The sequence below is a fragment of the Anomaloglossus baeobatrachus genome, chromosome 9 (genome assembly GCF_048569485.1).
Source record: "Anomaloglossus baeobatrachus isolate aAnoBae1 chromosome 9, aAnoBae1.hap1, whole genome shotgun sequence".
Taxonomy (NCBI): Eukaryota; Metazoa; Chordata; class Amphibia; order Anura; family Aromobatidae; genus Anomaloglossus; species Anomaloglossus baeobatrachus.
In genome coordinates this window covers 222,089,103-222,161,016 of record NC_134361.1, presented here as the reverse complement: position 1 = coordinate 222,161,016, position 71,914 = coordinate 222,089,103, and the positions used below count along the sequence as shown (strand labels likewise).

The 71,914-nt window shown below is 53.8% G+C and overlaps 1 protein-coding gene across 1 annotated transcript; it reads right to left on the bottom strand.

Annotated features, from left to right (window-relative positions):
* Nucleotides 1–31,391: 31,391 nt before the first annotated feature.
* On the bottom strand, nt 31,392–71,306 carry FAM50A (family with sequence similarity 50 member A). Its single transcript, XM_075324608.1, has 13 exons — nt 71,104–71,306; nt 70,339–70,423; nt 69,500–69,599; nt 67,844–67,989; nt 67,612–67,688; nt 65,945–66,011; nt 65,805–65,866; nt 35,242–35,318; nt 35,031–35,085; nt 34,869–34,917; nt 32,590–32,660; nt 31,722–31,832; nt 31,392–31,550 (listed from the first exon to the last, which is right to left on the bottom strand). The coding sequence occupies exons 1-13, from the start codon at nt 71,212–71,214 to the stop codon at nt 31,542–31,544; spliced, it is 1,020 nt and encodes a 339-aa protein (XP_075180723.1). The 5' UTR covers nt 71,215–71,306; the 3' UTR covers nt 31,392–31,541.
* Nucleotides 71,307–71,914: the final 608 nt, after the last annotated feature.

Sequence of the window (71,914 nt, the reverse complement as noted above, 5' to 3'; positions counted from 1 at the left end):
CTTTGTCACTTCCCCCGGCATTGTTACTGGGGACTGAGCGAGTATATAAATTACACAAGTGTTTACGGCTGTCGGGCCGGACACGTACCACACACTGCGGGACTATCGGGGGGCAGGTCCTGCTCCTAAAGGGTCCCCGATAATGAAAAAGGGAAGAGCAGCTCTACAGGTGGGGGAAGGAAAAGCCACGGGGGCGTCATAACCCTAACCCTATAGGGCAGGTGCTGAACCCTAACCCCAGGGGGCATCCTGTATAACCCTAACCCTATAGGGCAGGTGCTGAACCCTAACCCCAGGGGGCATCCTGTATAACCCTAACCCTATAGGGCAGGTGCTGAACCCTAACCCCAGGGGGCATCCTGTATAACCCTAACCCTATAGGGCAGGTGCTGAACCCTAACCCCAGGGGGCATCCTGTATAACCCTAACCCTATAGGGCAGGTGCTGAACCCTAACCCCAGGGGGCATCCTCTATAACCCTAACCCTATAGGGCAGGTGCTGAACCCTAACCCCAGGGGGCATCCTGTATAACCCTAACCCTATAGGGCAGGTGCTGAACCCTAACCCCAGGGGGCATCCTGTATAACCCTAACCCTATAGGGCAGGTGCTGAACCCTAACCCCAGGGGGCATCCTGTATAACCCTAACCCTATAGGGCAGGTGCTGAACCCTAACCCCAGGGGGCATCCTGTATAACCCTAACCCTATAGGGCAGGTGCTGAACCCTAACCCCAGGGGGCATCCTCTATAACCCTAACCCTATAGGGCAGGTGCTGAACTCTAACCCCAGGGGGGCATTATAACCCTAACCCTATAGGGCAGGTGCTGAACCCTAACCCCAGGGGGCATCCTCTATAACCCTAACCCTATAGGGCAGGTGCTGAACTCTAACCCCAGGGGGGCATTATAACCCTAACCCTATAGGGCAGGTGCTGAACCCTAACCCCAGGGGGAATCCTGTATCACTATAACCCTATAGGGCAAGTGCTAAACCCTAACCCCAGGGGGCATCCTGTATAACCCTAACCCTGTAGGGCAGGTGCTGAACCCTAACCCCAGGGGGAATCCTGTATCACTATAACCCTATAGGGCAAGTGCTGAACTCGAACCCCAGGGGGGCATTATAACCCTAACCCTATAGGGCAAGTGCTGAACTCTAATCCCAGGGGGCATCCTGTATCACTATAACCCTATAGGGCAAGTGCTGAACCCTAACCCCAGGGGGCATCCTGTATCACCCTACCCCATAGGAGATCCTACATAAACCTGACCCCATAGGGGCACCCTGTATCACCCTAACCCATACAGGCATCCTGAATAACCCTAACTCAATCGGGGCATCTTGTATCACCCTAACCCCATGGGGGCATTTTATGTCATGCTAACCCCTACAGGATAACATACTCAACCCTAGCACCAGGAGGGAATACTATATAGCCCTAACCCCATAGGGGCATCCTGCATAACCCTTTAGGTCAAAGTGCTGAACCCTAATTCCATGGGGGTATCCTATATCACCCTAACTCCTAAATCCTAAAATCACCTGACCCCATATGGGCATCCAGCATAGCCCTAACCCTATAGGACATCCATCATAGCCCTAACCCTATAGGACATCCAGCATAGCCCTAACCCTATAGGACATCCAGCATAGCCCTAACCCTATAGGACATCCAGCATAGCCCTAACCCCATGGGGAAACCCTGCTTGTCCAGAGGCAATGGGACCTACTATATGTAGAAACACAACACCCTTATAGTCACAGCCCAAATACAGGATCTATATATTAGGAGCCCCCTATGTGGCCAGGTGAAGCCTTTGCACCGGGGCCCAATATACCTCTGACCATAGCATTCTGTTGCATATCCCCATAGATAAGCGCCACCAAGGGTGTAACAGCCGCTTATTTCCGGCAGGTTTGTATGGTATACTTGTATATTTCTGTATAATGGCTTCTCGGGCATGCTGGGAGTTGTAGTCTGCCGCCAGCTGGCCGCGGCAGGTTGCAGAGCAGTGTCCCTTGTATTAGGGTCCCCCGCTGTGGCACATGCGGTGCGTCAGCAGAGACGTGTGTAGGTAGCGGCGACCCCTGATTAAATGGGGGAATTTTTGCGTTCAGAGCTGCAGGAGAATGGAGCCTCTGTGTGCGGAGCGGCCCCCCTATAGCTCCGGAGAGGGTCACATATTCTGCCCCGGGCATACAGAGACGCTCTGGACAATGGAGGGCTCAAACATATAGCCCGGACCCCTCCCTGCTGCATTGTGCAGGGTCATGTGCTCGGCCGCCCAGGCTGACGAAGCCGCGCGGAGCTGGAGGGTCCGGCACAATGACTGCGATGTGCTCATCCCCCCTATACACAGGCCTGTTATACACATCTGCCGCCATCATACAGGACGACCCAGCATCTGTGTGGCGCCACTATGGAGGTCTGAGGCCGCACCGGTGGAGGACACAGAAGCCGGACCAATAACCACATTCCATAGCTGGAACATCCCTTTAAGAAAGTAACTCCTTGTCCATCCCCCACCAGATAGCTGATTGGCCTCCGGACTGTCCAGGTATTTAATGATGCCAAAAATCAATAAGCAGCAAATTGTTTATTGCTGTAGCTCTGTTCCAAATAAATCTCGGTGGAGTGCCCAAAAATTACCGTAATGTGCCCAAAAATTACATTAATGTGCCCAAAAATTACATTAAAGTTGCCCAAAAATTACCTTAAGGTGCTCAAAAATTACATTAAAGTTGGCCAAAAAAATTACATTAAGGTGCCCAAAAATTACGTTAATGTGCAAAAAAAATTACATAAAGTTGCCCAAAAAATACATTAAGGTGCCCAAAAATTACCTAAAAAGGTGCCCAAAAATTACCGCAAAGTTGCCTAAGAATTACCTTAAGGTACCCAAAAAATTACCTTAAGGTGCCCAAAAAAATGACTATAAGGTGCCTAAAAAAATTACCTTAAGGGGCCCAAAAATTACCCTAAAGTTTCCAAAAAATTACCTTAAGGCTGCACCTTAAAGCTGCTCAAAAATTACCTTAATTTTTCCAAAAATTATTTTAAAGGTGTCCAAAAATTACCTTAAAATGGTGAAAAATTACCTTAAAGTTGCCCAAAAATTACCTTAAAGTTGCCCGAAGATTACTTTACAGCTGCCTAAAAAGTACCTTAATGTGCCGAAAAATTACCTTAAGTTGTCCAAAAAATTACCTTAAAGGTGTCAATAAATTACCTTAAAAATGTTAAAAAAGTACCTTAAAAAGGTGTCCAAAAATGACCTTAATGTGCCCAAAAATGACCTTAAAAAAAGTGCCCAAAAATTTCCTTAAAGGTGCCCAAAAGTTACCTTAAAAATGGTCAAAAACTACCTTACCTTAATGTGCCTAAAAATTACCTTAAAAATTGTCAAAAACTACCTTAAAGGTGCTTAAAAATGACCTTAATGTGCCCAAAAATTATCTTAAGGTGCCCAAAAAGGGGAACAAGGGGTTGACTTTGAACAAAGCACCCTCTGATAATAAGTCGATCCCTAGTGATCGGCGCCGATCTGCACGGGAAGTGATGAATTCCACCACAGTGCCCCCGCAGGAGAAGTGAAGCATTACACTCATCTCCCATGGAAATCCTCCTGCATGAATGTGCCGGGTCCTCCGGAGTCCGTCTTTGTGGGTCTTTGGGCTCATATGGAGGTTTTGTAAAGCCGACATCACCTATAGATAAATATATGAATCATATGTAGTTGATAGATCCACATGTAGGTGTTCTTTCTTCTTTGTACAACGTCACAGAACATGTTGGTGCCATAATAAATACAATAATGAATGTAGGAGGCCCCTGTGTGGTCTCTGGAGGGCCGGGTAATATATAATGGGGGCCCCATGATTGAATGGAGAGGTCGGCCCACCCTGGTCCCTGGTGAGTTATGGCATGAGATGGGGAGGGGGGTCCTTCTGAAAGCCGAGGATGAGATGTAGGTCACTGGTGAAGGGTGCTGACCTGAAAGATGGGGGGGAAGGGGCTCTCAGGGGACGCAGGTTCAGCTCCAGGCAGTGACCTCAATAATTGACTCCTCGTCCCGGAAATAAAGGATTTTAAGGGTCTTTGTCATCCGTCCCGAAACACCCACTCCAAGGCGTGAGGACCCTCCTCAGTCCTCACAGTGCGAAGATGCATTAATCCTAAGCATACACTGTAACAAACCCTCAGCAGTGTTCAGTCCATAACAATCTGCTTTGAGCTCTACAGAGGCGTAACTATAGTAGAGGGTCCCACCAGGGGCACGGAGCCTACGGGGGCCCAAAATGTCCCTTTAAAAACGTCTGTGCCCAATTTACCCTTCATAGAGAACATGGATGAATTTGCTAGGATGGTGGCACTCTTAGACATCTAGGAAGGAGGGTAGGGCTATGAGTATGGAATAAGGTAGGGATGAGGGTAGGGATCTGGATGGTGATAAAGGTAGGGATGAGGGTAAAGATAAAGGTAGGGATAAAGGTAGGGCTAAGGGTGGGGATAAAGGTAGGGATGAGGGTAAAGATAAAGGTAGGGATAAAGGTAGGGCTAAGGGTGGGGATAAAGGTAGGGATGAGGGTGGGGCTAAGGGTGGGGCTCAGGGAAGTGTTCAAGGTAAAGATAAGGGTAGGAATGAGGGTAGGGCTTAGAGAAGGGATCTGGGTGGGGATAAAGGTAGAGATGAGGGTACAGATAAAGGTAGGGACCAGGGTAGGGCTCATTGTGGGGCTCAGGGAAGGGATCAGGATAAAAATCAGGGTAGGGATCTGGGTACGGATTTGGGTAGGGATAAGGGTAGAGATGAGAGTAGAAATGAGCGTAGGGCTCAGGGTAAGGATCAGAGAAGGGCTCAAAGTAGAGATAGGGATCAGGGTAGGGCTTAGGGTACAGCTCAGGATAGCGATCAGGGTATTGATCTGAGTAGGGATCAGGGTAGAAATTAGGGTAGAAATTAGGGTAGAGATCAGAGTAGGGATCAGAGTAGGGATCAGGGTAGAGATCAGGTTAGGGATCAGAGTAGGGATCAGGGTAGAGATCAGGGTAGAGATCAGGGTAGGGATCAGAGTAGAGATCAGGGTAGGGATCAGAGTAGAGATCAGGGTAGGGATCAGAGTAGAGATCAGGGTAGGGATCAGAGTAGAGCTCAGGGTAGGGATCAGAGTAGAGATCAGGGTAGGGATCAGAGTAGGGATCAGAGTAGAGATCAAAGTAGAGATCAGAGTAGGGATCAGGGTAGAGATCAGGGTAGGGATCAGAGTAGAGATCAGGGTAGAGATCAGAGTAGAGATCAGGGTAGGGATCAGGGTAGGGATCAGGGTAGGGATCAGGGTAGGGATCAGAGTAGAGATCAGGGTAGGGATCAGAGTAGAGATCAGGGTAGGGATCAGAGTAGAGATCAGGGTAGAGATCAGAGTAGGGATCATGGAAGGGCTCAGGGTCGGGCTCAGGGTAGGGATCAGAGTAGAGATCAGGGTGGGGATCAGAGTAGGGATCAGTGTAGGGATCATGGAAGGGCTCATGGCAGGGATCAGAGTAGAGATCAGGGTAGGGATCAGAGTAGAGATCAGGGTAGAGATCAGAGTAGGGATCATGGAAGGGCTCAGGGTCGGGCTCAGGGTAGGGATCAGAGTAGAGATCAGGGTGGGGATCAGAGTAGGGATCAGTGTAGGGATCATGGAAGGGCTCAGGGCAGGGATCAGAGTAGAGATCAGGGTAGAGATCAGGGTAGAGATAAGAGTAGGGATTCAGAGTAGCGATCATGGAAGGGCTCAGGGTAGAGATCCACGGTTCTGCAGATGAGACTGATGTCGCCGGGCATTTAGGGACATAATAATCCATACCTTGCCATGTTACTGGCGCTTGCTTTCTGTTATCAGCCACCCCAGATCACTCGGCAGCACATTCGGTGGTCTCCGCTCAGCGGGGGGCTTCCCTGTAATGACAGCCACACAGGAGAGGTCTTTAGCGCTGATAATCTGGGAGCGATTCACAAATCCATCTCTGAATGTTATTATTAGCAGAGCAGAAGGGACTGAGTGCGACGCCGGAGCTGCCGGGAGCGAGGAGCGGCATCTGGAGACCGGGAAAATACAGACATATTGAGCCAAAACAATCGCTTTATTACTCATCAAAAAAAAGATAATCCCGGAGAATTCTGCTGCACAGACACAATGGCACGGAGCAGCGCTCCCAGCAGCGAGCGGAGCGAGGAGCGCGCACGCCACCTGCTGCGCACACCAGGTACTGCAAGGCGGGAGTTATTCTGATTTCTGCTAATCCTCGCTTTGGCCTCTATCTATGGGGGCGTTTAATGTCACTTTTTTTTTTTCTGGAACCGATTAAAGAGGAAATAGCGGGAACTAGATCCAAATTCTTGTATTATTCCGGGATAGAGGAGATGAAGGGAATTTTGTTACTTACCGTAAATTCCTTTTCTTCTAGCTCCTATTGGGAGACCCAGACGATTGGGTGTATAGCACTGCCTCCGGAGGCCACACAAAGCATTACACTAAAAAGTGTAAGGCCCCTCCCCTTCTGGCTATACACCCCCAGTGGGATCACTGGCTCACCAGTTTTAGTGCAAAAGCAAGAAGGAGGAAAGCCAATAACTGGTTTAAGCAAATTCCCTCCGAAATAACCTCGGAGAACTGAAAACCATTCAACATGAACAACATGTGTACCCGAAAAACAACCAAAAATCCCGAAGGACAACAGGGCGGGTGCTGGGTCTCCCAATAAGAGCTAGAAGAAAAGGAATTTACGGTAAGTAACAAAATTCCCTTCTTCTTCAGCGCTCTATTGGGAGACCCAGACAATTGGGACGTCCAAAAGCTGTCCCTGGGTGGGTAAAGAAATACCTCATGTTAGAGCTGCAAAGACAGCCTTCCCCTACGGGGAGGCAACTGCCGCCTGCAGGACTCTTCTACCTAGGCTGGCGTCCGCCGAAGCATAGGTATGCACCTGATAATGTTTGGTGAAAGTGTGCAGACTCGACCAGGTAGCTGCCTGGCACACCTGTTGAGCCGTAGCCTGGTGTCGCAGTGCCCAGGACGCACCCACGGCTCTGGTAGAATGGGCCTTCAGCCCTGATGGAACCGGAAGCCCAGCAGAACGGTAGGCCTCAAGAATTGGTTCTTTGATCCATCGAGCCAGGGTGGCCTTAGAAGCCTGCGACCCTTTGCGCTTACCAGCGACAAGGACAAAGAGTGCATCCGAGCGGCGCAGGGGCGCCGTGCGGGAAATGTAGATTCTGAGTGCTCTCACCAGATCTAACAAATGTAAATCCTTCTCATACCGATGAACTGCATGAGGACAAAAAGAAGGCAAAGAGATATCCTGATTAAGATGAAAAGAGGATACCACCTTCGGGAGCAACTCCTGAATGGGACGCAGCACTACCTTGTCCTGGTGGAAGACCAGGAAGGGAGCCTTGGATGATAGTGCTGCCAGCTCAGACACTCTCCGAAGAGATGTGATCGCTACCAGAAAAGCCACTTTCTGTGACAGTCTAGAAAGTGAAACCTCCCTCAGAGGCTCGAAGGGCGGCTTCTGGAGGGCAACTAGTACCCTGTTCAGGTCCCATGGATCTAATGGTCGCTTGTACGGGGGTACGATATGACAAACCCCCTGCAGGAACGTGCGCACCTTAGAGAGTCGTGCTAGACGCTTCTGAAAAAAGACGGATAGCGCCGAGACTTGCCCCTTAAGGGAGCCGAGCGACAAACCTTTTTCTAACCCAGATTGTAGGAAAGAAAGAAAGGTAGGCAATGCAAAAGGCCAGGGAGACACTCCCTGAGCAGAGCACCAGGATAAGAATATCCTCCACGTTCTGTGGTAGATCTTAGCGGACGTGGGCTTCCTAGCCTGTCTCATGGTGGCAACGACCCCTTGGGATAAGCCTGAAGACGCTAGGATCCAGGACTCAATGGCCACACAGTCAGGTTCAGGGCCGCGGAATTCCGATGGAAAAACGGCCCTTGGGACAGTAAGTCTGGTCGGTCTGGTAGTGCCCACGGTTGGCCGACCGTAAGATGCCACAGATCCGGATACCACGCCCTCCGTGGCCAGTCTGGGGCGACGAGTATGACGCGGCTGCAGTCGGATCTGATCTTGCGTAGCACCCTGGGCAAGAGTGCCAGAGGTGGAAACACATAAGGGAGCCGGAACTGCGACCAATCTTGCACTAAGGCGTCTGCCGCCAGAGCTCTGTGATCGCGAGACCGTGCCATGAAGGTCGGGACCTTGTTGTTGTGCCGGGACGCCATTAGATCGACGTCCGGCCTTCCCCAGCGGCGACAGATTTCCTGAAACACTTCCGGGTGAAGGGACCATTCCCCTGCGTCCATGCCCTGGCGACTGAGGAAGTCTGCTTCCCAGTTTTCTACGCCGGGGATGTGAACTGCGGATATGGTGGAGGCCGTGGCTTCCACCCACATCAGGATCCGCCGGACTTCCTGGAAGGCTTGCCGACTGCGAGTCCCCCCTTGGTGGTTGATGTATGCCACCGCTGTGGAGTTGTCCGACTGAATTCGGATCTGCTTTCCTTCCAGCCACTGCTGGAAGGCTAGTAGGGCAAGATACACTGCTCTGATCTCCAGAACATTGACCGGAAGGGTGGACTCCTGCTGAGTCCACGTACCCTGAGCCCTGTGGTGGAGAAAAACTGCTCCCCACCCTGAGAGACTCGCGTCCGTCGTGACCACCGCCCAGGACGGTGGTAGGAAGGATCTTCCCTGTGATAATGAGGTGGGAAGAAGCCACCACTGCAGAGAGTCTTTGGCCGTCTGGGAAAGGGAGACTTTCCTGTCCAGGGATGTTGACTTCCCGTCCCATTGGCGGAGAATGTCCCATTGAAGTGGGCGCAGATGAAACTGCGCAAACGGAACCGCCTCCATTGCCGCCACCATCTTCCCGAGGAAGTGCATGAGGCGTCTTAAGGAGTGCGACTGACTTTGAAGGAGAGCCTGCACCCCAGTCTGTAGAGACCGCTGCTTGTCCAGCGGAAGCTTCACTATCGCTGAGAGAGTATGAAACTCCATGCCAAGATACGTTAGTGATTGGGTCGGTGACAGATTTGACTTTGAGAAGTTGATGATCCACCCGAACGTCTGGAGAGTCTCCAGTGCAACATTCAGGCTGTGTTGGCATGCCTCTTGAGAGGGTGCCTTGACAAGTAGATCGTCCAAGTAAGGGATCACAGAGTGTCCGTGAGAGTGCAAGACTGCTACCACTGCCGCCATGACCTTGGTGAACACCCGTGGGGCTGTCGCCAGACCAAATGGCAGAGCTACGAACTGAAGATGGTCGTCTCCTATCACGAAGCGTAGAAAACGTTGGTGCTCTGTAGCAATCGGCACGTGGAGATGAGCATCTTTGATGTCTATTGATGCTAGGAAATCTCCTTGAGACATTGAGGCAATGACTGAGCGGAGGGATTCCATCCGGAACCGCCTGGCGTTCACATGCTTGTTGAGCAGTTTTAGGTCCAGAACAGGACGGAAGGAGCCGTCCTTTTTTGGCACCACAAAGAGATTGGAGTAAAAACCTTGTCCTTGTTCCTGAAGAGGAACAGGGACCACCACTCCTTCTGCTCTTAGAGAATTCACCGCCTGCAGAAGGGCATCTGCTCGGTCGGGATGTGGGGAGGTTCTGAAGAACCGAGGCGGAGGACGAGAACTGAACTCTATCCTGTACCCGTGAGACAAAATGTCTGTTACCCACCGGTCTTTGACCTGTGGCAGCCAAATGTCGCAAAAGCGGGAGAGCCTGCCACCGACCGAGGATGCGGAGGGAGGCGGCCGAAAGTCATGAGGCAGCCGCCTTGGAAGCGGTACCTCCGGCTGCTTTCTTGGGGCGTGAGTGAGCCCGCCAGGAATCAGAGCTCCTTTGCTCTTTCTGAGTCCCTTTGGACGAGGCGAACTGGGGCTTGCCCGAGCCTCGAAAGGACCGAAACTTTGACTGCCACTTCCTCTGTTGAGGTTTGCTTGATCTGGGCTGGGGTAAGGAAGAGTCCTTACCTTTGGACTGTTTAATGATTTCCGCCAATTGCTCACCAAACAGTCTATCTCCAGATAATGGCAAGCTGGTTAAACAGTTTTTAGAAGCAGAATCCGCTTTCCATTCCTTTAACCACAAGGCTCTGCGCAAAACTACAGAGTTGGCGGAAGCCATTGCGGTACGGCTCGTAGAGTCCAGTACCGCATTAATAGCGTAGGTCGCAAACGCAGTCATTTGCGTAGTTAAGGACGCCACTTGCGGCACTGCTGGACGTATGAAAGAGTCCACCTGTGCCAAACCAGCTGAAATAGCTTGGAGCGCCCACACGGCCGCGAATGCTGGAGCAAACGACGCGCCAATAGCTTCATAGACAGATTTCAACCAAAGGTCCATCTGTCTGTCATTGGCATCTTTAAGTGAAGCCCCATCCTCCACTGCAACTATGGATCTAGCCGCAAGCCTGGATATTGGAGGGTCCACTTTTGGACACTGGGTCCAGCGTTTGACCACGTCAGGGGGAAAGGGATAACGTGTATCCTTAAGACGTTTGGAAAAACGCTTATCTGGACAAGCATGGTGTTTCTGGATTGATGCTCTGAAGTCAGAGTGGTCCAGAAAGGTGCTCAATTTACGCTTGGGATACCTGAAATGGAACTTCTCCTGCTGTGCAGCTGCCTCCTCTGCAGAAGGGGCTGGGGGAGAAATATCCAACAGCCTATTGATGGCCGCTATAAGGTCATTTACCATGGCGTCACCATCTGGCGTATCCAAATTGAGTGCGGTGTCAGGACCAGACTCCTGATCACCCACCTCTGTCTCATCATATAGAGACCCTTCTCGCTGAGACCCTGATCCGCGTGACGACGTGGAGGGTCTCTCCCAGCGAGCTCGCTTAGGCGGCCTGGGACTGTCATCGGAGTCAGAGCCCTCAGCCAGTGATGCCTAGGACCCCCGTGAAGTACGGATTAGTTCCAACTGAGGGGGACCGGAGAGCATAGACACAGCAGTGTCCATGGTCTGAGCAACTGGCCTGGACTGCAAGGTCTCCAGGATTTTTGTCATAGTCACAGACATTTTATCAGCAAAGACTGCAAATTCTGTTCCCGTCACCGGGGCAGGGTTCACAGGCGTCTCTGCCTGGGCCACTACTACCATAGACTCTGGCTGACGAAGTGCCACTGGGACTGAACATTGCACACAATGAGAGTCGTTGGAGCCTGCCGGTAGATTAGCCCCACATGCTGTACAAGCAGTGTATACCGCCTGTGCCTTGGCACCCTTGCGTTTTGTGGATGACATGTTGCTGTCTCCTCAGAGCAATATAGGGTATACAGCCAAGAAGCGACCGTACAGTGCAGTATATATATATATATCTGGTACAGGAAAAAGTACACCAATACTACACTGTGGCACAAGAGGGGCCAGCACTAATGTGCTGCTTACCGCCCGCTAAACGCGGGTGTGTGGTCGCCAGAAATCCCTAGTCTGGGTCTCCCAGAGCCTGTGTCCGTCCTCCAGCCAGAACTGCATGCAGGAATGGCTGCCGGCGTCCTGTGGAGGGGGGGGCGGGCCCTGGGCGTGCCAGACCAAAAGCGGGAAACCTGCGTCCCACTGTGCCTAGTGAGAGGGCTGGAGCATGTAAATAAGGCTCCAGCCCTCGGCGCTGAGTAAACGTACAGCGTCTCTCCCCATCCCTGATTGACAGGGTGGGGGCGGGAACGAAGCGGAGCTAGGCCGCAAAAGCCGGGGACTAAATTTATAAGCGCCGCCGCCGTAAAAGCGCGGTCGGCGCTAAGTCCCCGGCGCACTACAAGTCCCAGCCGCGCCGCCGCTCCGAGAGTGGCCGGCGCGGTAGTTCCCAACACATGAATTCACACAGCTAAGCTGCTGTGACTCAAACCCCAGCGCGCAGCGCTACTGTCCCCGGCGCACTAACACACCCAGCAAGTCTGGCGTGTGCGTGCATGTCTGTACGGGGACACAGAGTACCTGAAAGTTGCAGGGCCTTGTCCCTGAACGGTACCCAGCTCCGTATCCAGCAGGTTCACTGGGTCTGTGGATGGAGCCCGGCCTCAGGGCTTGGGGGCCGGTAAGATCCCACTTCCTCAGAGCCCCTCAGGGGGATGGGGAAGGAAAACAGCATGTGGGCTCCAGCCTCCGTACCCGCAATGGGTACCTCAACCTTACAAACCGCAAGTGGGGTGAGAAGGGAGCATGCTGGGGGCCCCATATGGGCTCTCTTTTCTTCCATCCGATATAGTCAGCAGCTACTGCTGACTAAACAGTGGAGCTATGCGTGGATGTCTGACCTCCTTCGCACAAAGCAGAAAACTGGTGAGCCAGTGATCCCACTGGGGGTGTATAGCCAGAAGGGGAGGGGCCTTACACTTTTTAGTGTAATTGCTTTGTGTGGCCTCCGGAGGCAGTAGCTATACACCCAATCGGCTGGGTCTCCCAATGGAGCGCCGAAGAAAAAAGATTCCTGCTTCTCTCCGACCATTCCTTTACTACATATAGACATGGCACAATTATATCTTTTAACCTAAATATATGTATTTTGCGCTCAAAATAATTGTAATTAATACTTTTGCCACCTATCAGCTGCAAAATGAGAAAACTGAGAATCAGTCAGTGAGCTAAAAACTCTGATCGCTCTTTTTCCGAGCTCCTCAGACTCGATTTATGACCACAGACCACATCAAAGTTGTTGAGCGGAGCTTTGATGAGCTAATCAATCAGAAAAAGACAGAAGCTCGCTGACAGACTCTCCTTTAACGCCTGTATTATACTCCAGAGCTGCATTCACTATTCTGCTGGTGCAGTCACTATGTACATACATTACTGATCCTGAGTTACCTCCTGTATTATACTCCAGAGCTGCATTCACTATTCTGCTGGTGCAGTCACTGTGTACATACATTACATTACTGATCCTGAGTTACCTCCTGTATTATACCCCAGAGCTGCACTCACTATTCTGCTGGTGCAGTCACTGTGTACATACATTACTGATCCTGAGTTACCTCCTGTATTATACTCCAGAGCTGCACTCACTATTCTGCTGGTGCAGTCACTGTGTACATACATTACTTATCCTGTATTATCCTCCAGAGCTGCACTCACTATTCTGCTGGGGCAGTCACTGTGTACATACATTACTGATCCTGAGTTACCTCCTGTATTATACTCCAGAGCTGCACTCACTATTCTGCTGGTGCAGTCACTGTGTACATACATTACTGATCCTGAGTTACCTCCTGTATTATACTCCAGAGCTGCACTCACTATTCTGCTGGTGCAGTCACTGTGTACATATATTACTAATCCTGAGTTACATCCTGTATTATCCTCCAGAGCTGCACTCACTATTCTGCTGGTGCAGTCTCTGTGTACATACATTACTGATCCTGAGTTACCTCCTGTATTATACTCCAGAGCTGCACTCACTATTCTGCTGGTGCAGTCACTGTGTACATATATTACTAATCCTGAGTTACATCCTGTATTATCCTCCAGAGCTGCACTCACTATTCTGCTGGTGCAGTCTCTGTGTACATACATTACTGATCCTGAGTCACCTCCTGTATTATACTCCAGAGCTGCACTCACTATTCTGCTGGTGCAGTCTCTGTGTACATACATTACTGATCCTGAGTTACCTCCTGTATTATACTCCAGAGCTGCACTCACTATTCTGCTGGTGCAGTCACTGTGTACATATATTACTAATCCTGAGTTACATCCTGTATTATCCTCCAGAGCTGCACTCACTATTCTGCTGGTGCAGTCTCTGTGTACATACATTACTGATCCTGAGTTACCTCCTGTATTATACTCCAGAGCTGCACTCACTATTCTGCTGGTGCAGTCTCTGTGTACATACATTACTGATCCTGAGTTACCTCCTGTATTATACTCCAGAGCTGCACTCACTATTCTGCTGGTGCAGTCACTGTGTACATATATTACTAATCCTGAGTTACATCCTGTATTATCCTCCAGAGCTGCACTCACTATTCTGCTGGTGCAGTCTCTGTGTACATACATTACTGATCCTGAGTCACCTCCTGTATTATACCCCAGAGCTGCACTCACTATTCTGCTGGTGCAGTCACTCTGTACATACATTAGTGATCCTGAGTTACCTCCTGTATTATCCTCCAGAGCTGCACTCACTATTCTGCTGGTGCAGTCACTGTGAACATACATTACTGATCCTGAGTTACCTCCTGTATTATACTCCAGAGCTGCACTCACTATTCTGCTGGTGCAGTCACTGTGTACATACATTACTGATCCTGAGTTACCTCCTGTATTATACTCCAGAGCTGCACTCGCTATTCTGCTGGTGCAGTCACTGTGTACATACATTACTGATCCTGAGTTACTTCCTGTATTATACTCCAGAGCTGCACTCACTATTCTGCTGGTGCAGTCTCTGTGTACATACATTACTGATCCTGAGTTACCTCCTGTATTATACTCCAGAGCTGCACTCACTATTCTGCTGGTGCAGTCTCTGTGTACATACATTACTGATCCTGAGTTACCTCCTGTATTATACTCCAGAGCTGCACTCACTATTCTGCTGGTGCAGTCACTGTGTACATATATTACTAATCCTGAGTTACATCCTGTATTATCCTCCAGAGCTGCACTCACTATTCTGCTGGTGCAGTCTCTGTGTACATACATTACTGATCCTGAGTCACCTCCTGTATTATACCCCAGAGCTGCACTCACTATTCTGCTGGTGCAGTCACTGTGTACATACATTACTGATCCTGAGTTACCTCCTGTATTATACTCCGGAGCTGCACTCACTATTCTGCTGGTGCAGTCACTCTGTACATACATTAGTGATCCTGAGTTACCTCCTGTATTATCCTCCAGAGCTGCACTCACTATTCTGCTGGTGCAGTCACTGTGAACATACATTACTGATCCTGAGTTACCTCCTGTATTATACTCCAGAGCTGCACTCACTATTCTGCTGGTGCAGTCACTGTGTACATACATTACTGATCCTGAGTTACCTCCTGTATTATACTCCAGAGCTGCACTCACTATTCTGCTGGTGCAGTCTCTGTGTACATACATTACTGATCCTGAGTTACCTCCTGTATTATACTCCAGAGCTGCACTCACTATTCTGCTGGTGCAGTCTCTGTGTACATACATTACTGATCCTGAGTTACCTCCTGTATTATACTCCAGAGCTGCACTCACTATTCTGCTGGTGCAGTCACTGTGCACATACATTACATTACTGATCCTGAGTTACCTCCTGTATTATACTCCAGAGCTGCACTCACTATTCTGCTGCAGTCACTGTGTACATACATTACTGATCCTGAGTTACCTCCTGTATTATACTCCAGAGCTCCACTCACTATTCTGCTGGTGCAGTCACTGTGTACATACATTACTGATCCTGAGTTACCTCCTGTATTATACTCCAGAGCTGCACTCGCTATTCTGCTGGTGCAGTCACTGTGTACATACATTACTGATCCTGAGTTACTTCCTGTATTATACTCCAGAGCTGCACTCACTATTCTGCTGGTGCAGTCACTGCGTACATACATTACTGATCCTGAGTTACCTCCTGTATTATACTCCAGAGCTGCACTCGCTATTCTGCTGGTGCAGTCACTGTGTACATACATTACTGATCCTGAGTTACCTCCTGTATTATACTCCAGAGCTGCGCTCACTATTCTGCTGGTGCAGGCACTGTGTACATACATTACTGATCCTGAGTTACCTCCTGTATTATACTCCAGAGCTGCATTCACTATTCTGCTGGTGCAGTCACTGTGTACATACATTACATTACTGATCCTGAGTTACCTCCTGTATTATACTCCAGAGCTGCACTCACTATTCTGCTGGTGCAGTCACTGTGTACATACATTACTGATCCTGAGTTACCTCCTGTATTATACTCCAGAGCTGCACTCACTATTCTGCTGGTGCAGTCACTGTGTACATACATTACCGATCCTGAGTTACCTCCTGTATTATACTCCAGAGCTGCACTCACTATTCTGCTGGTGCAGTCACTGTGTACATACATTACTGATCCTGAGTTACCTCCTGTATTATACTCCAGAGCTGCACTCACTATTCTGCTGGTGCAGTCACTGTGTACATATATTACTAATCCTGAGTTACATCCTGTATTATACTCCAGAGCTGCACTCACTATTCTGCTGGTGCAGTCACTGTGTACATACATTACTGATCCTGAGTTACCTCCTGTATTATACTCCAGAGCTGCACTCGCTATTCTGCTGGTGCAGTCACTGTGTACATACATTACTGATCCTGAGTTACCTCCTGTATTATACTCCAGAGCTGCACTCACTATTCTGCTGGTGCAGTCACTGTGTACATACATTACTGATCCTGAGTTACCTCCTGTATTATACTCCAGAGCTGCACTCACTATTCTGCTGGTGCAGTCACTGTGTACATACATTACTAATCCTGCGTTACCTCCTGTATTATACTCCAGAGCTGCACTCACTATTCTGCTGGTGCAGTCACTGTGTACATACATTACATTACTGATCCTGAGTTACCTCCGGTATTATACTCCAGAGCTGCACTCACTATTCTGCTGGTGCAGTCACTGTGTACATACATTACATTACTGATCCTGAGTCACCTCCTGTATTATACTCCAGAGCTGCACTCACTATTCTGCTGGTGCAGTCACTGTGTACATACATTACTGATCCTGAGTTACCTCCTGTATTATACTCCAGAGCTGCACTCACTATTCTGCTGGTGCAGTCACTGTGTACATACATTACCGATCCTGAGTTACCTCCTGTATTATACTCCAGAGCTGCACTCACTATTCTGCTGGTGCAGTCACTGTGTACATACATTACTGATCCTGAGTTACCTCCTGTATTATACTCCAGAGCTGCACTCACTATTCTGCTGGTGCAGTCACTGTGCACATACATTACATTACTGATCCTGAGTTACCTCCTGTATTATACTCCAGAGCTGCACTCACTATTCTGCTGCAGTCACTGTGTACATACATTACTGATCCTGAGTTACCTCCTGTATTATACTCCAGAGCTGCACTCACTATTCTGCTGGTGCAGTCATTGTGTACATACATTACTGATCCTGAGTTACCTCCTGTATTATACTCCAGAGCTGCACTCGCTATTCTGCTGGTGCAGTCACTGTGTACATACATTACTGATCCTGAGTTACTTCCTGTATTATACTCCAGAGCTGCACTCACTATTCTGCTGGTGCAGTCACTGCGTACATACATTACTGATCCTGAGTTACCTCCTGTATTATACTCCAGAGCTGCACTCGCTATTCTGCTGGTGCAGTCACTGTGTACATACATTACTGATCCTGAGTTACCTCCTGTATTATACTCCAGAGCTGCACTCACTATTCTGCTGGTGCAGTCACTGTGTACATACATTACTGATCCTGAGTTACCTCCTGTATTATACTCCAGAGCTGCGCTCACTATTCTGCTGGTGCAGGCACTGTGTACATACATTACTGATCCTGAGTTACCTCCTGTATTATACTCCAGAGCTGCATTCACTATTCTGCTGGTGCAGTCACTGTGTACATACATTACATTACTGATCCTGAGTTACCTCCGGTATTATACTCCAGAGCTGCACTCACTATTCTGCTGGTGCAGTCACTGTGTACATACATTACATTACTGATCCTGAGTCACCTCCTGTATTATACTCCAGAGCTGCACTCACTATTCTGCTGGTGCAGTCACTGTGTACATACATTACTGATCCTGAGTTACCTCCTGTATTATACTCCAGAGCTGCACTCACTATTCTGCTGGTGCAGTCACTGTGTACATACATTACCGATCCTGAGTTACCTCCTGTATTATACTCCAGAGCTGCACTCACTATTCTGCTGGTGCAGTCACTGTGTACATACATTACTGATCCTGAGTTACCTCCTGTATTATACTCCAGAGCTGCACTCACTATTCTGCTGGTGCAGTCACTGTGTACATACATTACTGATCCTGAGTTACCTCCTGTATTATACTCCAGAGCTGCGCTCACTATTCTGCTGGTGCAGGCACTGTGTACATACATTACATTACTGATCCTGAGTTACCTCCTGTATTATACTCCAGAGCTGCACTCACTATTCTGCTGGTGCAGTCACTGTGTACATACATTATATTACTGATCCTGAGTTACCTCCTGTATTATACTCCAGAGCTGCATTCACTATTCTGCTGGTGCAGTCACTGTGTACGTACATTACTGATCCTGTATTATCCTCCAGAGCTGCACTCACTATTCTGCTGGGGCAGTCACTGTGTACATACATTACTGATCCTGAGTTACCTCCTGTATTATACTCCAGAGCTGCACTCACTATTCTGCTGGTGCAGTCACTGTGTACATACATTACTGATCCTGAGTTACCTCCTGTATTATACTCCAGAGCTGCACTCGCTATTCTGCTGGTGCAGTCACTGTGTACATACATTACTGATCCTGAGTTACCTCCTGTATTATACTCCAGAGCTGCACTCACTATTCTGCTGGTGCAGTCACTGTGTACATACATTACTGATCCTGAGTTACCTCCTGTATTATACTCCAGAGCTGCGCTCACTATTCTGCTGGTGCAGGCACTGTGTACATACATTACATTACTGATCCTGAGTTACCTCCTGTATTATACTCCAGAGCTGCATTCACTATTCTGCTGGTGCAGTCACTGTGTACATACATTACATTACTGATCCTGAGTTACCTCCTGTATTATACTCCAGAGCTGCATTCACTATTCTGCTGGTGCAGTCACTGTGTACATACATTACTTATCCTGTATTATCCTCCAGAGCTGCACTCACTATTCTGCTGGGACAGTCACTGTGTACATATGTGAGGCAAATCCCGGGATATGAAGATGAATTATGACTCCAGTCATAATCCCTCATCACTCCCTGGCAGTGCCCCCTCCCTTCTTGTTCTCAGTGTTCCACTTACACCTCCATGGCCATGTCCTGTGATATGGAGATGAGGTGGTGTGGGAACAATGGACACAGGATGACTCCCTGCCGTCACCCTGTAGTAGGAGCTGCTAGCTAGTTAGCAAGGCTCTGGAAGTATCCAGACAGAACGACTCCAGTAAAAAATGGTTCATATCTCGCAAGCCATATTTCCGATAAATATGGCAACCATAAAAATGGTGTCTCCGCATGCGGACGATGCTGGCACACCCTTTTTATGGGAGCAGGACATTGGGAAATGCCCCAGGCGTGATATCAGCCAATGGGGAACTGGCAGACAGGTCATGAGTCCCCTCGTTCTGTGGCTAAATTCATAACTGTCACAATGAGAGCATTGGCGTCCGCCTACGACGCTCCCAGGCAAAGTTATGGCCCATATTCCATGTTGTGGATTGTCCATAACTCAAGCCAGGGGTGGAGCAGTGCTCCCTGTGAGGTCACTAAGGTAGGAGGGGACCTGGATTTGTCCAGGTTGATAACCCTACTTCGGCCATTTTCCAGGGTTCTTTTCGCTGGGGGCACGTGTAGGAAACATCTGTGGGAAGGATCCTAGAAACCTGGGTACAGCGCCCCTCTGTGGCCAGACGCAACAAGGTAACTGCTGGAACTGTGTATGCCTGTTTGTAACCCATGCTTTGATTGTAACTGTACTCTGACATATGTATATTCTGTAGATTCCCTATTGTATATATTGTAGTTTCTAGTGTGCTTTAGGCTGATTAAATTATATAATTAATCTTGGGCTGTTCTGTTATCTCGATCTTGAATCCCACGTCTGTGTGTTCGGCTAATAGTTACCGTAAAGCGGTTGGTGGCAGCGAGTTGTGCCAAGGATTATTGTGGGGAGGCCAGTGAGACTCGGGAAGATATTATATATTCCGCCCGCGGAGGTCGGGGGAATATATACCTTACTCTCACCGGGGACCCTTCAATAATCGGCATAAGTAGTATAGCGGCCTCCTTGCTTATCGTCGGGCAATTCCATAATTGGCCTGACTATAAGAGGGGCGCTAGAGAGCGCGTCACGTGCTCTGTCTGTCGGTCGGGAGGTATAAAGGAGGGGTGACCCCCCACTTGTTACCCCCCGATTGTGACGTACTGGTAGCCAGCGCGGGGGATTTCTGAGTGACCCCCCCGGTGGTTTGTGACATATTGGTGGCATAGCGGTGGGATCGAGATAATAGTGTGTGTGAGTGTGAGACCCATACTCCCAGACACTAAAGACTGCCTGCAGCAGCTGTGGCTGCTGGGGTCTTCAGACTAGCTCAACACTAGAGTGTCAGAGTGCAGATACTGTAAGGTGTGTGGAGGCATCAGGTGTCAGTTCTGTGTCAGTGACCAAAAGTCTGCAAGAATGGCTGATGGCACCAGGAGCAGAGCTATGCAACTGGCCAATGCTAAGGCAGGAGCCGAAGAGAGGGAGGACGGTGCTGTGGACAGCAATGAGGAGGTTGCCCACGAGTCCTCCAGGAGCTCGACGCCAGAAAACCGTTCTGCCGAGGACATTGCGCAACCTGGCACTGCTGGACAAGATGAGGAGGAGCTCACCCAAGGTTCCTCAACGAGCCAGATGCCAGCCCTCCGCTCTGAAAGGGACAGTGAATCGCCTAGCTCTGCAGCGTGCCGCAGATCACCACGTGCCATTCCACCGAGCCTGGGAGGCTCGGATAGCCTTCTTCAAATGGCTATGGCCCTTCTCCAGGCTGGAGACCAGAAGGGCTACAAGGAACTCCTGGCAGAGCGCAGGGCAGAGCGGCAGGCAGCGCGTGACGCTGAGGCTGCGGAGCGGCACGCAGAGCGTGAGGCTGCGGAGCGAGAGCGGCAGGCAGCGCGTGGAGAGCGAGAGCGACAGGCAGACCGTGACTACCAGCTGCAGCTAGCTCAGCTCCGGCCCTCATCAGCCACACGTGACCTTCGAGACACCAAACTTCCAAAGGTCCGTGTTGAGGACTTCCCAGTGCTGGAGAAGGATGGAGACTTGGACTCTTTCTTGACTGCTTTTGAACGGACTTGCTTGCAGCACCATCTGGACAAGGACCAGTGGGCCAAATACCTGACCCCCCGTTTAAGGGGTAAGGCCCTGGATATCCTTGGGGACTTGCCTGCTGAGGCAGATCAGGGCTACGACACCATCAAGCGGGCCCTGATCCAACAGTACAACCTCACTCCAGAGTCCTACCGCAAGAAGTTCCGGAGCCTACAGAAGGGACCAAAGGACTCCTGGGCTGACCACCGGCGGGCACTTGCCCGAGCTGCCGACCACTGGACCCAAGGCCTGCAGCTTTCCACCGGACCGGAGATCCTGGACTTGTTCATCACGGAGCAACTCTTGTGGAACTGCCCTGAGGATCTCCGCCAGTTCATCCGAGACCAGAAGCCAAAGGGGTCCACGGCTACAGCTGCCCTTGCCGATGACTACACCAACAACCGGGCCCCTGAGGCCAGGAGAGCGGCCACCAGCAGCACCTGGAGAGGGGGTAAGATGAATTCTGCGACTGCCCCACCTGCCCCTAGACTGCAGGGGGTGTCCCCCTCAACTCCCCTCTCCAGGCCCGTGGCAGAGCCAAGACGGTGCCACCAGTGCAACCTACCTGGACACTTCAAGGCCATGTGCCCTCAGCGTCCCAAGGCCCCGGCTCCGTCCCCGTCCCAAGGGCCGCCCAAGGTGTATTGTGTGGGTGGGGGTGGTGGTAGGTCCCTGGACAGCTTCCAACCTGTCACCGTCGGCCGGTCTGTGACCATAGGACTGCGAGACAGCGCCTCGGAGGTGACTCTGGTGCGGCCTGAGATGGTGTCCCCCCAAGACTTGATCCCTGGAAAAACCCTCGCTGTCTCCGGGATTGGAGGCACTGACCCGGCGCTGCCTGTTGCTGACATTTATGTGGACTGGGGCGCAGGGCGGGGGGTGAGGGAGGTGGGGGTAACTGATCGGATCCCTGCAAACGTGCTACTTGGGACAGATTTGGGGCAGATAACCTCCCAGTTCGGGCCCCAACCAAGGGCTGAACCTTCAGCCAGTACTGACATGACTCCTGACAATGTTAATGTGTTATCTATGAATGATGTAAGGGAGGAGGGAGTGAACTCTGATATTTCTGCTTGCACAGACACCATAGACACACACGCAGCTGCAGCTGTGACAGGGGGGGGGGTCAGAGAAAGGTGTGACAATGCCTCTACAAGTAACCAGCCTGTGAGCTGGGATCTGTTGCCCTCTGCAGGGATAAGCAGAGAGCAGGGTGCTGCAGGGGGAGGACCAGTGTGTGGGGTGGGGGCTACCACAGCAAATGTGGGGTCCCCAGAGATTTCACAGCGGGGTTCTGTTGCTGCAGGAGGGGAACAGGCAGGTGAGATTGGGGCCGGTCCAGGAGCGGAAGTGCTCCCAGGTAAGATCTCGGTGCATGGTTCCCCCACAACCGGGGTGTCAGGAAGCCAGGTAGGTCTGCCTGAACCGGCGACTTGGTCAGGAACGGAGGAGGAGCAGGCACGACCCACGGTCGCAGCGGCTGTGGCCGCTGTCACCCGCAGTGGGAGTGCTGGAAGCCAAGGGGGCTCCCGGAGGTCCGATAGCTCTTCCCCTTCTGACCAAGTGGCAGCCGAGTCAGGTGGAGGCCAGGACACAGGTCCCGGGGTACTGACTGAAGATGTGACAGTCTCGTCGATTCTGGCCACATCTAGTCAGGGGTTTCAGGCAGCGTTAGAAGCTGACGACAGCCTGAAAGCTCTTAAGGAGCAGGCGGCACAGCCTCCCTCGGACTCGGACCCGGAGCGAGTGGTCTGGGACCAAGGACGGCTGTACCGGGCCACGGTCCAGCAGGGTTCACCGGAGGCGTGGCCCAGGGACCGACAGTTGGTGGTACCCTATCCGTTCCGGACGGAGTTGTTGCGGATCGCACATGAGATTCCGATGGCCGGACACCTAGGGATCGCTAAGACCAAGGCCAGGTTAAACCAGCATTTCTACTGGCCAAAAATGGGGGCCGATGTGGCTGCCTACTGCCGTTCGTGTGAAACCTGTCAGAGAGTGGGGAAGGCGGGGCCACGCCCCAAAGCCCCACTGGTATCTCTGCCAATCATCGATGAGCCTTTCAGGAGGGTGGCTGTGGATCTGGTCGGCCCGCTGGCCATCCCCAGCAGCTCCGGGAAACGCTTCATACTGACGGTAGTGGACTATGCCACCCGGTACCCAGAAGCAGTGGCCTTGTCGTCCATTCGGGCTGACAAGGTGGCCACCGCATTGCTGGAGATTTTCTCCCGAGTGGGTTTTCCCCAGGAAATGCTCACTGACCGGGGGACCCAATTCATGTCCCAGCTGATGGAGGCCCTCTGTAAGCAAGTCCAGGTGCGACATCTGGTGGCCAGCCCGTACCATCCACAGACTAATGGCCTGTGCGAGCGGTTCAATGGCACCTTAAAGCAGATGCTTAAGATGTTGGTCGACTCCCATGGGCGTGACTGGGAGCGGTATCTCCCACACCTGTTATTTGCTTACCGGGAGGTTCCACAGGCCTCAACAGGATTCTCACCGTTTGAGCTCCTGTACGGGCGACGTGTGCGGGGCCCCCTGGCTCTGGTGAAAGAGGCTTGGGAAGGGGATTTGGCCACCCCTGGAGTGTCGGTTATCGAGTATGTCATGCGCTTCCGGGACAAAATGCAGGCCTTGACGCAACTGGTACACGACAATATGGCTCAAGCCCAGGCCGATCAGAAGCGTTGGTACGACCAGAACGCTTGTGAGAGGACCTACCAAGTGGGTCAAGAGGTGTGGGTACTGGTCCCCGTACCACAGGACAAGCTTCAGGCAGCCTGGGAAGGCCCATACCTCGTGTACCAGCAGCTCAACCCTGTGACGTACCTGGTCACCCTGGACCCTGCCCGTGGAAGGCGGAAGCCCTTCCATGTGAACATGATGAAGGCACATCATGAGCGGGAGGCATGTGCGCTCCCCGTGTGCAACCTGCCCGAGGAGGGAGAAGCGGAAACCCTCTTGGATATGCTAGCCCAGGTTAGGGCAGGCGGATCCATTGAGGATGTGGAGGTTGGCCACCAGCTCTTGGAGGACCAACGGTCCCAGCTGTGGGCCACCCTACACCCCTTCCGGGGGTTGTTTACCAACCAGCCCGGAAGGACTGACTTGGCTGTCCATCACGTGGACACTGGGGATCATCCCCCGATCCGGCGTTCAGCATATCGGGTCTCCCTGGAGGTGCAGCAACACATGCGCCAGGAGATTGACGAGATGCTGAAGCTGGGGGTGATCCAGGCATCCAACAGCGCTTGGGCCTCGCCTGTAGTCCTCGTCCCTAAGAAGGACCGAACCACTCGGTTCTGCGTGGACTACAGGGGGCTCAATGCGGTCACGGTCGCCGATGCGTACCCAATGCCACGCATCGATGACCTGCTCGATCAGTTGGCCGGGGCTCAGTACCTGACCATCATGGACCTGAGCCGGGGATATTGGCAGATCCCCCTGACTCGCAAGGCCAGGGAACGCTCTGCCTTTATTACCCCATTTGGACTGTACGAGTCCACGGTGATGCCATTCGGGATGAGGAATGCCCCTGCCACTTTCCAGCGGATGGTCAACACCCTGCTCAAGGGACTTGAAGGGTACGCGGCCGCGTACCTGGATGACATTGCCGTCTTCAGTCCCACCTGGGAGGACCACCTAGAGCATCTAGCACAGGTGCTCAGGCGGATCCACCGGGCAGGTTTGACCATCAAGCCGGGAAAGTGTCAGCTGGCCATGAGCGAGGTCCAGTACCTCGGTCACCGGGTAGGTGGGAGAACACTGAAGCCCGAGCCTGAGAAAGTGGAAGCCATCGCATCCTGGCCCACCCCCAGGACCAAGAAGCAGGTGATGTCCTTCTTGGGGACCGCCGGGTACTATAGGAGGTTTGTTCCACGCTATAGTAGCCTGGCAAAGCCCTTGACGGACCTCACCAAGAAGAAGCTGCCCTCTGCAGTCGATTGGACAATGGACTGCGAGACAGCCTTCCAGGCCCTAAAGGACGCCCTGTCCAGCCCGCCCGTGCTACAGGCAGCCGACTTCACGCGGCCGTTTGTAGTACAGACCGACGCCAGTGACTTCGGCCTCGGTGCGGTGCTCAGCCAGGTGGACTCTGCGAGCCAAGAGCACCCAGTCTTGTACCTGAGCAGGAAGCTGTTACCAAGGGAAGTTGCCTATTCCACGATGGAGAAGGAGTGCCTGGCCATAGTGTGGGCCCTGCAGCGTCTGCAACCCTATCTATACGGGCGCCACTTCATCGTGGAGACGGACCACAATCCCCTCAGCTGGTTGCACACCGTCTCTGGGACGAATGGGCGATTGTTGCGATGGAGCCTTGCGCTCCAGCAATACAACTTCACCATTCGCCACAAAAGGGGCCGTGACCACGGTAACGCAGACGGGCTGTCCCGACAAGGAGAGGTCGCGGACGGGCGCACGGGGGAACACCGGAGTGTGCTGCCCCCTAGCGCCCTCAAAAGGGGGGAGGTGTGAGGCAAATCCCGGGATATGAAGATGAATTATGACTCCAGTCATAATCCCTCATCACTCCCTGGCAGTGCCCCCTCCCTTCTTGTTCTCAGTGTTCCACTTACACCTCCATGGCCATGTCCTGTGATATGGAGATGAGGTGGTGTGGGAACAATGGACACAGGATGACTCCCTGCCGTCACCCTGTAGTAGGAGCTGCTAGCTAGTTAGCAAGGCTATGGAAATAGCCAGACAGAACGACTCCAGTAAAAAATGGTTCATATCTCGCAAGCCATATTTCCGATAAATATGGCAACCATAAAAATGGTGTCTCCGCATGCGGACGATGCTGGCACACCCTTTTTATGGGAGCAGGACATTGGGAAATGCCCCAGGCGTGATATCAGCCAATGGGGAACTGGCAGACAGGTCATGAGTCCCCTCGTTCTGTGGCTAAATTCATAACTATCACAATGAGAGCATTGGCGTCCGCCTACGACGCTCCCAGGCAAAGTTATGGCCCATATTCCATGTTGTGGATTGTCCATAACTCAAGCCAGGGGTGGAGCAGTGCTCCCTGTGAGGTCACTAAGGTAGGAGGGGACCTGGATGTGCCCAGGTTGATAACCCTACTTCGGCCATTTTCCAGTGTTCTTTTCGCTGGGGGCACGTGTAGGAAATATCTGTGGGAAGGATCCTAGAAACCTGGGTACAGCGCCCCCCTGTGGCCAGACGCAACAAGGTAACTGCGGGAACTGTGTATGCCTGTTTGTAACCCATGCTTTGCTTGTAACTGTACTCTGACATATGTATATTCTGTAGATTCCCTATTGTATATATTGTAGTTTCTAGTGTGCTTTAGGCTGATTAAATTATATAATTAATCTTGGGCTGTTCTGTTATCTCGATCTTGAATCCCACGTCTGTGTGTTCGGCTAATAGTTACCGTGAAGCGGTTGGTGGCAGCGAGTTGTGCCAAGGATTATTGTGGGGAGGCCAGTGAGATTCGGGGAGGTTTTATATATTCCGCCCGCGGAGGTCGGGGGAATATATACCCTACTCTCACCGGGGACCCTTCAATAATCGGCATAAGTAGTATAGCGGCCTCCTTGCTTATCGTCGGGCAATTCCATAATTGGCCTGACTATAAGAGGGGCGCTAGAGAGCGCATCACGTGCTCTGTCTGTCGGTCGGGAGGTATAAAGGAGGGGTGACCCCCACTTGTTACCCCCCGATTGTGACGTACTGGTAGCCAGCGCGGGGGATTTCTGAGTGACCCCCCCGATCCTGAGTTACCTCCTGTATTATCCTCCAGAGCTGCACTCACTATTCTGCTGGTGCAATCACTGTGTACATACATTACTGATCCTGAGTTACCTCCTGTATTATACTCCAGAGCTGCACTCACTATTCTGCTGGTGCAGTCACTGTGTACATATATTACTAATCCTGAGTTACATCCTGTATTATCCTCCAGAGCTGCACTCACTATTCTGCTGGTGCAGTCACTGTGCACATACATTACATTACTGATCCTGAGTTACCTCCTGTATTATACTCCAGAGCTGCATTCACTATTCTGCTGGTGCAGTCACTGTGTACGTACATTACTGATCCTGTATTATCCTCCAGAGCTGCACTCACTATTCTGCTGCAGTCACTGTGTACATACATTACTGATCCTGAGTTACCTCCTGTATTATACTCCAGAGCTGCGCTCACTATTCTGCTGGTGCAGGCACTGTGTACATACATTACTGATCCTGAGTTACCTCCTGTATTATACTCCAGAGCTGCATTCACTATTCTGCTGGTGCAGTCACTGTGTACATACATTACATTACTGATCCTGAGTTACCTCCTGTATTATACTCCAGAGCTGCATTCACTATTCTGCTGGTGCAGTCACTGTGTACATACATTACTTATCCTGTATTATCCTCCAGAGCTGCACTCACTATTCTGCTGGGGCAGTCACTGTGTACATACATTACTGATCCTGAGTTACCTCCTGTATTATACTCCAGAGCTGCACTCACTATTCTGCTGGTGCAGTCACTGTGTACATACATTACTGATCCTGAGTTACCTCCTGTATTATACTCCAGAGCTGCACTCACTATTCTGCTGGTGCAGTCACTGTGTACATACATTACTGATCCTGAGTTACCTCCTGTATTATACTCCAGAGCTGCATTCACTATTCTGCTGGTGCAGTCACTGTGTACATACATTACTGATCCTGAGTTACCTCCTGTATTATACTCCAGAGCTGCACTCGCTATTCTGCTGGTGCAGTCACTGTGTACATACATTACTGATCCTGAGTTACCTCCTGTATTATACTCCAGAGCTGCACTCACTATTCTGCTGGTGCAGTCACTGTGTACATACATTACCGATCCTGAGTTACCTCCTGTATTATACTCCAGAGCTGCACTCACTATTCTGCTGGTGCAGTCACTGTGTACATACATTACATTACTGATCCTGAGTCACCTCCTGTGTTATCCTCCAGAGCTGCACTCACTATTCTGCTGGTGCAGTCACTGTGTACATACATTACTGATCCTGAGTTACCTCCTGTATTATACTCCAGAGCTGCACTCACTATTCTGCTGGTGCAGTCACTGTGTACATACATTACTCATCCTGAGTTACCTCCAGTATTATACTCCAGAGCTGCACTCACTATTCTGCTGGTGCAGTCACTGTGTACATACATTACATTACTGATCCTGAGTTACCTCCTGTATTATACTCCAGAGCTGCACTCACTATTCTGCTGGTGCAGTCACTGTGTACATACATTACCGATCCTGAGTTACCTCCTGTATTATACTCCAGAGCTGCACTCACTATTCTGCTGGTGCAGTCACTGTGTACATACATTACTGATCCTGAGTTACCTCCTGTATTATACTCCAGAGCTGCATTCACTATTCTGCTGGTGCAGTCACTGTGTACATACATTATATTACTGATCCTGAGTTACCTCCTGTATTATACTCCAGAGCTGCATTCACTATTCTGCTGGTGCAGTCACTGTGTACATACATTACATTACTGATCCTGAGTTACCTCCTGTATTATACTCCAGAGCTGCATTCACTATTCTGCTGGTGCAGTCACTGTGTACGTACATTACTGATCCTGTATTATCCTCCAGAGCTGCACTCACTATTCTGCTGCAGTCACTGTGTACATACATTACTGATCCTGAGTTACCTCCTATATTATACTCCAGAGCTGCACTCGCTATTCTGCTGGTGCAGTCACTGTGTACATACATTACTGATCCTGAGTTACCTCCTGTATTAATACTCCAGAGCTGCACTCGCTATTCTGCTGGTGCAGTCACTGTGTACATACATTACTGATCCTGAGTTACCTCCTGTATTATACTCCAGAGCTGCACTCACTATTCTGCTGGTGCAGTCACTGTGTACATACATTACTGATCCTGAGTTACCTCCTGTATTATACTCCAGAGCTGCGCTCACTATTCTGCTGGTGCAGTCACTGTGTACATACATTACTGATCCTGAGTTACCTCCTGTATTATACTCCAGAGCTGCGCTCACTATTCTGCTGGTGCAGGCACTGTGTACATACATTACTGATCCTGAGTTACCTCCTGTATTATACTCCAGAGCTGCATTCACTATTCTGCTGGTGCAGTCACTGTGTACATACATTATATTACTGATCCTGAGTTACCTCCTGTATTATACTCCAGAGCTGCATTCACTATTCTGCTGGTGCAGTCACTGTGTACATACATTACATTACTGATCCTGAGTTACCTCCTGTATTATACTCCAGAGCTGCATTCACTATTCTGCTGGTGCAGTCACTGTGTACATACATTACTTATCCTGTATTATCCTCCAGAGCTGCACTCACTATTCTGCTGGGGCAGTCACTGTGTACATACATTACTGATCCTGAGTTACCTCCTGTATTATACTCCAGAGCTGCACTCACTATTCTGCTGGTGCAGTCACTGTGTACATTACATTACTGATCCTGAGTTACCTCCTGTATTATACTCCAGAGCTGCATTCACTATTCTGCTGGTGCAGTCACTGTGTACATACATTACATTACTGATCCTGAGTCACCTCCTGTGTTATCCTCCAGAGCTGCACTCACTATTCTGCTGGTGCAGTCACTGTGTACATACATTACTGATCCTGAGTTACCTCCTGTATTATACTCCAGAGCTGCACTCACTATTCTGCTGGTGCAGTCACTGTGTACATACATTACATTACTGATCCTGAGTTACCTCCTGTATTATACTCCAGAGCTGCACTCACTATTCTGCTGGTGCAGTCACTGTGTACATACATTACTGATCCTGAGTTACCTCCTGTATTATACTCCAGAGCTGCATTCACTATTCTGCTGCTGCAGTCACTGTGTACATACATTACATTACTGATCCTGAGTTATATCCTGTATTATACTCCAGAGCTGCACTCACTATTCTGCTGGTGCAGTCACTGTGTACATACATTACCGATCCTGAGTTACCTCCTGTATTATACTCCAGAGCTGCACTCACTATTCTGCTGGTGCAGTCACTGTGTACATACATTACTGATCCTGAGTTACCTCCTGTATTATACTCCAGAGCTGCACTCACTATTCTGCTGGTGCAGTCACTGTGTACATACATTATATTACTGATCCTGAGTTACCTCCTGTATTATACTCCAGAGCTGCATTCACTATTCTGCTGGTGCAGTCACTGTGTACATACATTACATTACTGATCCTGAGTTACCTCCTGTATTATACTCCAGAGCTGCATTCACTATTCTGCTGGTGCAGTCACTGTGTACGTACATTACTGATCCTGTATTATCCTCCAGAGCTGCACTCACTATTCTGCTGGGGCAGTCACTGTGTACATACATTACTGATCCTGAGTTACCTCCTGTATTATACTCCAGAGCTGCACTCACTATTCTGCTGGTGCAGTCACTGTGTACATACATTACTGATCCTGAGTTACCTCCTGTATTATACTCCAGAGCTGCACTCGCTATTCTGCTGGTGCAGTCACTGTGTACATACATTACTGATCCTGAGTTACCTCCTGTATTATACTCCAGAGCTGCATTCACTATTCTGCTGCTGCAGTCACTGTGTACATACATTACATTACTGATCCTGAGTTATATCCTGTATTATACTCCAGAGCTGCACTCACTATTCTGCTGGTGCAGTCACTGTGTACATACATTACTTATCCTGAGTTACCTCCTGTATTATACTCCAGAGCTGCACTCACTATTCTGCTGGTGCAGTCACTGTGTACATATATTACTAATCCTGAGTTACATCCTGTATTATCCTCCAGAGCTGCACTCACTATTCTGCTGCTGCAGTCACTGTGTACATACATTACATTACTGATCCTGAGTTACCTCCTGTATTATACTCCAGAGCTGCATTCACTATTCTGCTGGTGCAGTCACTGTGTACATACATTACATTACTGATCCTGAGTTACCTCCTGTATTATACTCCAGAGCTGCACTCACTATTCTGCTGGGACAGTCACTGTGTACATACATTACATTACTGATCCTGAGTTACCCCCTGTATTATACTCCAGAGCTGAACTCACTATTCTGCTGGTGCAGTCACTGTGTACATACATTACTGATCCTGAGTTACCTCTTGTATTATACTCCAGAGCTGCACTCACTATTCTGCTGGAGCAGTCACTGTGTACATACATTACTGATCCTGTATTATCCTCCAGAGCTGCACTCACTATTCTGCTGGAGCAGTCACCGGCAGTGATCGGGCAGTGAGGACAGGACGCGGGGGGAGAGCGCAGCACTGGATTTATTCTTTGCTCCGCACATACATATAAAATACAGCACAGTAGTAATAATATATACAAGATGACGACAGAACATGACGACACTTCTGTCCCATCAGGACGCTCCGTAGACGAGGAGGGATCCCCCGGAGAGATCACCGGATCTGTGGGAGGGGAAAAGAGAAGAATGAGTAGCCACGTGCCAGAAATCCAGGCCCTCTGCTTGCGGTCACTGAATAGAAAGACATTCTGCTCATGTCCGGCCGACCCTTTGGTCTCTACATGTAATCTGTTTCCGTTCACTGACAGCAATGTGCCGCGTCCCCTGCACTCACCGTGTACTTGTCCCACTTCTTCTCCGGGTCGTACGGCTCCCACCTGCTTGCTGGGAAGATGTGTTTGTTTTTCTCGTACCAGCTGCGGAGGACGACTTTCCCAGCGTGAGACTGAGGGGAGACAAGACGGGGATCGGTCACACGAGCCCCAGAAATTCAGCGCTCCGGATACAGAAGTGGGGTGCACTGCGATCCGGCTACAGAAGTGGGGTGCACTGCGATCCGGCTACAGAAGTGGGGTGCACTGCGATCCGGCTACAGAAGTGGGGTGCACTGCGATCCGGCTACAGAAGTGGGGTGCACTGCGATCCGGCTACAGAAGTGGGGTGCACTGCGATCCGGCTACAGAAGTGGGGTGCACTGCGATCCGGCTACAGAAGTGGGGTGCACTGTGATCCGGCTACAGAAGTGGGGTGCACTGTGATCCGGTACAGAAGTGGGGTGCACTGCGATCCGGCTACAGAAGTGGGGTGCACTGTGATCCGGTACAGAAGTGGGGTGCACTGCGATCCGGCTACAGAAGTGGGGTGCACTGCGATCCGGTACAGAAGTGGGGTGCACTGCGATCCGGTACAGAAGTGGGGTGCACTGCGATCCGGTACAGAAGTGGGGTGCACTGCGATCCGGTACAGAAGTGGGGTGCACTGCGATCCGGCTACAGAAGTGGGGTGCACTGCGATCCGGTACAGAAGTGGGGTGCACTGCGATCCGGTACAGAAGTGGGGTGCACTGCGATCCGGTACAGAAGTGGGGTGCACTGCGATCCGGCTACAGAAGTGGGGTGCACTGCGATCCGGTACAGAAGTGGGGTGCACTGCGATCCGGTACAGAAGTGGGGTGCACTGCGATCCGATATAAGAGATCTCACCTCGTCCTTCTCCACGGTGGCGTCGCTCAGCAGCCGGACATCTTCATGCACATCGAAGTTAAACAGGGGCCCTGGGAAAGCACGGAAATACATTATATGTGGACATGAACGGTGCTGCGCAGCGCAATCCACCGCCTCTCCTGTGCCTCGCTCACACACCGCCTGTGACATGCACGCTGCTGCGCTCAGCAGTCTGCCGCCCCTCCTGTGACATGCACGCTGCTGCGCTCAGCAGTCTGCCGCCCCTCCTGTGACATGCACGCTGCTGCGCTCAGCAGTCTGCCTCCTCTCCTGTGACATGCACGCTGCTCGCTCAGCTGTCTGCCTCCTCTCCTGTGACATACACGCTGCTCGCTCAGCAGTCTGCCTCCTCTCCTGTGACATGCACGCTGCTCGCTCAGCTGTCTGCCTCCCCTCCTGTGACATGCACGCTGCTGCGCTCAGCAGTCTGCCGCCTCTCCTGTGACATGCACGCTGCTGCGCTCAGCAGTCTGCCGCCCCTCCTGTGACATGCACGCTGCTGCGCTCAGCAGTCTGCCTCCTCTCCTGTGACATGCACGCTGCTCGCTCAGCAGTCTGCCTCCTCTCCTGTGACATGCACGCTGCTGCGCTCAGCAGTCTGCCGCCCCTCCTGTGACATGCACGCTGCTGCGCTCAGCAGTCTGCCTCCTCTCCTGTGACATGCACGCTGCTGCGCTCAGCAGTCTGCCGCCCCTCCTGTGACATGCACGCTGCTGCGCTCAGCAGTCTGCCTCCTCTCCTGTGACATGCACGCTGCTCGCTCAGCTGTCTGCCTCCGCTCCTGTGACATGCACGCTGCTGCGCTCAGCAGTCTGCCTCCTCTCCTGTGACATGCACGCTGCTCGCTCAGCTGTCTGCCTCCCCTCCTGTGACATGCACGCTGCTCGCTCAGCAGTCTGCCGCCCCTCCTGTGACATGCACGCTGCTGCGCTCAGCAGTCTGCCTCCCCTCCTGTGACATGCACGCTGCTCGCTCAGCTGTCTGCCTCCTCTCCTGTGACATGCACGCTGCTGTGCTCAGCTGTCTGCCTCCTCTCCTGTGACATGCACGCTGCTGCGCTCTGCTGTCTGCCGCCTCTCCTGTGACATGCACGCTGCTCGCTCAGCTGTCTGCCTCCTCTCCTGTGACATGCACGCTGCTCGCTCAGCTGTCTGCCTCCTCTCCTGTGACATGCACGCTGCTGCGCTCAGCTGTCTGCCTCCTCTCCTGTGACATGCACGCTGCTCGCTCAGCTGTCTGCCTCCTCTCCTGTGACATGCACGCTGCTGCGCTCTGCTGTCTGCCGCCTCTCCTGTGACATGCATGCTGCTGCGCTCAGCTGTCTGCCGCCTCTCCTGTGACATGCACGCTGCTGCGCTCAGCTGTCTGCCTCCTCTCCTGTGACATGCACGCTGCTCGCTCAGCTGTCTGCCTCCCCTCCTGTGACATGCATGCTGCTGCGCTCAGCAGTCTGCCGCCCCTCCTGTGACATGCACGCTGCTGCGCTCAGCTGTCTGCCGCCCCTCCTGTGACATGCACGCTGCTGCGCTCAGCTGTCTGCCTCCTCTCCTGTGACATGCACGCTGCTGCGCTCAGCAGTCTGCCTCCTCTCCTGTGACATGCACGCTGCTGCGCTCAGCTGTCTGCCTCCCCTCCTGTGACATGCACGCTGCTGCGCTCAGCTGTCTGCCTCCCCTCCTGTGACATGCACGCTGCTGCGCTCAGCTGTCTGCCTCCCCTCCTGTGACATGCACGCTGCTGCGCTCAGCAGTCTGCCGCCCCTCCTGTGACATGCACGTTGCTGCGCTCAGCTGTCTGCCTCCCCTCCTGTGACATGCACGCTGCTGCGCTCAGCTGTCTGCCTCCTCTCCTGTGACATGCACGCTGCTGCGCTCAGCTGTCTGCCTCCCCTCCTGTGACATGCACGCTGCTGCGCTCAGCTGTCTGCCTCCCCTCCTGTGACATGCACGCTGCTGCGCTCAGCAGTCTGCCGCCCCTCCTGTGACATGCACGTTGCTGCGCTCAGCTGTCTGCCTCCTCTCCGGTGACATGCACGCTGCTGCGCTCAGCTGTCTGCCTCCTCTCCTGTGACATGCACGCTGCTGCGCTCAGCAGTCTGCCGCCCCTCCTGTGACATGCACGCTGCTGCGCTCAGCTGTCTGCCTCCTCTCCTGTGACATGCACGCTGCTGTGCTCTGCAGTCTGCCGCCTCTCCTGTGACATGCACGCTGCTGCGCTCAGCAGTGGGTGATATTTACAGAATATAGCTCATCACTTACCGCTTTTTCCTCTCGCTTTGGTCACAATGAAATCATAGAAGCTGTGGTGCTGGAGGATAGAAGAGAAGAGAGCGATGAGCGGAGCTGGCGCAGGCAGCGCTGAACGTCTGTGGCCTCAGCATGCGCAGAGCGGCGCGCCGCGGCCATGCTGCACACACTCACGTGAGGGATGATCAGATCCTCCTTTATGTACATGAGCTGCTCCACTCCGGCCGACCTGTGACATTCACCAGACAAGAGCCCAGTGTTACTAATGGCCTCCAACCACTGAGACTACAAATCCCAGCATGCCCTGAGTGCCGCAGGCTGGTGAGGCATGATGGGAGTTGTAGTTTTGGGGAGCCTCAGGCTGCAGACCCCGCGCTGTGCTCACCGGAGCTCGCTGAAGTCTTTCCGTAGGATCTCCAGCGCTTTCTGCAGAAACTGCTGCATGGTATTGCCTTTCTTCATCTGGAAAAAAAAATAAAAAAAACAATGTTCAAAAAGTAAAAAAAATAAAAAAATAATCATTTGCACTTTTCTGTTCCGGTTTCTTATCATTCAGAACCTCTGTGCTTGCTGTCACTGAATGGGAACATCCTTGGTTACGACCAGGGGCTGAAAACGTACAGACGAAACGTTTCCACATTGGGGGTGCCGGACCCCGGCTGATCAGGGTAGGCCTTCAATGTAAAAGTAGTGGACAACCCCTTTAAGGGCGCCCCGGCCACCTAACTGTGCAGGTAGCCAGGCCCAGTGACTTGAATGGATGTGTGCTGCAGCTCCCGACACAGCGATGGCTGAAGTTCACCGAGTCCCCCGCTAATCATAAAATTATGGAAAGAAGGGAATTTTGTTACTTACCGTAAATTCCTTTTCTTCTAGCTCCTATTGGGAGACCCAGACGATTGGGTGTATAGCTACTGCCTCCGGAGGCCACACAAAGCATTACACTAAAAAGTGTAAGGCCCCTCCCCTTCTGGCTATACACCCCCAGTGGGATCACTGGCTCACCAGTTTTAGTGCCAAAGCAAGAAGGAGGAAAGCCAATAACTGGTTTAAACAAATTAACTCCGAAGTAACATCGGAGAACTGAAAACCGTTCAACATGAACAACATGTGTACCCGAAACAAAAATCCCGAAGGAAACAGGGCGGGTGCTGGGTCTCCCAATAGGAGCTAGAAGAAAAGGAATTTACGGTAAGTAACAAAATTCCCTTCTTCTTTGTCGCTCCATTGGGAGACCCAGACAATTGAAACGTCCAAAAGCAGTCCCTGGGTGGGTATAATAACCCCTCGTGATAGGACCGTAAAAACAGCCCTACCCTACAGGTGGGCCGTCGCCGCCTGAAGGACTTGTCTACCTAGGCTGGCGTCCGCCGAAGCGTAGGTATGCACTTGATAGTGTTTGGTAAAAGTGTGCAGACTCGACCAGGTAGCTGCCTGGCACACCTGCTGAGCCGTAGCCTGGTGTCGTAATGCCCAGGACGCACCCACGGCTCTGGTAGAATGGGCCTTCAGCCCTGAGGGAACCGGAAGCCCAGCAGAACGGTAGGCTTCAAGAATTGGTTCCTAGATCCACCGAGCCAGGGTGGCTTTGGAAGCTTGTGACCCTTTACGCTGACCAGCGACAAGGACAAAGAGTGCATCCGAGCGGCGCAGGGGCGCCGTGCGGGAAATGTAGATCCTGAGCGCTCTCACAAGATCCAACAAATGCAAATCCTTTTCACATTGATGAACTGGATGAGGGCACAAGGAAGGCAAGGAGATATCCTGATTAAGATGAAACGGGGATACCACCTTAGGGAGAAACTCCGGAATAGGGCGCAAAACCACCTTGTCCTGGTGAATCACCAGGAAGGGAGATTTGCATGACCGCGCTGCTAGCTCGGACACTCTCCGGAGAGACGTGACCGCTACTAGAAAGGCCACTTTCTGTGAAAGGCGAGAAAGGGAAACATCCCTCATAGGCTCGAAGGGCGGCTTCTGAAGAACAATTAGAACCCTGTTCCGATCCCAGGGCTCTAACAGCCGCTTGTAAGGAGGGACGATATGACGGACCCCCTGCAGGAACGTGCGTCCCTGAGGAAGTCGTGCTAGGCGCTTCTGAAAAAATACAGATAGCGCTGAGACTTGCCCCTTGAGGGAGCCGAGCGACAAACCTTTTTCCAACCCGGATTGCAGGAAGGAAGAAAAGTAGGCAAACTAAATGGCCAGGGAGAGACTCCCTGAGCAGAGCACCAAGACAAGAATATTTTCCACGTCCTGTGGTATATCTTGGTGGAGGTAGGTTCTCTGGCCTGTCTCATGGTGGCAATGACCTCTTGAGACAATCCTGAACCCGCTAGGGTCCAGGACTCAATGGCCACACAGTCAGGTTCAGGGCCGCAGAATTCTGATGGAAAAACGTCCCTTGAGACAGCAAGTCTGGTCGGTCTGGTAGTGCCCACGGTTGGCCTACCGCGAGGTGCCACAGATCCGGGTACCACGACCTCCTTGGCCAGTCTGGAGCGACGAGGATGGCGCGGCGGCGGTCGGACCTGATCTTGCGCAGCACTCTGGGCAACAGAGCCAGAGGTGGAAACATATAAGGAAGCCGGAACTGCGACCAATCTTGAACTAAGGCGTCTGCCGCCAGAGCTCGGTGATCGTGAGACCGTGCCATGAAAACTGGGACCTTGTTGTTGTGCCGGGACGCCATTAGGTCGACGTCCGGCATCCCCCAGCGGCGACAGATCTCTTGAAACACGTCCGGGTGAAGAGACCATTCCCCTGAGTCCATACCCTGGCGACTGAGGAAGTCTGCTTCCCAGTTGTCCACGCCTGGGATGTGAACTGCGGATATGGTGGAGGCCGTGGCTTCCACCCACATCAGAATCCGCCGGACTTCCTGGAAGGCTTGCCGACTGCGAGTTCCTCCTTGGTGGTTGATGTATGCCACCGCTGTGGAGTTGTCCGACTGAATACGGATCTGCTTGCCTTCCAGCCACTGCTGGAAGGCTAATAGGGCAAGATACACTGCTCTGATCTCCAGAACGTTGATCTGAAGAGTGGACTCTTGCTGAGTCCACGTACCTTGAGCCCTGTGGTGGAGAAAGACCGCTCCCCACCCTGACAGACTCGCATCTGTCGTCACTACCGCCCAGGATGGGGGTAGGAAGGATTTCCCTTTCGACAATGAGGTGGGAAGCAGCCACCATCGAAGAGAATCCTTGGCCGCCTGAGAGAGAGAGACGTTGCTGTCGAGGGACTTCGACCTCCCGTCCCATTGGCGGAGAATGTCCCATTGTAGTGGACGCAGATGAAACTGCGCGAAAGGGACTGCCTCTATTGCTGCCACCATCTTCCCTAGGAAGTGCATGAGGCGTCTCAAGGGGTGTGACTGGCCTTGAAGGAGAGATTGCACCCCTGTCTGCAATGAACGCTATTTGACAAGCGGAAGCTTCACTATCGCTGAGAGAGTATGAAACTCCATGCCAAGATATGTTATCGACTGGGTCGGGGTTAGATTCGACTTGGAAAAGTTGATGATCCACCCGAAACCCTGGAGGGTCTCCAGCGCCACGTTCAGGCTGTGTTGGCATGCCTCTTGAGAAGGCGCCTTGACCAGCAGATCGTCTAAGTAAGGGATCACGGAGTGTCCCTGAGAGTGTAGGACTGCAACTACAGCTGCCATGACTTTGGTGAAGACCCGTGGGGCTGTCGCCAGACCAAAAGGCAGGGCTACGAACTGAAGGTGTTCGTCTCCTATAACGAAGCGTAGAAAACGCTGATGCTCTGGAGCAATCGGTACGTGGAGATAAGCATCCTTGATGTCTATCGATGCTAGGAAATCTCCTTGAGACATTGCGGCGATGACGGATCGGAGGGATTCCATCCGGAACAGTCTGGTTCTCACGTGGTTGTTGAGAAGTTTTAGGTCCAGAACGGGACGGAAAGACCCGTCCTTTTTTGGCACCACAAACAAATTGGAGTAAAAACCGTGACCTTGCTCTTGAAGAGGAACAGGGATCACCACTCCTTCCGCCTTTAGAGTGCACACCGCCTGTAGGAGAGCATCGGCTCGGTCGGGAGGCGGAGACGTTCTGAAGAATCGAGTTGGAGGACGAGAACTGAACTCTATCCTGTACCCGTGAGACAGAATGTCTCGCACCCAACGGTCTTGGACCTGTGGCAGCCAAATGTCGCCAAAGCGGGAGAGCCTGCCACCGACCGAGGATGCGGAGGGAGGAGGCCGGAAGTCATGAGGAAGCCGCCTTGGTAGCAGGTCTTCCGGCTGTCTTTTTTGGGCGTGACTGAGCCCGCCAAGAATCTGAACTCCTCTGATCCTTTTGAGTCCTTTTGGACGAGGAGAATTGGGACCTGCCCGAACCTCGAAAGGACCGAAACCCCGACTGTCCCGTCCTCTGTTGGGGTTTGTTTTGTCTGGGCTGAGGTAAGGATGAATCCTTACCCTTGGACTGTTTAATGATTTCATCCAAGCGCTCACCAAACAGCCGGTCACCCGAAAATGGCAAACTGGTTAAACATTTTTTGGAAGCAGAATCTGCTTTCCATTCCCTTAACCACAAGGCTCTGCGTAAAACCACGGAGTTGGCAGATGCCACTGACGTACGGCTCATAGAGTCTAGGACAGCATTAATCGCGTAAGACGCAAATGCAGACATTTGAGAGGTTAAGGATGCCACCTGCGGAACAGATGTACGTGTGACCGTGTCAATCTGTGCAAGACCAGCTGAAATAGCTTGGAGTGCCCATACGGCTGCGAATGCAGGAGCAAACGACGCGCCGATAGCCTCATAGATGGATTTCAACCAGAGCTCCATCTGTCTGTCAGTGGCATCTTTAAGTGCAGCCCCATCCTCCACTGCAACTATGGATCTAGCCGCAAGCCTGGAGATTGGGGGATCCACCTTGGGACACTGGGTCCAGCTCTTGACCACGTCAGGAGGAAAGGGATAACGTGTATCCTTAAGCCGTTTGGAGAAACGCTTATCTGGATAAGCGTGGTGTTTCTGGACTGACTCTCTAAAGTCAGAATGGTCCAGAAAAGAACTTAATTTCCGCTTGGGAAATCTGAAATGGAATTTCTCCTGCTGTGAAGCCGACTCCTCCACTGGAGGAGCTGGGGGAGAAATATCCAACATTTTATTGATGGACACGATAAGATCGTTCACTATGGCGTCACTGTGAGGTAAATCCGGAGATATGACGATAAATCATGATATTCAAGTTATGTCAGGAAGCCCTCTCCTGGTGTCACCCCCCCTTTCCTTCACACAACTTGTTTAGCAACCCATCCCATGGCCATCTCCTGTGATATGGAAATTAGGTGATGTGGGAACAAAGGACACAGGATGACTCCCTGCCGTCACCCTGTAACAAGAGTTGTATCTCATTATAAGGCTCTGGAACTAGCCAGACAGAACGACTCCAGTAAAAAATGGTTCATATCTCGCAAGCCATATTTCCGATAAATACGGCAACCATAAAAATGGTGTTTTCGCATGCGGACGATGCTGGCACACCTTTTTTATGGGAGCGGGAGCTTGGGAAATACCCCAGGCGTGATATCAGCCAATGTGGAACTAGTAGACAAGTCATGAAACCTCTCATTCTGTAGCTAAATTCATAACTGTCACAATGAGAGCATTGGCGTCCGCCTACGACGCTCCCAGGCCAAGTTATGGCCATATTCCATGTTGTGGATTTTGTCCATAACTCCAGCCAGGGGTGGAGCAGTGCTCCCTCTGAGGTCACGAAGGTAGGAGGGGACCTGGAATTGCCCAGGTTGATAACCCTACTTCGGCCATTTTCCAGTGTTCTTTCGCTGGGGGTCACGTGCAGGAAACATCTGTGGGAGTTCCTAGAAACCTGGTCTACAGCGCCCCCCTGTGGCCAGACGCACAAGGTAACTGATTGAATTGCATACCTGTTGTAAACCATGCTTTATCTGTAACTGTACTCTGACATATGTATATTCTGTAGATTCCCTATTGTATATATTGTAGTTCTAGTGTGCTTTAGGCTGATTAAATTATATAATTAATCTTGGGCTGTTCTGTTATCTCGATCTTGAATCCCACGTCTGTGTGTTCGGCTAATAGTTACCGTGAAGCGGTTGGTGGCAGCGAGTTTGTGCCAAGGATTATTGTGGGGAGGCCAGTGAGATTCGGGGAGATTTTATATATTCCGCCCGCGGAGGTCGGGGGAATATATACCCTACTCTCACCGGGGACCCTTCAATAATCGGCATAAGTAGTATAGCGGCCTCCTTGCTTATTGTCGGGCAATTCCATAATTGGCCTGACTATAAGGGGGGCGCTAGAGAGCGCATCACGTGCTCTGTCGGTCGGGAGGTATAAAGGAGGGGTGACTCCTGCTTGTTACCCCCCGATCGTGACGTACTGGTAGCCAGCGCGGGGGATTTCTGAGTGACCCCCCCGGTGGTTTGTGACATATTGGGGGCATAGCGGTGGGATCGAGATAATAGTGTGTGTGAGTGTGAGACTGTCACAAACCACCGGGGGGGGTCACTCAAATCCCCCGCGCTGGCTACCAGTACGTCACAATCGGGGGGTAACAAGTGGGGGGGTCACCCCTCCTTTATACCTCCCGACCGACAGACAGAGCACGTGACGCGCTCTCTAGCGCCCCTCTTATAGTCAGGCCAATTATGGAATTGCCCGACAATAAGCAAGGAGGCCGCTATACTACTTATGCCGATTATTGAAGGGTCCCCGGTGAGAGTAAGGTATATATTCCCCCGACCTCCGCGGGCGGAATATATAAAACCTCCCTGAATCTCACTGGCCTCCCCACAATAATCCTTGGCACAACTCGCTGCCACCAACCGATTTACGGTAACTATTAGCCGAACACACAGACGTGGGATTCAAGATCGAGATAACAGAACAGCCCAAGATTAATTATATAATTTAATCAGCCTAAAGCACACTAGAACTACAATATATACAATAGGGAATCTACAGAATATACATATGTCAGAGTACAGTTACAATCAAAGCATGGGTTACAAACAGGCATACACAGTTCCAGCAGTTACCTTGTTGCGTCTGGCCACAGGGGGGCGCTGTAGGCCAGGTTTCTAGGATCCTTCCCACAGATGTTTCCTACACGTGCCCCCAGCGAAAGAACACTGGAAAATGGCCGAAGTAGGGTTATCAACCTGGACAAATCCAGGTCCCCTCCTACCTTCGTGACCTCAGAGGGAGCACTGCTCCACCCCTGGCTTGAGTTATGGACAATCCACAACATGGAATATGGGCCATAACTTTGCCTGGGAGCGTCGTAGGCGGACGCCAATGCTCTCATTGTGACAGTTATGAATTTAGCTACAGAACGAGGGGACTCATGACCTGTCTGCCAGTTCCCCATTGGCTGATATCACGCCTGGGGCATTTCCCAATGTCCTGCTCCCATAAAAAGGGTGTGCCGGCATCGTCCGCATGCGGAGACACCATTTTTATGGTTGCCATATTTATCGGAAATATGGCTTGCGAGATATGAACCATTTTTTACTGGAGTCGTTCTGTCTGGCTATTTCCATAGCCTTGCTAACTAGCTAGCAGCCCCCACTACAGGGTCACGGCAGGGAGTCATCCTGTGTCCATTGTCCCTAAGCCACCTCATTTCCATATCACAGGACATGGCCATGGAGGTGTAAGTGGAACACTGAGAACAAGAAGGGAGGGGGCACTGCCAGGGAGTGATGAGGGATTATGACTGGAGTCATAATTCATCTTCATATCCCGGGATTTGCCTCACACCTCCCCCCTTTTGAGGGCGCTAGGGGGCAGCACACTCCGGTGTTCCCCCGTGCGCCCGTCCGCGACCTCTCCTTGTCGGGACAGCCCGTCTGCGTTACCGTGGTCACGGCCCCTTTTGTGGCGAATGGTGAAGTTGTATTGCTGGAGCGCAAGGCTCCATCGCAACAATCGCCCATTCGTCCCAGAGACGGTGTGCAACCAGCTGAGGGGATTGTGGTCCGTCTCCACGATGAAGTGGCGCCCGTATAGATAGGGTTGCAGACGCTGCAGGGCCCACACTATGGCCAGGCACTCCTTCTCCATCGTGGAATAGGCAACTTCCCTTGGTAACAGCTTCCTGCTCAGGTACAAGACCGGGTGCTCTTGGCTCGCAGAGTCCACCTGGCTGAGCACCGCACCGAGGCCGAAGTCACTGGCGTCGGTCTGTACTACAAACGGCCGCGTGAAGTCGGCTGCCTGTAGCACGGGCGGGCTGGACAGGGCGTCCTTTAGGGCCCGGAAGGCTGTCTCGCAGTCCATTGTCCAATCGACTGCAGAGGGCAGCTTCTTCTTGGTGAGGTCCGTCAAGGGCTTTGCCAGGCTACTATAGCATGGGACAAACCTCCTATAGTACCCAGCGGTCCCCAAGAAGGACATCACCTGCTTCTTGGTCCTGGGGGTGGGCCAGGATGCGATGGCTTCCACTTTCTCAGGCTCGGGCTTCAGTGTTCTCCCACCTACCCGGTGACCGAGGTACTGGACCTCGCTCATGGCCAGCTGACACTTTCCCGGCTTGATGGTCAAACCTGCCCGGTGGATCCGCCTGAGCACCTGTGCTAGATGCTCTAGGTGGTCTTCCCAGGTGGGACTGAAGACGGCAATGTCATCCAGGTACGCGGCCGCGTACCCTTCAAGTCCCTCGAGCAGGGTGTTGACCATCCGCTGGAAAGTGGCAGGGGCATTCCTCATCCCGAATGGCATCACCGTGGACTCGTACAGTCCAAATGGGGTAATAAAGGCAGAGCGTTCCCTGGCCTTGCGAGTCAGGGGGATCTGCCAATATCCCCGGCTCAGATCCATGATGGTCAGGTACTGAGCCCCGGCCAACTGATCGAGCAGGTCATCGATGCGTGGCATTGGGTACGCATCGGCGACCGTGACCGCATTGAGCCCCCTGTAGTCCACGCAGAACCGAGTGGTTCGGTCCTTCTTAGGGACGAGGACTACAGGCGAGGCCCAAGCGCTGTTGGATGCCTGGATCACCCCCAGCTTCAGCATCTCGTCAATCTCCTGGCGCATGTGTTGCTGCACCTCCAGGGAGACCCGATATGCTGAACGCCGGATCGGGGGATGATCCCCAGTGTCCACGTGATGGACAGCCAAGTCAGTCCTTCCGGGCTGGTTGGTAAACAACCCCCGGAAGGGGAGGAGGGTGGCCCACAGCTGGGACCGTTGGTCTTCCAAGAGCTGGTGGCCAACCTCCACATCCTCAATGGATCCGCCTGCCCTAACCTGGGCTAGCATATCCAAGAGGGTTTCCGCTTCTCCCTCCTCGGGCAGGTTGCACACGGGGAGCGCACATGCCTCCCGCTCATGATGTGCCTTCATCATGTTCACATGGAAGGGCTTCCGCCTTCCACGGGCAGGGTCCAGGGTGACCAGGTACGTTACAGGGTTGAGCTGCTGGTACACGAGGTATGGGCCTTCCCAGGCTGCCTGAAGCTTGTCCTGTGGTACGGGGACCAGTACCCACACCTTTTGACCCACTTGGTAGGTCCTCTCACAAGCGTTCTGGTCGTACCAACGCTTCTGATCGGCCTGGGCTTGAGCCATATTGTCGTGTACCAGTTGCGTCAAGGCCTGCATTTTGTCCCGGAAGCGCATGACATACTCGATAACCGACACTCCAGGGGTGGCCAAATCCCCTTCCCAAGCCTCTTTCACCAGAGCCAGGGGGCCCCGCACACGTCGCCCGTACAGGAGCTCAAACGGTGAGAATCCTGTTGAGGCCTGTGGAACCTCCCGGTAAGCAAATAACAGGTGTGGGAGATACCGCTCCCAGTCACGCCCATGGGAGTCGACCAACATCTTAAGCATCTGCTTTAAGGTGCCATTGAACCGCTCGCACAGGCCATTAGTCTGTGGATGGTACGGGCTGGCCACCAGATGTCGCACCTGGACTTGCTTACAGAGGGCCTCCATCAGCTGGGACATGAATTGGGTCCCCCGGTCAGTGAGCATTTCCTGGGGAAAACCCACTCGGGAGAAAATCTCCAGCAATGCGGTGGCCACCTTGTCAGCCCGAATGGACGACAAGGCCACTGCTTCTGGGTACCGGGTGGCATAGTCCACTACCGTCAGTATGAAGCGTTTCCCGGAGCTGCTGGGGATGGCCAGCGGGCCGACCAGATCCACAGCCACCCTCCTGAAAGGCTCATCGATGATTGGCAGAGATACCAGTGGGGCTTTGGGGCGTGGCCCCGCCTTCCCCACTCTCTGACAGGTTTCACACGAACGGCAGTAGGCAGCCACATCGGCCCCCATTTTTGGCCAGTAGAAATGCTGGTTTAACCTGGCCTTGGTCTTAGCGATCCCTAGGTGTCCGGCCATCGGAATCTCATGTGCGATCCGCAACAACTCCGTCCGGAACGGATAGGGTACCACCAACTGTCGGTCCCTGGGCCACGCCTCCGGTGAACCCTGCTGGACCGTGGCCCGGTACAGCCGTCCTTGGTCCCAGACCACTCGCTCCGGGTCCGAGTCCGAGGGAGGCTGTGCCGCCTGCTCCTTAAGAGCTTTCAGGCTGTCGTCAGCTTCTAACGCTGCCTGAAACCCCTGACTAGATGTGGCCAGAATCGACGAGACTGTCACATCTTCGGTCAGTACCCCGGGACCTGTGTCCTGGCCTCCACCTGACTCGGCTGCCACTTGGTCAGAAGGGGAAGAGCTATCGGACCTCCGGGAGGCCCCTTGGCTTCCAGCACTCCCACTGCGGGTGACAGCGGCCACAGCCGCTGCGACCGTGGGTCGTGCCTGCTCCTCCTCCGTTCCTGACCAAGTCGCCGGTTCAGGCAGACCTACCTGGCTTCCTGACACCCCGGTTGTGGGGGAACCATGCACCGAGATCTTACCTGGGAGCACTTCCGCTCCTGGACCGGCCCCAATCTCACCTGCCTGTTCCCCTCCTGCAGCAACAGAACCCCGCTGTGAAATCTCTGGGGACCCCACATTTGCTGTGGTAGCCCCCACCCCACACACTGGTCCTCCCCCTGCAGCACCCTGCTCTCTGCTTATCCCTGCAGAGGGCAGCAGATCCCAGCTCACAGGCTGGTTACTTGTAGAGGCATTGTCACACCTTTCTCTGACCCCCTCCCCGGTCACAGCTGCAGCTGTGTGTGTGTCTATGGTGTCTATGCAAGCAGAAATATCAGAGTTCACTCCCTCCTCCCTTACATCATTCATGGATAACACATTAACATTGTCCGGAGGCATGTCAGTACGGGCTGAAGGTTCAGCCCTTGGGGGGGGCCCAAACTGGGAGGTTATCTGCCCCAAATCTGTCCCAAGTAGCACGTTTGCAGGGATCCGATCAGTTACCCCCACCTCCCTCACCCCTCGCCCTGCGCCCCAGTCCACATAAATGTCAGCAACAGGCAGCGCCGGGTCAATGCCTCCAATCCCGGAGACAGCGAGGGTTTTTCCAGGGATCAAGTCTTGGGGGGACACCATCTCAGGCCGCACCAGAGTCACCTCCGAGGCGCTGTCTCGCAGTCCTATGGTCACAGACCGGCCGACGGTGACAGGTTGGAAGCTGTCCAGGGACCTACCACCACCCCCACCCACACAATACACCTTGGGCGGCCCTTGGGACGGGGACGGAGCCGGGGCCTTGGGACGCTGAGGGCACATGGCCTTGAAGTGTCCAGGTAGGTTGCACTGGTGGCACCGTCTTGGTTCTGCCACGGGCCTGGAGAGGGGAGTTGAGGGGGACACCCCCTGCAGTCTAGGGGCAGGTGGGGCAGTCGCAGAGTTCATCTTACCCCCTCTCCAGGTGCTGCTGGTGGCTGCTCTCCTGGCTTCAGGAGCCCGATTGTTGGTGTAGTCATCGGCCAGGGCAGCTGTAGCCGTGGACCCCTTTGGCTTCTGGTCTCGGATGAACTGGCGGAGATCCTCAGGGCAGTTCCACAAGAGTTTCTCCGTGATGAACAAGTCCAGGATCTCCGGTCCGGTGGAAAGTTGCAGGCCTTGGGTCCAGTGGTCGGCAGCTCGGGCAAGTGCCCGCCTGTGGTCAGCCCAGGAGTCCTTTGGTCCCTTCTGTAGGCTCCGGAACTTCTTGCGGTAGGACTCTGGGGTGAGGTTGTACTGTTGGATCAGGGCCCGCTTGATGGTGTCGTAGCCCTGATCTGCCTCAGCAGGCAAGTCCCCAAGGATATCCAGGGCCTTACCCCTTAAACGGGGGGTCAGGTATTTGGCCCACTGGTCCTTGTCCAGATGGTGCTGCAAGCAAGTCCGTTCAAAAGCAGTCAAGAAAGAGTCCAAGTCTCCATCCTTCTCCAGCACTGGGAAGTCCTCAACACGGACCTTTGGAAGTTTGGTGTCTCGAAGGTCACATGTGGCTGATGAGGGCCGGAGCTGAGCTAGCTGCAGCTGGTAGTCACGGTCTGCCTGTCGCTCTCGCTCTCGCTCTTCACGCGCTGCCTGCCGCTCTCGCTCCGCAGCCTCACGCTCTGCGTGCCGCTCCGCAGCCTCAGCGTCACGCGCTGCCTGCCGCTCTGCCCTGCGCTCTGCCAGGAGTTCCTTGTAGCCCTTCTGGTCTCCAGCCTGGAGAAGGGCCATAGCCATTTGAAGAAGGCTATCCGAGCCTCCCAGGCTCGGTGGAATGGCACGTGGTGATCTGCGGCACGCTGCAGAGCTAGGCGATTCACTGTCCCTTTCAGAGCGGAGGGCTGGCATCTGGCTCGTTGAGGAACCTTGGGTGAGCTGCTCCTCATCTTGTCCATAATTGCCAGGTTGTGCAATGTCCTCGGCAAAACGGTTTTCTGGCGTCGAGCTCCTGGAGGACTCGTGGGCAACCTCCTCATTGCTGTCCACAGCACCGTCCTCCCTCTCTTCGGCTCCTGCCTTAGCATTGGCCAGTTGCATAGCTCTGCTCCTGGTGCCATCAGCCATTCTTGCAGACTTTTGGTCACTGACACAGAACTGACACCTGATGCCTCCACACACCTTACAGTATCTGCACTCTGACACTAGTGTTGAGCTAGTCTGAAGACCCCAGCAGCCACAGCTGCTGCAGGCAGTCTTTAGTGTCTGGGAGTATGGGTCTCACACTCACACACACTATTATCTCGATCCCACCGCTATGCCACCAATATGTCACAAACCACCGGGGGGGTCACTCAGAAATCCCCCGCGCTGGCTACCAGTACGTCACAATCGGGGGGTAACAAGTGGGGGGGTCACCCCTCCTTTATACCTCCCGACCGACAGACAGAGCACGTGACGCGCTCTCTAGCGCCCCTCTTATAGTCAGGCCAATTATGGAATTGCCCGACAATAAGCAAGGAGGCCGCTATACTACTTATGCCGATTATTGAAGGGTCCCCGGTGAGAGTAAGGTATATATTCCCCCGACCTCCGCGGGCGGAATATATAAAATCTCCCCGAATCTCACTGGCCTCCCCACAATAATCCTTGGCACAACTCGCTGCCACCAACCGATTTACGGTAACTATTAGCCGAACACACAGACGTGGGATTCAAGATCGAGATAACAGAACAGCCCAAGATTAATTATATAATTTAATCAGCCTAAAGCACACTAGAAACTACAATATATACAATAGGGAATCTACAGAATATACATATGTCAGAGTACAGTTACAATCAAAGCATGGGTTACAAACAGGCATACACAGTTCCAGCAGTTACCTTGTTGCGTCTGGCCACAGGGGGGCGCTGTAGGCCAGGTTTCTAGGATCCTTCCCACAGATGTTTCCTACACGTGCCCCCAGCGAAAGAACACTGGAAAATGGCCGAAGTAGGGTTATCAACCTGGACAAATCCAGGTCCCCTCCTACCTTCGTGACCTCACAGGGAGCACTGCTCCACCCCTGGCTTGAGTTATGGACAATCCACAACATGGAATATGGGCCATAACTTTGCCTGGGAGCGTCGTAGGCGGACGCCAATGCTCTCATTGTGACAGTTATGAATTTAGCTACAGAACGAGGGGACTCATGACCTGTCTGCCAGTTCCCCATTGGCTGATATCACGCCTGGGGCATTTCCCAATGTCCTGCTCCCATAAAAAGGGTGTGCCGGCATCGTCCGCATGCGGAGACACCATTTTTATGGTTGCCATATTTATCGGAAATATGGCTTGCGAGATATGAACCATTTTTTACTGGAGTCGTTCTGTCTGGCTATTTCCATAGCCTTGCTAACTAGCTAGCAGCCCCCACTACAGGGTCACGGCAGGGAGTCATCCTGTGTCCATTGTCCCTAAGCCACCTCATTTCCATATCACAGGACATGGCCATGGAGGTGTAAGTGGAACACTGAGAACAAGAAGGGAGGGGGCACTGCCAGGGAGTGATGAGGGATTATGACTGGAGTCATAATTCATCTTCATATCCCGGGATTTGCCTCACACCTCCCCCCTTTTGAGGGCGCTAGGGGGCAGCACACTCCGGTGTTCCCCCGTGCGCCCGTCCGCGACCTCTCCTTGTCGGGACAGCCCGTCTGCGTTACCGTGGTCACGGCCCCTTTTGTGGCGAATGGTGAAGTTGTATTGCTGGAGCGCAAGGCTCCATCGCAACAATCGCCCATTCGTCCCAGAGACGGTGTGCAACCAGCTGAGGGGATTGTGGTCCGTCTCCACGATGAAGTGGCGCCCGTATAGATAGGGTTGCAGACGCTGCAGGGCCCACACTATGGCCAGGCACTCCTTCTCCATCGTGGAATAGGCAACTTCCCTTGGTAACAGCTTCCTGCTCAGGTACAAGACCGGGTGCTCTTGGCTCGCAGAGTCCACCTGGCTGAGCACCGCACCGAGGCCGAAGTCACTGGCGTCGGTCTGTACTACAAACGGCCGCGTGAAGTCGGCTGCCTGTAGCACGGGCGGGCTGGACAGGGCGTCCTTTAGGGCCCGGAAGGCTGTCTCGCAGTCCATTGTCCAATCGACTGCAGAGGGCAGCTTCTTCTTGGTGAGGTCCGTCAAGGGCTTTGCCAGGCTACTATAGCATGGGACAAACCTCCTATAGTACCCAGCGGTCCCCAAGAAGGACATCACCTGCTTCTTGGTCCTGGGGGTGGGCCAGGATGCGATGGCTTCCACTTTCTCAGGCTCGGGCTTCAGTGTTCTCCCACCTACCCGGTGACCGAGGTACTGGACCTCGCTCATGGCCAGCTGACACTTTCCCGGCTTGATGGTCAAACCTGCCCGGTGGATCCGCCTGAGCACCTGTGCTAGATGCTCTAGGTGGTCTTCCCAGGTGGGACTGAAGACGGCAATGTCATCCAGGTACGCGGCCGCGTACCCTTCAAGTCCCTCGAGCAGGGTGTTGACCATCCGCTGGAAAGTGGCAGGGGCATTCCTCATCCCGAATGGCATCACCGTGGACTCGTACAGTCCAAATGGGGTAATAAAGGCAGAGCGTTCCCTGGCCTTGCGAGTCAGCGGGATCTGCCAATATCCCCGGCTCAGATCCATGATGGTCAGGTACTGAGCCCCGGCCAACTGATCGAGCAGGTCATCGATGCGTGGCATTGGGTACGCATCGGCGACCGTGACCGCATTGAGCCCCCTGTAGTCCACGCAGAACCGAGTGGTTCGGTCCTTCTTAGGGACGAGGACTACAGGCGAGGCCCAAGCGCTGTTGGATGCCTGGATCACCCCCAGCTTCAGCATCTCGTCAATCTCCTGGCGCATGTGTTGCTGCACCTCCAGGGAGACCCGATATGCTGAACGCCGGATCGGGGGATGATCCCCAGTGTCCACGTGATGGACAGCCAAGTCAGTCCTTCCGGGCTGGTTGGTAAACAACCCCCGGAAGGGGAGGAGGGTGGCCCACAGCTGGGACCGTTGGTCTTCCAAGAGCTGGTGGCCAACCTCCACATCCTCAATGGATCCGCCTGCCCTAACCTGGGCTAGCATATCCAAGAGGGTTTCCGCTTCTCCCTCCTCGGGCAGGTTGCACACGGGGAGCGCACATGCCTCCCGCTCATGATGTGCCTTCATCATGTTCACATGGAAGGGCTTCCGCCTTCCACGGGCAGGGTCCAGGGTGACCAGGTACGTTACAGGGTTGAGCTGCTGGTACACGAGGTATGGGCCTTCCCAGGCTGCCTGAAGCTTGTCCTGTGGTACGGGGACCAGTACCCACACCTTTTGACCCACTTGGTAGGTCCTCTCACAAGCGTTCTGGTCGTACCAACGCTTCTGATCGGCCTGGGCTTGAGCCATATTGTCGTGTACCAGTTGCGTCAAGGCCTGCATTTTGTCCCGGAAGCGCATGACATACTCGATAACCGACACTCCAGGGGTGGCCAAATCCCCTTCCCAAGCCTCTTTCACCAGAGCCAGGGGGCCCCGCACACGTCGCCCGTACAGGAGCTCAAACGGTGAGAATCCTGTTGAGGCCTGTGGAACCTCCCGGTAAGCAAATAACAGGTGTGGGAGATACCGCTCCCAGTCACGCCCATGGGAGTCGACCAACATCTTAAGCATCTGCTTTAAGGTGCCATTGAACCGCTCGCACAGGCCATTAGTCTGTGGATGGTACGGGCTGGCCACCAGATGTCGCACCTGGACTTGCTTACAGAGGGCCTCCATCAGCTGGGACATGAATTGGGTCCCCCGGTCAGTGAGCATTTCCTGGGGAAAACCCACTCGGGAGAAAATCTCCAGCAATGCGGTGGCCACCTTGTCAGCCCGAATGGACGACAAGGCCACTGCTTCTGGGTACCGGGTGGCATAGTCCACTACCGTCAGTATGAAGCGTTTCCCGGAGCTGCTGGGGATGGCCAGCGGGCCGACCAGATCCACAGCCACCCTCCTGAAAGGCTCATCGATGATTGGCAGAGATACCAGTGGGGCTTTGGGGCGTGGCCCCGCCTTCCCCACTCTCTGACAGGTTTCACACGAACGGCAGTAGGCAGCCACATCGGCCCCCATTTTTGGCCAGTAGAAATGCTGGTTTAACCTGGCCTTGGTCTTAGCGATCCCTAGGTGTCCGGCCATCGGAATCTCATGTGCGATCCGCAACAACTCCGTCCGGAACGGATAGGGTACCACCAACTGTCGGTCCCTGGGCCACGCCTCCGGTGAACCCTGCTGGACCGTGGCCCGGTACAGCCGTCCTTGGTCCCAGACCACTCGCTCCGGGTCCGAGTCCGAGGGAGGCTGTGCCGCCTGCTCCTTAAGAGCTTTCAGGCTGTCGTCAGCTTCTAACGCTGCCTGAAACCCCTGACTAGATGTGGCCAGAATCGACGAGACTGTCACATCTTCGGTCAGTACCCCGGGACCTGTGTCCTGGCCTCCACCTGACTCGGCTGCCACTTGGTCAGAAGGGGAAGAGCTATCGGACCTCCGGGAGGCCCCTTGGCTTCCAGCACTCCCACTGCGGGTGACAGCGGCCACAGCCGCTGCGACCGTGGGTCGTGCCTGCTCCTCCTCCGTTCCTGACCAAGTCGCCGGTTCAGGCAGACCTACCTGGCTTCCTGACACCCCGGTTGTGGGGGAACCATGCACCGAGATCTTACCTGGGAGCACTTCCGCTCCTGGACCGGCCCCAATCTCACCTGCCTGTTCCCCTCCTGCAGCAACAGAACCCCGCTGTGAAATCTCTGGGGACCCCACATTTGCTGTGGTAGCCCCCACCCCACACACTGGTCCTCCCCCTGCAGCACCCTGCTCTCTGCTTATCCCTGCAGAGGGCAGCAGATCCCAGCTCACAGGCTGGTTACTTGTAGAGGCATTGTCACACCTTTCTCTGACCCCCTCCCCGGTCACAGCTGCAGCTGTGTGTGTGTCTATGGTGTCTATGCAAGCAGAAATATCAGAGTTCACTCCCTCCTCCCTTACATCATTCATGGATAACACATTAACATTGTCCGGAGGCATGTCAGTACGGGCTGAAGGTTCAGCCCTTGGGGGGGGCCCAAACTGGGAGGTTATCTGCCCCAAATCTGTCCCAAGTAGCACGTTTGCAGGGATCCGATCAGTTACCCCCACCTCCCTCACCCCTCGCCCTGCGCCCCAGTCCACATAAATGTCAGCAACAGGCAGCGCCGGGTCAATGCCTCCAATCCCGGAGACAGCGAGGGTTTTTCCAGGGATCAAGTCTTGGGGGGACACCATCTCAGGCCGCACCAGAGTCACCTCCGAGGCGCTGTCTCGCAGTCCTATGGTCACAGACCGGCCGACGGTGACAGGTTGGAAGCTGTCCAGGGACCTACCACCACCCCCACCCACACAATACACCTTGGGCGGCCCTTGGGACGGGGACGGAGCCGGGGCCTTGGGACGCTGAGGGCACATGGCCTTGAAGTGTCCAGGTAGGTTGCACTGGTGGCACCGTCTTGGTTCTGCCACGGGCCTGGAGAGGGGAGTTGAGGGGGACACCCCCTGCAGTCTAGGGGCAGGTGGGGCAGTCGCAGAGTTCATCTTACCCCCTCTCCAGGTGCTGCTGGTGGCTGCTCTCCTGGCTTCAGGAGCCCGATTGTTGGTGTAGTCATCGGCCAGGGCAGCTGTAGCCGTGGACCCCTTTGGCTTCTGGTCTCGGATGAACTGGCGGAGATCCTCAGGGCAGTTCCACAAGAGTTTCTCCGTGATGAACAAGTCCAGGATCTCCGGTCCGGTGGAAAGTTGCAGGCCTTGGGTCCAGTGGTCGGCAGCTCGGGCAAGTGCCCGCCTGTGGTCAGCCCAGGAGTCCTTTGGTCCCTTCTGTAGGCTCCGGAACTTCTTGCGGTAGGACTCTGGGGTGAGGTTGTACTGTTGGATCAGGGCCCGCTTGATGGTGTCGTAGCCCTGATCTGCCTCAGCAGGCAAGTCCCCAAGGATATCCAGGGCCTTACCCCTTAAACGGGGGGTCAGGTATTTGGCCCACTGGTCCTTGTCCAGATGGTGCTGCAAGCAAGTCCGTTCAAAAGCAGTCAAGAAAGAGTCCAAGTCTCCATCCTTCTCCAGCACTGGGAAGTCCTCAACACGGACCTTTGGAAGTTTGGTGTCTCGAAGGTCACATGTGGCTGATGAGGGCCGGAGCTGAGCTAGCTGCAGCTGGTAGTCACGGTCTGCCTGTCGCTCTCGCTCTCGCTCTTCACGCGCTGCCTGCCGCTCTCGCTCCGCAGCCTCACGCTCTGCGTGCCGCTCCGCAGCCTCAGCGTCACGCGCTGCCTGCCGCTCTGCCCTGCGCTCTGCCAGGAGTTCCTTGTAGCCCTTCTGGTCTCCAGCCTGGAGAAGGGCCATAGCCATTTGAAGAAGGCTATCCGAGCCTCCCAGGCTCGGTGGAATGGCACGTGGTGATCTGCGGCACGCTGCAGAGCTAGGCGATTCACTGTCCCTTTCAGAGCGGAGGGCTGGCATCTGGCTCGTTGAGGAACCTTGGGTGAGCTGCTCCTCATCTTGTCCATAATTGCCAGGTTGTGCAATGTCCTCGGCAAAACGGTTTTCTGGCGTCGAGCTCCTGGAGGACTCGTGGGCAACCTCCTCATTGCTGTCCACAGCACCGTCCTCCCTCTCTTCGGCTCCTGCCTTAGCATTGGCCAGTTGCATAGCTCTGCTCCTGGTGCCATCAGCCATTCTTGCAGACTTTTGGTCACTGACACAGAACTGACACCTGATGCCTCCACACACCTTACAGTATCTGCACTCTGACACTAGTGTTGAGCTAGTCTGAAGACCCCAGCAGCCACAGCTGCTGCAGGCAGTCTTTAGTGTCTGGGAGTATGGGTCTCACACTCACACACACTATTATCTCGATCCCACCGCTATGCCACCAATATGTCACAAACCACCGGGGGGGTCACTCAGAAATCCCCCGCGCTGGCTACCAGTACGTCACAATCGGGGGGTAACAAGTGGGGGGGTCACCCCTCCTTTATACCTCCCGACCGACAGACAGAGCACGTGACGCGCTCTCTAGCGCCCCTCTTATAGTCAGGCCAATTATGGAATTGCCCGACAATAAGCAAGGAGGCCGCTATACTACTTATGCCGATTATTGAAGGGTCCCCGGTGAGAGTAAGGTATATATTCCCCCGACCTCCGCGGGCGGAATATATAAAATCTCCCCGAATCTCACTGGCCTCCCCACAATAATCCTTGGCACAACTCGCTGCCACCAACCGATTTACGGTAACTATTAGCCGAACACACAGACGTGGGATTCAAGATCGAGATAACAGAACAGCCCAAGATTAATTATATAATTTAATCAGCCTAAAGCACACTAGAAACTACAATATATACAATAGGGAATCTACAGAATATACATATGTCAGAGTACAGTTACAATCAAAGCATGGGTTACAAACAGGCATACACAGTTCCAGCAGTTACCTTGTTGCGTCTGGCCACAGGGGGGCGCTGTAGGCCAGGTTTCTAGGATCCTTCCCACAGATGTTTCCTACACGTGCCCCCAGCGAAAGAACACTGGAAAATGGCCGAAGTAGGGTTATCAACCTGGACAAATCCAGGTCCCCTCCTACCTTCGTGACCTCACAGGAAGCACTGCTCCACCCCTGGCTTGAGTTATGGACAATCCACAACATGGAATATGGGCCATAACTTTGCCTGGGAGCGTCGTAGGCGGACGCCAATGCTCTCATTGTGACAGTTATGAATTTAGCTACAGAACGAGGGGACTCATGACCTGTCTGCCAGTTCCCCATTGGCTGATATCACGCCTGGGGCATTTCCCAATGTCCTGCTCCCATAAAAAGGGTGTGCCGGCATCGTCCGCATGCGGAGACACCATTTTTATGGTTGCCATATTTATCGGAAATATGGCTTGCGAGATATGAACCATTTTTTACTGGAGTCGTTCTGTCTGGCTATTTCCATAGCCTTGCTAACTAGCTAGCAGCCCCCACTACAGGGTCACGGCAGGGAGTCATCCTGTGTCCATTGTCCCTAAGCCACCTAATTTCCATATCACAGGACATGGCCATGGAGGTGTAAGTGGAACACTGAGAACAAGAAGGGAGGGGGCACTGCCAGGGAGTGATGAGGGATTATGACTGGAGTCATAATTCATCTTCATATCCCGGGATTTGCCTCACAGAGACCCATACTCCCAGACACTAAAGACTGCCTGCAGCAGCTGTGGCTGCTGGGGTCTTCAGACTAGCTCAACACTAGAGTGTCAGAGTGCAGATACTGTAAGGTGTGTGGAGGCATCAGGTGTCAGTTCTGTGTCAGTGACCAAAGTCTGCAAGAATGGCTGAGAGCACCAGGAGCAAAGCCAAAGGAATGGCCGATGCTCAGGCCAGAGACGATGAGGAGGTTGTCCACGAGCCCTCCAAGAGCCCGACGCCAGAGAACAGCTCTGCAGAGGACATCGCACAACCTGGCACTGCTGGACAAAATGAGGAGGAGCTCGCCCAAGGGTCCTCAACGAGCCAGATGCCAGCCCTCCGCTCTGCAATGGACAGTGAATCACCAGGCTCCGCAGCGGGCCGCAGATCACCACGTGCCATTCCACCGAGCCTGGGAGGCTCGGATAGCCTTCTTCAAATGGCTATGGCCCTTCTCCAGGCTGGAGACCAGGAGGGCTACAAGGAACTCCTGGCAGAGCGCAGGGCAGAGCGGCAGGCAGCGCGTGAAGAGCGCCAGGCAGAGCGTGAGGCTGCGGAGCGACGGCAACAGGCAGACCGTGACCACCAGCTGCAGCTAGCTCAGCTCCGGCCCTCATCAGCCACACGTGACCTTCAAGACACCAAACTTCCAAAGGTCCGTGTTGAGGACTTCCCAGTGCTGGAGAAGGATGGAGACTTGGACTCTTTCTTGACTGCTTTTGAACGGACTTGCTTGCAGCACCATCTGGACAAGGAGCAGTGGGCCAAATACCTGACCCCCCGTTTAAGGGGTAAGGCCCTGGATATCCTTGGGGACTTGCCTGCTGAGGCAGATCAGGGCTACGACACCATCAAGCGGGCCCTGATCCAACAGTACAACCTCACCCCAGAGTCCTACCGCAAGAAGTTCCGGAGCCTACAGAAGGGACCAAAGGACTCCTGGGCTGACCACAGGCGGGCACTTGCCCGAGCTGCCGACCACTGGACCCAAGGCCTGCAGCTTTCCACCGGACCGGAGATCCTGGACTTGTTCATCACGGAGCAACTCTTGTGGAACTGCCCTGAGGATCTCCGCCAGTTCATCCGAGACCAGAAGCCAAAGGGGTCCACGGCTACAGCTGCCCTGGCCGATGACTACACCAACAATCGGGCTCCTGAAGCCAGGAGAGCAGCCACCAGCAGCACCTGGAGAGGGGGTAAGATGAATTCTGCGACTGCCCCACCTGCCCCTAGACTGCAGGGGGTGTCCCCCTCAACTCCCCTCTCCAGGCCCGTGGCAGAACCAAGACGGTGCCACCAGTGCAACCTACCTGGACACTTCAAGGCCATGTGCCCTCAGCGTCCCAAGGCCCCGGCTCCGTCCCCGTCCCAAGGGCCGCCCAAGGTGTATTGTGTGGGTGGGGGTGGTGGTAGGTCCCTGGACAGCTTCCAACCTGTCACCGTCGGCCGGTCTGTGACCATAGGACTGCGAGACAGCGCCTCGGAGGTGACTCTGGTGCGGCCTGAGATGGTGTCCCCCCAAGACTTGATCCCTGGAAAAACCCTCGCTGTCTCCGGGATTGGAGGCATTGACCCGGCGCTGCCTGTTGCTGACATTTATGTGGACTGGGGCGCAGGGCGAGGGGTGAGGGAGGTGGGGGTAACTGATCGGATCCCTGCAAACGTGCTACTTGGGACAGATTTGGGGCAGATAACCTCCAAGTTTGGGCCCCCCCCAAGGGCTGAACCTTCAGCCAGTACTGACGTGCCTCCGGACAATGTTAATGTGTTATCTATGAATGATGTAAGGGAGGAGGGAGTGAACTCTGATATTTCTGCTTGCATAGACACCATAGACACACACACAGCTGCAGCTGTGACAGGGGAGGGGGTCAGAGAAAGGTGTGACAATGCCTCTACAAGTAATCAGCCTGTGAGCTGGGATCTGTTGCCCTCTGCAGGGATAAGCAGAGAGCAGGGTGCTGCAGGGGGAGGACCAGTGTGTGGGGTGGGGGCTACCACAGCAAGTGTGGGGTCCCCAGAGATTTCACAGCGGGGTTCTGTTGCTGCAGGAGGGGAACAGGCAGGTGAGATTGGGGCCGGTCCAGGAGCGGAAGTGCTCCCAGGTAAGATCTCGGTGCATGGTTCCCCCACAACCGGGGTGTCAGGAAGCCAGGTCGGTCTGCCTGAACCGGCGACTTGGTCAGGAACGGAGGAGGAGCAGGCACGACCCACGGTCGCAGCGGCTGTGGCCGCTGTCACCCGCAGTGGGAGTGCTGGAAGCCAAGGGGCCTCCCGGAGGTCCGATAGCTCTTCCCCTTCTGACCAAGTGGCAGCCGAGTCAGGTGGAGGCCAGGACACAGGTCCCGGGGTACTGACCGAAGATGTGACAGTCTCGTCGATTCTGGCCACATCTAGTCAGGGGTTTCAGGCAGCGTTAGAAGCCGACGACAGCCTGAAAGCTCTTAAGGAGCAGGCGGCCCAGCCTCCCTCGGACTCGGACCCGGAGCGAGTGGTCTGGGACCAAGGACGGCTGTACCGGGCCACGGTCCAGCAGGGTTCACCGGAGGCGTGGCCCAGGGACCGACAGTTGGTGGTACCCTATCCGTTCCGGACGGAGTTGTTGCGGATCGCACATGAGATTCCGATGGCCGGACACCTAGGGATCGCTAAGACCAAGGCCAGGTTAAACCAGCATTTCTACTGGCCAAAAATGGGGGCCGATGTGGCTGCCTACTGCCGTTCGTGTGAAACCTGTCAGAGAGTGGGGAAGGCGGGGCCACGCCCCAAAGCCCCACTGGTATCTCTGCCCATCATCGATGAGCCTTTCAGGAGGGTGGCTGTGGATCTGGTCGGCCCGCTGGCCATCCCCAGCAGCTCCGGGAAACGCTTCATACTGACGGTAGTGGACTATGCCACCCGGTACCCAGAAGCAGTGGCCTTGTCGTCCATTCGGGCTGACAAGGTGGCCACCGCATTGCTGGAGATTTTCTCCCGAGTGGGTTTTCCCCAGGAAATGCTCACTGACCGGGGGACCCAATTCATGTCCCAGCTGATGGAGGCCCTCTGTAAGCAAGTCCAGGTGCGACATCTGGTGGCCAGCCCGTACCATCCACAGACTAATGGCCTGTGCGAGCGGTTCAATGGCACCTTAAAGCAGATGCTTAAGATGTTGGTCGACTCCCATGGGCGTGACTGGGAGCGGTATCTCCCACACCTGTTATTTGCTTACCGGGAGGTTCCACAGGCCTCAACAGGATTCTCACCGTTTGAGCTCCTGTACGGGCGACGTGTGCGGGGCCCCCTGGCTCTGGTGAAAGAGGCTTGGGAAGGGGATTTGGCCACCCCTGGAGTGTCGGTTATCGAGTATGTCATGCGCTTCCGGGACAAAATGCAGGCCTTGACGCAACTGGTACACGACAATATGGCTCAAGCCCAGGCCGATCAGAAGCGTTGGTACGACCAGAACGCTTGTGAGAGGACCTACCAAGTGGGTCAAAAGGTGTGGGTACTGGTCCCCGTACCACAGGACAAGCTTCAGGCAGCCTGGGAAGGCCCATACCTCGTGTACCAGCAGCTCAACCCTGTGACGTACCTGGTCACCCTGGACCCTGCCCGTGGAAGGCGGAAGCCCTTCCATGTGAACATGATGAAGGCACATCATGAGCGGGAGGCATGTGCGCTCCCCGTGTGCAACCTGCCCGAGGAGGGAGAAGCGGAAACCCTCTTGGATATGCTAGCCCAGGTTAGGGCAGGCGGATCCATTGAGGATGTGGAGGTTGGCCACCAGCTCTTGGAGGACCAACGGTCCCAGCTGTGGGCCACCCTACACCCCTTCCGGGGGTTGTTTACCAACCAGCCCGGAAGGACTGACTTGGCTGTCCATCACGTGGACACTGGGGATCATCCCCCGATCCGGCGTTCAGCATATCGGGTCTCCCTGGAGGTGCAGCAACACATGCGCCAGGAGATTGACGAGATGCTGAAGCTGGGGGTGATCCAGGCATCCAACAGCGCTTGGGCCTCGCCTGTAGTCCTCGTCCCTAAGAAGGACCGAACCACTCGGTTCTGCGTGGACTACAGGGGGCTCAATGCTGTCACGGTCGCCGATGCGTACCCAATGCCACGCATCGATGACCTGCTCGATCAGTTGGCCGGGGCTCAGTACCTGACCATCATGGACCTGAGCCGGGGATATTGGCAGATCCCCCTGACTCGCAAGGCCAGGGAACGCTCTGCCTTTATTACCCCATTTGGACTGTACGAGTCCACGGTGATGCCATTCGGGATGAGGAATGCCCCTGCCACTTTCCAGCGGATGGTCAACACCCTGCTCAAGGGACTTGAAGGGTACGCGGCCGCGTACCTGGATGACATTGCCGTCTTCAGTCCCACCTGGGAAGATCACCTAGAGCATCTAGCACAGGTGCTCAGGCGGGTCCACCGGGCAGGTTTGACCATCAAGCCGGGCAAGTGTCAGCTGGCCATGAGCGAGGTCCAGTACCTCGGTCACCGGGTAGGCGGGGGAACACTGAAGCCCGAGCCTGAGAAAGTGGAGGCCATCGCATCCTGGCCCACCCCCAGGACCAAGAAGCAGGTGATGTCCTTCTTGGGGACCGCTGGGTACTATAGGAGGTTTGTTCCATGCTATAGTAGCCTGGCAAAGCCCCTGACGGACCTCACCAAGAAGAAGCTGCCCTCTGCAGTCGATTGGACAATGGACTGCGAGACAGCCTTCCGGGCCCTAAAGGACGCCCTGTCCAGCCCGCCCGTGCTACAGGCAGCCGACTTCACGCGGCCGTTTGTAGTACAGACCGACGCCAGTGACTTCGGCCTCGGTGCGGTGCTCAGCCAGGTGGACTCTGCGAGCCAAGAGCACCCAGTCTTGTACCTGAGCAGGAAGCTGTTACCGAGGGAAGTGGCCTATTCCACAATGGAGAAGGAGTGCCTGGCCATAGTGTGGGCCCTGCAGCGTCTGCAACCCTATCTATACGGGCGCCACTTCATCGTGGAGACGGACCACAACCCCCTCAGCTGGTTGCACACCGTCTCTGGGACGAATGGGCGACTGTTGCGATGGAGCCTTGCGCTCCAGCAATACAACTTCACCATTCGCCACAAAAGGGGCCGTGACCACGGTAACGCAGACGGGCTGTCCCGACAAGGAGAGGTCGCGGACGGGCGCACGGGGGAACACCGGAGTGTGCTGCCCCCTAGCGCCCTCAAAAGGGGGGAGGTGTGAGGTAAATCCGGAGATATGACGATAAATCATGATATTCAAGTTATGTCAGGAAGCCCTCTCCTGGTGTCACCCCCCCTTTCCTTCACACAACTTGTTTAGCAACCCATCCCATGGCCATCTCCTGTGATATGGAAATTAGGTGATGTGGGAACAAAGGACACAGGATGACTCCCTGCCGTCACCCTGTAACAAGAGTTGTATCTCATTATAAGGCTCTGGAACTAGCCAGACAGAACGACTCCAGTAAAAAATGGTTCATATCTCGCAAGCCATATTTCCGATAAATACGGCAACCATAAAAATGGTGTTTTCGCATGCGGACGATGCTGGCACACCTTTTTTATGGGAGCGGGAGCTTGGGAAATACCCCAGGCGTGATACCCCAGGCGTGATATCAGCCAATGTGGAACCAGTAGACAAGTCATGAAACCTCTCATTCTGTAGCTAAATTCATAACTGTCACAATGAGAGCATTGGCGTCCGCCTACGACGCTCCCAGGCCAAGTTATGGCCATATTCCATGTTGTGGATTTTGTCCATAACTCCAGCCAGGGGTGGAGCAGTGCTCCCTCTGAGGTCACGAAGGTAGGAGGGGACCTGGATTTGCCCAGGTTGATAACCCTACTTCGGCCATTTTCCAGTGTTCTTTCGCTGGGGGTCACGTGCAGGAAACATCTGTGGGAGTTCCTAGAAACCTGGTCTACAGCGCCCCCCTGTGGCCAGACGCACAAGGTAACTGATTGAATTGCATACCTGTTTGTAAACCATGCTTTATCTGTAACTGTACTCTGACATATGTATATTCTGTAGATTCCCTATTGTATATATTGTATTTTCTAGTGTGGCTTTAGGCTGATTAAATTATATAATTAATCTTGGGCTGTTCTGTTATCTCGATCTTGAATCCCACGTCTGTGTGTTCGGCTAATAGTTACCGTGAAGCGGTTGGTGGCAGCGAGTTTGTGCCAAGGATTATTGTGGGGAGGCCAGTGAGATTCGGGGAGATTTTATATATTCCGCCCGCGGAGGTCGGGGGAATATATACCCTACTCTCACCGGGGACCCTTCAATAATCGGCATAAGTAGTATAGCGGCCTCCTTGCTTATTGTCGGGCAATTCCATAATTGGCCTGACTATAAGGGGGGCGCTAGAGAGCGCATCACGTGCTCTGTCGGTCGGGAGGTATAAAGGAGGGGTGACCCCCCACTTGTTACCCCCCGATTGTGACGTACTGGTAGCCAGCGCGGGGGATTTCTGAGTGACCCCCCCGGTGGTTTGTGACAGTCACCATCAGGAGTATCCAGATTGAGAGCGGTCTCAGGATCAGAATCCTGATCAGCTACCTCCGCCTCATCATACAGAGAGTCCTCCTGCTGGGACCCTGACCAGTGTGATGATGTAGAGGGCCGCTCATAGCGAGCTCTCTTAGGCTGTCTGGGACTGTCGTCCGTGTCAGAGCCATCACCCTGGGATGCGTGGGACACCCCCGGAGCTGTTCCAACTGAGGGGGGCCAGGGAGCAATGAATCAACAGCGCCCATGTCTGAGTTACTGGTCTAGACTGCAAAGTTTCTAGAATCTGAGACATAGTCACAGATAATCTATCCGCAAAAATTGCAAACTCTGTCCCCGTCACCTGGACAGTATTCACAGGTGGATCTCCCTGGGACACCTCCAGCAGAGGCCCCGGCCGAGCAGGGAGCACAGGGACCGAGCACTGCACACAATGGGGGTCAGTGGAACCTGCCGGTAGAACAGCCTCACAAGCGGTGCAAGCAGCATAGAAAGCCTGTGCCTTGGCACCCCTGTTTTTTGCGGACGACATGCTGTATTCTCCACAGAGCAATCCAGGAGGGTTATAGCCAAGAATCACCAGCGACCGTTTAGTGCAATGTATAGCATGCAAGCATAAAAATACAATTGAACACTTCGTCACTAGTGGGGTCAGCACCGGAGGGTGCCGCTTACCGCCCGCTAAGAGCGGGTGTGTAGTCGCCAGAATCCCGTGCCTGGGTGTCCCAGAACTTGTCTCCCCTTTTCAGCTCAGACTGCACACAGGAATGGCTGCCGGCGTTCTGTGAAGAGGGGCGGACCGTGGGCGTGCCTCAGACAAAGTGCGGGAAACTGGCTTCCCACTGTGCTCAATGTGAGGGCTGGAGTATGTAAAGCAGATTCCAGCCCTCGGCGCTGACTTTCTGTATAGCGTCCCGCCCTTCCCCTGACTGGCAGGCCTGGGGGCGGGAACGAAACGGAACTAGGCCGCAAAAGCCGGGGACTCTAGTAAAAAGCGCGGCCGACAATTCTGCACGGCCAGCGCGGAAGTCCCCGGCGCACCACAAGTCCCAGCCGTGTCGCAGTAAAAACTGTCAGCAGGGGCCGGCGCGGCAGTTCCCCACACACTAACTCCCTTAGCAAGCTGTGGAAGTGTGGCACAAGCGCAGCAGCGCTATTGTCCCCGGCGCACTAACACACCCAGCAATGCTGCAGTGTGTGCGCGGTCCGTACGGGGACACAGAGTACCTTGGCGTAGCAGGGCCCTGTCCCTGACGATACTCAGCTCCGTATCCAGCAGGTTCCCCAGGGGCTGTGGACGGAGCACGGTCTCTGTGCCTGGAGACCGGTAAATCCCACTTCACCCAGAGCCCAAAGGGGGATGGGGAAGGATGCAGCATGTGGGCTCCAGCCTCTGTACCCGCAATGGGTACCTCAACCTTAACAAACACCGCCGACACAAAGTGGGGTGAGAAGGGAGCATGCTGGGGGCCCTATATGGGCCCTCTTTTCTTCCATCCGACAGTCAGCAGCTGCTGCTGACTAAAACAGTGGAGCTATGCGTGGATGTCTGCCTCCTTCGCACAAAGCTTGAAAACTGAGGAACCCGTGATCCCACGGGGGGTGTATAGGCAGAAGGGGAGGGGCCTTACACTTTTAAGTGTAATGCTTTGTGTGGCCTCCGGAGGCAGTAGCTATACACCCAATTGTCTGGGTCTCCCAATTAGGAGCGACAAAGAAATCCCTTTAAGGCAAAGACTTAACCCCTTCAGCCCCCGGGCACTTTCCGGTTTTTTCGTTTTTGTTTTTTGCTCCCCTTCTTCCGAGAGCCGTAACTTTTTTTTTTTTCCGTCAGTCTTGCCATATGAGGACTTGTTTTTTGCGGGACGAGTTGTACTTTTAAAAGAAACCATAAGTTTTACCATATAGTGTACTGGAAAACAGCAAAAAAATTCCAAGTGTGGAAAAACTGCAAAAAAAGTGTGATGGCACAATAATTTTTGGGATGTTTTATTCACAGTGTTCACTATACGGTAAAACTGATGTGTGGGTGCGATGCCTGAGGTCGGTGCGAGTTTGTAGACACCAAACATGTGTAGGTTTAGTTGTATCTAAAGGGTTAAAAAAAATTCACAAGCTTGTCCAATAAAAGTGGTGCACGTTTTGCGCCATATTCCAAAACACGTAGCGCTCTCATTTTTTGGGATCTATGGCTCAGTGACTGCTTATTTTTTGTGTCTCGAGCTGACTTTTTAACGGTACCATTTTTGCGCAGATGCTACGTTTTGATCGCCTGTTATTGCATTTTGCGCAAAACTTGTGGTGACCAAAAAACGTGATTTTGGCATTTGGTAAACTGGTAGCGGCAAAAAAATTCCAATCAGATTAATTGATTTTATATTTTGATAGATCGGGCATTTCTGAACGCGGCGATACCAAATATGTGTATATTTATTTATTTTTTAACCCTTCAATTTTCAATGGTGGGAAAGGGGGGGGGGTGATTTGCACTTTTAGGTTTTTTTTTTAAACTTCTCACTTTTTTTTATTTTTCTAGCCCCCCCCCCTAGGGGGCTATAGCGATCAGCAATCCGATCGCTCTGCACTATCTCCAGATCACAGCTACAGAGCTGAGAACTGCAGATACGCTGCTTTACTCTCCGTGCTGGCACTATGCCGGTATTGAGAGGAAGTGACTCATGTTAGCTACAGGCGTCATCACAAGACCCTGTGCTACCATGGCAACCACTGGAAGTCACGTGATCACGCACGTAACTTCCGGTGGGGGCGTGCACATATAGATCTCGCTGCCAGATTTTGGCAGCGATATGTAAGGGGTTAAAAGTTGCGGGTGGAAAGCGATTCCACTCGTAACTTGAAGGCGCACGTCAGCTGTTGAAATCAGCTGATATATGCGAAGATCGCTGTGGCCTGCCCACGGACTAAACTCACACGCTCCATGACGAATATATCCACCATGGGTCGTGAAGGGGTTACAGGGGCCACGGCCACATGACTAAGTAGCCAGGCCCATTGACTTGAATGGACGTGTGTCACAGTTTCCGGCACAGCGATGGCTGAAGTTCACCGAGTCCCCCACTGATCATAAAATTATGGAAAATCCCTTTAAAGGCAAAGACCTAACTTCTCTTAAAGGGGCTGTCTACTACTCGGATAACCCCTCCTCATTCCCTGTATTTCCCACATGTGAAATGATGGCAGCTATTCTGGATTCCAGTGCCGGCGCCGATCCAGGAGAACAGGCCCGACATCGCTGGAACGTGCCCTCACCTTTAATGAGTACCGCTGGTATTATTCTACATGGGGGATATATAGCGATTGAGGAAGGGTTGTCCGAGTAGTAGACGACCCCTTTAACTTGGTCCCATTCCCCCTCACCTTCACTGTCCTGCGGTGTCCGGATCCGTCCCAGTAGCTGAACGTGATCTCTATTTCTTCACCTGCGGAGAGAAGGGACCGGTGTGAATGTGCCACATCCACGAAAACCACGTCTCGTGGCGCTGTGCACTCGCACTCACTCTTGATCTTTTCCTGCTTGCGCTCCCACTCCTGTCTCAGCTCCTCTCGCAGACGGTTCTCCTCCTCCTGGGGATGGATAGACGGGCGAGGGGGTTACAAAATGGGACTAGTCACAAGGCCACGATAGTGAGGGGGGTCAGTGCCGCCCCCTGGAGGAAGCCCCTTAATGGCCGGGATCAGAGCAACCTCCGATCCCGGGCGTTTAACCCTATGACTACCACAGTGTAGAATGACGGTGGCAAGAGCAATGGAGACTAATTGGGTCACTGGTTTATCTGGTGACACAGTCCGGGACCCCTGCGCACGCCGCCCTGAGTACTCAGCGAAGCCTGGGCCACAGGGGGAAGGGATAAATAGTGGTCTCTTAAAGGAATATTCCCATAATTGAAAGCTACTGATTGTTGGCGATCCCGAGCACAAGCCACGCAGGGCTCAATCTCCGCTCCATCGTACTTTCCGGATTATAAGGCTCATATTTTTCACCCAAAATCTGGGGAAAAAACAGGGGTGCGTCTTATAATCCGGATATGCCTTACCGGGGTGCCAGTGGTGGAGCGGGGGCACAGGAGGCAGGGTCGGCGATACTGAGGGCTCAGAAGAGGGGGTGGTGTCACGTCAGAGGATCAGCGATAACTGTGGGCCCGGGGGTATCGCGGTGGGTGCCATTGATCTGCCGGTGCACTGCAGGCTCCATTGAGTTGCTGTTGCTTGATGCGATGGACTTAAAAAAAAAATGGCCGCAGAGGCCAATCTGCGCTCGAGCCACCTCCGCAGCCATTTTGTTGAAGTCCATCGCGTCAATCGCCGGCAGGTAAATGCCGGCCGCTGCGATACCAGAGCCTGCAGTATCACTGAGCTGTGACACCCCCTCCTCCGAGCCCGCAGCATTGCCAACCGTCCATCCACTGACCCTCCTGAGCCGCGACCTCCCCACCTCCGAGCCCGCAGCATCGCCAACTCTCCGTCCATTGACCTTCCTTAGCCGCGACCTCCAAGCCCGCAGTACCACTAACTCTCCGTCCACTGACCCTCCTGAGCCGCGAAACCCCCTCCTCTAAGCCCGCAGCATCCCCGACCCTTCGTCCATTGACCTTCATGAGCCGCAACCTCCAAGCCCGCAGTACCACCAAGCCTCCGTCCACTGACCCTCCTGAGCCGCAACACCGCCCACCTCCGAGCCCACAGCATCACCGACCCTCCGTCCACTGATCCTCCTAAGCCGCAAAACCCCCTCCTCCGAGCCCGCAGCATCACTGACCCTCCGTCCACTGACCCTCCTGAGCCGCAACCTCCAAGCCCGCAGCATCACCAACTCTCCGTCCATTGACCCCCCTGAGCCGCGACACCCCCTCCTCTGAGCCCGCAGCATCACCAACTCTCCGTCCATTGACCCCCCTGAGCCGCGACACCCCCTCCTCCGAGCCCGCAGCATCACCAACTCTCCGTCCATTGACCCTCCTGAGCCGCGACACCTCCTCCTCTGAGACCGCAGCATCCCCGACCCTCCGTCCATTGACCCTCCTGAGCCGCGACACCCCCTCCTCCGAGCCCGCAGCATCACCAACTCTCCGTCCATTGACCCCCCTGAGCCGCGACACCCCCTCCTCTGAGACCGCAGCATCACCGACCCTCCGTCCACTGATGGCGTCAGTGCGGCACCTCTCACCTCCCGATCTCTGTCGGGCAGGAAGCTGGTGTCCACATCGGGATTCTTCCCCAGCTTCTTCTTCTTCTTGGGCAGCTCTGAAAGTAATGTATATATGAGAGAAATCATTACATGGAGGCCTGGAGAGCGATCGCACTGATGACAGCGCCTCTAGTGCCAGATTATCAGATATTCTGGATTATCGGACCTAGCGGCACGATGGTCAGATATCTGCATCATTTACAGATCCTACCTTCTTTTTCAAGCTCGTCCTCCTCCAGGTCATCGTCATCCTCTTCCTCGTCTTCCTCATTGTCGTCGTCAATGTTGAAGGACAAGCTGGCGATTTTCCTCTTCTGTTCTTTCTTCCTCTCTCGCTCCCTCTGTTTTTCCAGTTTCCTATGAAAATAGGGAAGGAACGATCAGTGTCCAAAGTGCGGGTCATTCACTGCGTCTCTCAATTTGCGCATGCGCTGATTCTGGCGCCATTTTCCTGAAGTCTCCTGGAGATCAATGGTGTGTGTCTCGCTCCATCAGTACACCCCCCCTGCTCCTCCCGAACCAGGGCCCGCAGCATCACGTGCTACCGCCAGCAACCTGTGACCCCGCTCCGCTGCACCTGAGCCCCCCTAGTAAGCTACATTTGGCTTATGGGACACAGCCCCATTCCCCCCCCCCACCCCCCCAATTTTGGGGAGAAAAAAAAAAAAAAAAAATGAATGGTGTCACTCAAAGATTCAACTCGTCCCGCAAAAAAAACGCCAAAAAAACAAAGCCCACGCACGGCCATATTGACTGAACAATAAAAAAAATGTATGGCTCTTGAGAGAGATAACAAAAGCACAAAAACACAATGTGGCTGCTTCGGCCGGCGTCAGACATCTGGGTATATAACCTCCGTATAGGAGGGCTCTTCTCTGATTTTGGGAACAGCGGAGGACTGATATATAATACCAGAGCGGTGTATGTCTGGCCCCTGCAGGCTCGGAGGCCCCTGATCTCACCGCCCGCACCCTGGAGTTGGGTGTCCTCCATTATTATGCGACCAGTCGAGCCGCCCTCCTGTACTCGCATTGTACTAATACACAGACTTAGTTGTGTTCCCCTGCGCCCCCCCGACGGATTCAGTCCCTCCGGCCCCCCCGACGGATTCAGTCCCTCCGGCCCCCCCCCGACGGATTCAGTCCCTGCGGCCCCCCCCGACGGATTCAGTCCCTGCGGCCCCCCCCGACGGATTCAGTCCCTGCGGCCCCCCCCCGACGGATTCAGTCCCTCCGGCCCCCCCCCCGACGGATTCAGTCCCTCCGGCCCCCCCCCGACGGATTCAGTCCCTCCGGCCCCCCCGACGGATTCAGTCCCTCCGCCCCCCCCCCCCGACGGATTCAGTCCCTCCGGCCCCCCCCGACGGATTCAGTCCCTCCGCCCCCCCCCCCCCCGACGGATTCAGTCCCTCCGGCCCCCCCCGACGGATTCAGTCCCTCCGCCCCCCCCCCCCGACGGATTCAGTCCCTCCGCCCCCCCCCCCCGACGGATTCAGTCCCTCCGCCCCCCCCCCCCCCGACGGATTCAGTCCCTCCGGCCCCCCCGACGGATTCAGTCCCTGCGGCCCCCCCGACGGATTCAGTCCCTGCGGCCCCCCCGACGGATTCAGTCCCTGCGGCCCCCCCCGACGGATTCAGTCCCTGCGGCCCCCCCGACGGATTCAGTCCCTGCGGCCCCCCCGACGGATTCAGTCCCTGCGGCCCCCCCGACGGATTCAGTCCCTGCGGCCCCCCCGACGGATTCAGTCCCTGCGGCCCCCCCGGCGGATTCAGTCCCTGCGGCCCCCCCGACGGATTCAGTCCCTCCGGCTGCGCTGTTGTATAGACTCTCTCATTCTTTTTATCCCTTTCTTATGTCTTCTTCTTACAGCTGCAGATCCTTGAACTGCTCCTTCTTGGCCAGCTGCTTCTCCCGCTCCTTCACCAGAGCCTCCTGTTTGGCTTTCATGTCATTAAGGGTGACGAGACCTGCGGGGACAGAAACACAAGTGTTGATTAAACGGGGTACAAAAAAATACGGCAAAATCCCTTTAATCCGGCATCTACTGGAAATGACTGGCGCCAGATTATAAGACATTCTGGATAATTGGGGACATCTTGAGAAAGTCTGAAAGGATGGATTGAAGGAAGGGTCACAGGCCGGCGTCCCCGGAGGTTCTGCAGCAGCTGGAAACTAAAAGGACTAGGGGAAATGTGACTATTACGGGACACTACGGTGCAGATCTCTGTTTGCTGTCAGTGAATAGAGCATCTCACCCCATTATTAGTCCTGGTCACATAGGTGCACTGCTCATTCCAACATTTCTGACTGCTAGGTACACTCAGAACAGGTTTACAAGGTTTTCATTCACTGACAGCAAGCAGCAAAAAAAAAAAACAGTATGTTTGATACTGCGACCCGGGAAGACGGGCGCCCGCGGCCCCACGGGGAAGACAGGCGCCCGCGGCCCCACGGGGAAGACAGGCGCCCGCGGCCCCACGGGGAAGACAGGCGCCCGCGGCCCCACGGGGAAGACAGGCGCCCGCGGCCCCACGGGGAAGACAGGCGCCCGCGGCCCCACGGGGAAGACAGGCGCCCGCGGCCCCACGGGGAAGACAGGCGCCCGCGGCCCCACGGGGAAGACAGGCGCCCGCGGCCCCACGGGGAAGACAGGCGCCCGCGGCCCCACGGGGAAGACAGGCGCCCGCGGCCCCTGTCCATACTCACCCACAGTACTTGACTTCAGCTCGGCCTCCACAGCGTCATAGTGAGCAGAGAATTTCTTGTTAATATTCGCTTTCACCACATTTTCCTGCGGAAAAAAGAAAAATACATAGAATGGAAATTAAAGGATTTATTCATTGTACCCCTCCCCCCTGCATGTTGTGCACAGCTCAGCTGTACCGCGCAGTCCCGCTATGCGATGCATGATCACAATTGGTGCAGCCGTGTACGGACCCATCAGACCAGGTCAGATGAGGACATCTACCCCCTCATCTGACGGTCCAGGGGGCGCTCAGGACCGGGACCCTTACTAATCAAAACTACCACACAGTGGCTACAACAAACCACAATTATTTTTTTAAAGTTTAGTTTCCCTTTAAACTGCCTGCTTGCTGTCAGTGAATGACAGAAATCCCCCACAACTATTCCTGAGAGGAGGAAACAAGCATTTATATCCAAACAAGACACAAACAATTGTACCAAACCCTCAGCTGTGGACAGGATGAGGGCTCCATTCACATCCATGGCCAAGAAGTTTCCATTCACTACAGGACACAGATCATGAACATTACAAGGGGAAATAAAAACACAAAGGAGAATTTTTGCAGCACTTTTCTGGCAGAAAGTGCATATTGGCAATATCTGGAAGGGCATGAGCTCGTTTCCATTCACAGACAGCAAGCAGAGGGATGGAAACGTGATGTGAAACCCTGCAGGAATACCAGGACTACAACCCCCAGCATGCACAGCGCGGCCGGGGCTCCTCACCTCCGCGATCTTCTGCTTCATCTGCTCCAGCTGTTCCCGCTGCTTCTCCCGCTTCTTCATCAGCTGCATGGCTCTCCCGGCCTCGCTGGCCGCCCCCTTGTACTGCGCCATGTCCGGACCCCGAGCTGCACCGACACCGAGCCGAGAAAAACACAACCAGCCGCTGCTACAGCCCGGAGGATCTGGGGAACTGCTGACGTCATCAGCCCGCGCGGTCACTAGGGGGAAAGCTCTCCTATAGTGTCTGTCTGCGTCATCGGCGCCATCTTGTCGCAGACCAACCTGCTCTGTGAGGCCTGAGTGGTAGTCAGCATCGTGGGAGAAACCTATTATCCTTCTTATTACTTATTTTTATAAATTTTAAACCCAGGCCTATTATCTGTATAACACCACTGTGTGACAATGACACTCATAAACTGATACCTCAGCTGTTAACAGTAGTGATGAGCGGGCACTACCATGCTCAGGTGCTCAGTACTGGTAACTAGTGATGAGCAGGCACTACCATGCTCAGGTCATCTGTACTGGTAACTAGTGATGAGCGGGCACTACCATGCTCAGGTCCTCTGTACTGGTAACTAGTGATGAGCGGGCACTACCATGCTCGGGTGCTCAGTACTGGTAACTAGTGATGAGCGGGCACTACCATGCTCGGGTGCTCAGTACTGGTAACTAGTGATGAGCGGGCACTACCATGCTCGGGTGCTCAGTACTGGTAACTAGTGGTGAGTGGGCACTACCATGCTCAGGTCCTCTGTACTGGTAACTAGTGATGAGCGGGCACTACCATGCTCAGGTGCTCAGTACTGGT

Excerpts from the sequence above, each read along its gene's own strand:
- FAM50A (XM_075324608.1), bottom strand. The coding sequence starts at position 71,214 with ATGGCGCAGTACAAGGGGGCGGCCAGCGAGGCCGGGAGAGCCATGCAG. Across the intron at positions 67,689-67,843 it reads GGACGAGCTTGAAAAAGAAG|AGCTGCCCAAGAAGAAGAAG; the intron begins GTAGGATCTGTA and ends CATTACTTTCAG. Across the intron at positions 31,833-32,589 it reads CCACCGTGGAGAAGGACGAG|TCTCACGCTGGGAAAGTCGT; the intron begins GTGAGATCTCTT and ends GTCTCCCCTCAG.